The 60,367-nt window shown below is 62.1% G+C and overlaps 5 protein-coding genes and 1 pseudogene across 5 annotated transcripts; all 6 read left to right on the forward strand.

The window, feature by feature from the left end:
* The first annotated feature begins 6,391 nt into the window (after positions 1 to 6,391).
* Positions 6,392 to 7,493, forward strand: LOC143168296 (C-C motif chemokine 3-like). The gene is made up of 3 exons (XM_076354599.1): positions 6,392 to 6,479; positions 6,671 to 6,785; positions 6,958 to 7,493. Exons 1-3 carry the CDS (start codon positions 6,407 to 6,409, stop codon positions 7,061 to 7,063), a joined length of 294 nt encoding a protein of 97 aa, XP_076210714.1. The 5' UTR covers positions 6,392 to 6,406; the 3' UTR covers positions 7,064 to 7,493.
* Positions 7,494 to 8,422: 929 nt separating this feature from the next.
* Positions 8,423 to 9,545, forward strand: LOC143168506 (C-C motif chemokine 3-like). The gene is made up of 3 exons (XM_076354967.1): positions 8,423 to 8,495; positions 8,936 to 9,053; positions 9,446 to 9,545. Exons 1-3 carry the CDS (start codon positions 8,423 to 8,425, stop codon positions 9,543 to 9,545), a joined length of 291 nt encoding a protein of 96 aa, XP_076211082.1.
* A 628-nt stretch (positions 9,546 to 10,173) lies between these two features.
* On the forward strand, positions 10,174 to 19,137 carry LOC143168462 (E3 ubiquitin-protein ligase PHF7-like). Its single transcript, XM_076354904.1, has 10 exons — positions 10,174 to 10,480; positions 10,665 to 10,756; positions 10,861 to 10,962; positions 11,269 to 11,393; positions 11,477 to 11,639; positions 11,758 to 11,864; positions 11,990 to 12,103; positions 12,336 to 12,454; positions 15,402 to 15,516; positions 19,080 to 19,137. Exons 1-10 carry the CDS (start codon positions 10,174 to 10,176, stop codon positions 19,135 to 19,137), a joined length of 1,302 nt encoding a protein of 433 aa, XP_076211019.1.
* Positions 19,138 to 21,785: 2,648 nt separating this feature from the next.
* Positions 21,786 to 23,941, forward strand: LOC143168463 (C-C motif chemokine 3-like). The gene is made up of 4 exons (XM_076354905.1): positions 21,786 to 21,814; positions 22,788 to 22,891; positions 23,332 to 23,449; positions 23,842 to 23,941. The coding sequence occupies exons 1-4, from the start codon at positions 21,786 to 21,788 to the stop codon at positions 23,939 to 23,941; spliced, it is 351 nt and encodes a 116-aa protein (XP_076211020.1).
* A 628-nt stretch (positions 23,942 to 24,569) lies between these two features.
* On the forward strand, positions 24,570 to 47,245 carry LOC143168464 (uncharacterized). The gene is made up of 20 exons (XM_076354906.1): positions 24,570 to 24,876; positions 25,061 to 25,152; positions 25,257 to 25,358; positions 28,992 to 29,116; positions 29,200 to 29,362; positions 29,481 to 29,587; positions 29,713 to 29,826; positions 33,386 to 33,504; positions 34,056 to 34,187; positions 37,383 to 37,514; positions 38,366 to 38,460; positions 38,565 to 38,666; positions 38,973 to 39,097; positions 39,181 to 39,343; positions 39,462 to 39,568; positions 39,694 to 39,807; positions 40,040 to 40,165; positions 40,911 to 40,933; positions 42,168 to 42,256; positions 47,183 to 47,245. The coding sequence occupies exons 1-20, from the start codon at positions 24,570 to 24,572 to the stop codon at positions 47,243 to 47,245; spliced, it is 2,400 nt and encodes a 799-aa protein (XP_076211021.1).
* A 5,433-nt stretch (positions 47,246 to 52,678) lies between these two features.
* Positions 52,679 to 56,527, forward strand: LOC143168465 (E3 ubiquitin-protein ligase PHF7-like; annotated as a pseudogene).
* Positions 56,528 to 60,367: the final 3,840 nt, after the last annotated feature.

The following is a 60,367-nucleotide window of genomic DNA, read 5'->3' on the forward strand; positions in this document are numbered from 1 at the left end:
GCTGGAGCAAACGCAGAGGATGGATCCCTTTGCTCTTAATCTCTCTCTATCTGCTAATTAAATATTGATGGTAGTTAAATATTCATAGAACATTTTGGCTCAGAGTTTTTATCTGTCTTCAGGCATACGTGAGGTCTTTGATGTGTTATTTTTCTGGTCCCAGAAGCCTCCAGACTTGTCAACACTCTTTTGAGGTTTTTTTCCCCCCCTTTCCACACGTGGCTGGTACAGGGCTTTGGTTCTTTCATTCCCAGATTCTTTTCCCTCTGTATCCCCTTTCCTATTTTTCTTTCCCTGCATGGAGCATCTCATCTTCCCCCGAGGGATGCCAGTGCCGGGAGAGCTGCTCTCCGTCCCCTGCACACCAGGGGAGGATGGGCCAGCAGCAGCAATGGCAGTACCATGGGATGGGGCTGATCCCCCTCCACCTTCCTCTTCCAGGCTCCTGGATTTCTCCCCAGATGAGTCCCGTGGGGCTGGGGGTGTCTGAGAGCCTCATGGTGTCTCCAAAGGAGAAGGATCTGAGGCCATGGAGTTGTCTGAGACCTGCTGCTCTCAGTGCACCTCCATCGGCCGGGAGAAGTTCCAGTAAGTCCCTGCCGGCGGGGGGACCACGTCCGGGCCCCGGGAGCACACAGGCAGCACCCCAGGCTGGGAACCCCAAGGCGATGGAGAAGGAGCACCACGGCCCGGCCAGGCCATGCGGTGGGACGGCACTGACGGCCGTTCCTTGGGCAGCACTGACATCTTGTGCCAAATGGAGGAAAAACATCAGCCAAGGCTTGGAGGGATGCAGAAACTCCTTCACTGCTGCTGTGCCCCAGGCCAGCACCCCAAAACCCTGCTGTGCCCCCCCACGCCCAGCCCGGCAGTGTCAGGGCAGCCGTCCGGCGGGACCAAAGGGCTCCCATGGGCCAGCACCTTGCCCGGCTCGTGGTCCAGCCACTACCGTGAGCCCCGAGCGAGCCCCAGGGTCCCAAAAATGGCAAGGGCTGGCGGGACCCAGCCCTCAGCCCAGGCCCACACAGCCAGTGCTCATCCTCATTGCTGGTGCCACATCCAGTGCTTCTCACTTTTAATTTTCCCCGCAGCAAACTCAGCGGGATGGCAGGGAGGAAGGTCTTTCCCATGGCCGATCTGGGAAATATTTGCAAAAGTATTTTAGGGATATTTCCAAGAGCGACTCATGCCAAGGGGAAAGGGTGGCCACGCCGGGGCTGCTGCATGGCCACGCCAGTCCCCGCTCCCCTGGCTCGGAGCAGTGCCGGGGGAAGGATGCACAAGGAAAATACCCTGGGGTGGTCCCAGGGGAAATGAATTCATCTTCTGCTGGGTGTCTTCCTCTGTGGGCAAGTGGTTTCAGAAAATACGTGTGAAAACTAACAGTCACTAACGCTGTAAAAGCAGATTGTAGCTGCTGACAGCTGCAGCCTGGGAAAAACACTACAGGGACCCGGGGCTGGGTCACAGGGGGATTCAGGGTGGTGCAGCAAGAGACCCCATGTCCCAGTGATGCTGATCCCTGTTGCCTATTGCTGCCTCCCCACATCCCACAGGCACTGCTCAGCCTTGGGTTTTGTGACTGGAGAAAATCCAGAGAGCCCAGCAAGTCTCTAGTGTGAATTTTTTTATTATTTTTGACCCGAGCTCCTGGGTGCAGAGGATTTTATGAGCATCTTACTTGCTCTTTTGGGGTTTCTTCTTTTTTTCCCACCATTAAATGCTGCTTCTTGCCTTTCAGGTTGCTGGGAAATCATGAGGCATGTGCAACCTGCAGAAATCAGGGTGCAGATAAGGAGGCAGATAGTGCTTTGGGTTTATTTTAGTTTTAAACTCTGCGTTTTGAAAGGCCAAGGTTGGGGAGCGGGAGGAAGAGATCACTCAATTTGAGCAGCCCAGCCCTGATCATAATCTCAAGCAGAGGAGTTTGGTGTGAAATCAGCTTTTCAGCCAGGGCCGGGCCCTGTGCAGAGACAGCCAGGATGCCGGGGGCCAAAGGACACGGGAAATGAGTCAGGCAGCACATGGCGGGGGACTCCGGGGAAGGGGAAGAGTTCAGCCCGGGATGGCTGGGAGAGGATGAAACACCAGGGGACAAGCCGCCTGAACGGCACAACATGGGTACCGCAAAGCCCCTTCCCCCAGTTGATGTGGAGGGGGACCATCATCCCAGAGGAAAGCTTTTTGTCCTCAGGATCAGCTCTGCCACGGGTGCCCTGAGCCCCCCACCCACCACTTTGGGTTGAAAACCTTTCCCTTTTGGGCTGCTTTCCCCATTATGGGGCCGGTGGGATGTAGGGTGACCCGCATCCCACTGCCCAGCACCGGCAGCCTGGAAAGAAGGGGCTTCCCTGGCACAGCCGCCAGCCAGGAGCAGGGCACAGACTCCAAAATCAAGAGAGGGCTCCAAAACCCCAGAGATCTACATCAAAGCCATGTGATGCCATTCGTTTCACTGGGTTCCCGGTTCCCATAGCCAGTGAGCATTGCTGCTGGCCTTTCCCCATGCCTGGGTTAGGTGGGTGAGGGTGAGACGGGCTGGTCCAAGCCTGGCGATGTGGCTGCAGCTTCTTCCAGCAACGCCTGTGGCATGTTCACCATTGCTCCCACGTGAGTAACATGTCTGAAATAGGGGCTTGGACATGACTTTCCTGGTGAAATCTCCCCTGGACAAGGACGGCAGCATCTGTTCCATCTTATTTCTATACGTTTGCATCTTCCGACAGCAGGAGATGGGCCCATCCCCGCAGCCTCAGGGTGGCCGGGTACCAGCCAATGCCTCAGAGGCTGCACAACCCACTCTCACCCCGGCGAGCAGCTTTGGGGATGAGATGCAGATCCCCACCAAGTTTTCCAGCCTTGGATAAAAAAAAACCCTCCGCTGCTTTTTGGAGAAGGTGATGGGATCTTGGCAGAAGCCAGCTGGGCTCTGCAGGGGCGGGGGTGGCGGGGGGGACGGGACTATGAGCCACCTCTTCCTGGGGACAGGCGAGGGTGGACCCATCTCAATATAAACCATCTCTGCAAGCAACTGGGGAAGTCCCAGGTGACAGGGGCCAGGCAAGGACCTTAAAAAAGGAAACAGCACCCACGGGGTGTGCATTTAGTGGTTATCTCACCATCAGCCCCAGCAAGGTAATGGAAAAGCTGATCCGACCAAGACAGAGATTTAAAAGGGAGAAGAATAAATCAAACAAATCCTTTATAGAAAACAGACCTGACCTGGCAAAGCTGCTTTGATCACGTTCATGACTTTGGCTGCCCCAGCTGCAGCAGCCATCCCGTCCTGTGGGTGCTGCACTTAGATCTTCTTCCCCCAGGCTTATTGATCAGCTGAAGAGAGGAGAAGCGCTGCAGCATCAATAAAGCATCTGCAAACACGGCTGGAAAAGCAACTCTCACCCAGGGGCGAGCAGCATTTCCAGGGGGGCTGTGCAGCTGAGCGGGCATCCCGACGTGCCTGACAGTGCCCATCCTGCCCTGGCAGCTCTCTCTGGCAGCCTCAGCAATGCAGCGCTCTGCAAGACGAGGCTGGGGCTGGTTCTGAGCACGGAGAGTGACTAAGCACCGACACACTCCCGGTGGAGGCAGTGGTTTCCCCAGGAGCTGCTTGTGCTTTCTGTTCAGGGACGCAGAGAAGCCATGCGGAACAATGCCTGTGTGGGGCAGCCATGGGGTGGCCATGGGGTGGCTGGGACTGCAGAATCCACCGCTGCCCCCCGGGGCCGGTGGGATTAAGACATCCTCATCCCCCCCAGCAGTGGGAGATTTGGAGCCCCTGCAAATTTTTTGGAGGGGGCAATGAGTGCTCAGCCCCCAGCGGGGTCCCAAATGTCTCTGCCAGCCCCCAGATTTGCCACCTTCCCCTGCGCTTCTTGGCAGCAGGAGCAGGATCTGTCCCATATGTTTTGCAGGTGCCAACACCTCCCACCCCCGCCGCAGGGCTCAGCCCTTCTCCTCACCGATGCTCCCACCACACCAGGGGTGGTGGGAGGAATGTAGGGATGAGGCAGCATTTCCTGGGGTCCCCCACCTGTATCCCCCACATTTCCCAGAGGGATTTTCCCAGCCATGGGATTTCCTGGTGACCAAGGGTGTTAAAAGTCAGGGCTGGCAGAGCCCTAAGACCCCACGCCATGGCCTTGGAAGAGGGGGCAGGTGGAGATGGAGGCTGGTGGCCTGTCCCCAGTGGCTCTCCTCCTTGCCATGCTCTGCAGCCAAGCTCAGAGCCAGAGCTGTGAGTGCTGCCAAGGAGCCCGCCATGAAATGGGGGAAGAAAGGAAGGAAAAGCGTGTTTTTCAGCCCAGACCACATGCGGGACTGGGGCACCCACAGGGCCACCCCAGAGCAGAGACTGGATTCGCTCATCACAGCAGTGGGTCTGCCCATGTTCCCTGCCCTTCTCTGCATCAAACACGGGAGGGCTGATGAGCTGGAAGGGGGTGAAGACCAGTTTCTCCTAAATTCATCAAGAGCCGCAGGAGCACCTGGTTTTGGCTCTGGCCCCTCTGAGCCCCCATGTACATCCCCAGCTCCAGTGTCAGGTCTGTGAAAACCCAATAAAGCCCCGTCCTGGCTGATGTAGGGAGGGGAAAGGGGAATATTCCTCCTGAGACTCAGGTGGGCCCCAGGGACCCAGGGGTTCTCAGGGGCTGCCAGCTCCAGGGGCCCAACCAGGGCTGAAAATCCCCCGTGCTCCAAAATCCCCCATCCGCAGGGTCCGCTCGCCCCATGGGGCAGACACTAGCACCGGGGCTCGGGACGGAGGGATGCTGCAAGTGCCAGGAACATCATCCCTGGAATTCCCCAGCCTGACGTATCCCAGCATTTTGCATGGGAGTCTTTAAAAGGGGCCTTTCCCAGTCCAATAAACCCTCTTTTGTTTTCCTTGTGCTTCTGTTTCATTTTCTTATTGCAGGGAATATTTCCTCGCTTAGGAGGTGACATTTATCCCAGCTGGGCCAGGAGGTCCTCGGTGCGTGGGGATAAGAAGGGGGATAAGAGGGAAAGGAAGGGAAAGACGAGCCAGGCAGCTGCACTGGACTGGGACCAGAGGCATCCGCTTTCCTTTGCTCCCCAGGGTCTTCCAGAGGAGAGATTAAATGGGAGTTGGGGTGACGACGGGAAGGTGCTCTGCTCTGCCAGCTGGGCATGGAAACATGAACCCTCCCTTGTCTGCATCCGCCAGCCCTGGGGCATTGCCCAGCCCTGCTTGCAGCACCCCACTGTTACCCAGCATGTGCGCCCCAAAAAATTGAGGCTGATTTTTGGGAAATGGCTTTGGAGAAGAGCAAATGGAGGATCACATGTGGTCCCACCATGGAGGTAGCCCCCATTCCCATCGGCGCAGGTCCCTGCCTGGACCAGCACCCCATGCCCTCCACAGCCGGGTTTCCATGGTGGGTCTGCACTGCAGCCCAGGGTGGCCAAAATGTCAGCAGGGTGCCATCAGCATCCCCAACCCCGCGCGGCGGAATGCGGCTGCCTGCACAGCCGGGCTGGTGGGGATGCGTGTCTGCATCCCCCCTCTGCTTCCCACCATTCACCAGCTGCTGGCAGCTGGGATGTGCTCTGGGATTTGCCGGGGCTGGGGGGAGAGGGGGTTTTTTGGACAGCTGTGGCCAGGCAAAATCCACTGGGGGAAGCCCCAGACTGGCCTCTGCCTTTCCCAGCTCAGCACAGCCAAGAACATGAGCTGCTGCTTCGGTGCCGGGGGGAGGGAAGCGGAGCCACCTGCCTGGCCTCTCCCAGCCCAGACGGGCCCCAAACACCCCCAAAACCAGCAGAGAGCTGTGTACATGCCTGGTGCAACCAAACAGAAGCTGTTTCTCTATGGTTTTTTTTAGGGGGGGGGGTAGTAATTGGCCGTTTGTCCCCTGGGCTGGGATGCAAAGTGGTAGGATGCAAAACTTCGCAGTGCAGCGGGAGGACATGGACCGTCAGGAGTTTGTGCAGCTGCTGGAGACCCTGCAGGGTGCTGAACCCAGCCCTGGTCCCATCCAAGGGAGATCCCCAGACCCTCTCACCCGCCCTGGAGCTCCTGCCATGGGGCACGCAGCCTGCCCAGGGGACAGGAAAGCGGAGCCAAATTTTAGGAGCAACCCAACCACCGGCCCTAATGCTGGAGGCAGGAGCTCAGGAAAAATCCCAAGGCCATCAGGGGCCAAAAGCACAGCTCGGGAGCAGGTTTTTCCCTTCCTGAGGCTGTGCTGGGAGGGGATGAGTATTGCTCACCCTCTGTGCTTTGGGACGTGGCAAGAGACCAGGTCCTCCCCCTGCCCACGCAACTGCTGGCCCTGAGGGAAGCCAGCCCCACTGCTCCCCCATAAAAGCAGCCCAGTGGCCCTGACCACAGCAGGCAGCAGATCTGCTCCTGCATCACCAAGCAGCCCTCCCGCAGCCCGGCATGGCGAAGGCAGCCGGGGTGGTCTGTGCCGTCCTCCTCCTCACCACGCTGTGCTGCCAGAGCCTGGCTCAGAGTGAGCACTGCCACCCACTCTGTCCCCATGGGCTGGGGGATGGGGGCAGCCCCCAGGGCCATGGGGACATGTTTGCTTCGTGCATGGGGTGCAGGGGGGCTCCCCACAAAGAGCCACCGTGCCCACAACGGGAGGGCTGAGATGGGAGGTGGGGGTCTCCAGGCTAAGCTGAGCTTGCGCTGTCCCCCCAGGAGCCCCAGCCATGCCGGACAAGTGCTGCTTCAACTTCCAGACGAGAAGGATCAAGAGAGACAACGTCGTTGCCTGCTACCGCACCAGCCCCGAGTGCCCACACCAGGCTGTGATGTGAGTACCCTAAACCCAGCCCCGGGGGTAAAGCCCCTCTAGACCCTGCCAGACCCCGTGCCTTGCTTTGGTGGGTCCAATCCTGATCCTCTGTGCCTCCAAGCCTCTGGGAAACTCAGCGCCAGGGTCCCCATACCACCACCCCGCTAACCCAGTCTTCTCTCTGCCCCAGCTTCAGGGTGAGGAGCGGGAAGGAGATCTGTGCCCAGGCGAGCAGGGCCTGGGTGAAGAAGTACCAGCAGAGCTTCCAAGTCAGCTCCTTCTCCATCCCCAGCTAGCGGGGCGGCCGGAGGCAGCGCAAGGAGTCCCCTCCACGGGAGACGGGACACCGCAAAGGCGACCCCTTTTCAGAGGTGGCTGCGGGGACATCACATTTGGATACAGCAGCTCATTGGGGACATCCTCCCCATCACGCTGTGATGACCCTCACCACCTCCCTGAAGGCAAAGGGCCTTTGCCATCCCCAGCATCCCACCGGGATGGGGTGTGCCAACCCCACAGGGCGCTGGGGTCCGGAACCGCTGCCAGCCCCCATGCTCTCAGCCCTGTTTTGCGTGCAGGCAGCTGCCTGTACCCCTCGCAGGCGGCAGCAGTGTATTGGTGAGGCTGCACTCGCCAGCCTGGCAGTAGCAGAGGGGTTAAGGGGGAACAGCCTCATGGTTATTTTTTGTACAACATACTGAACAGAATTAAATGTGATCTCACGCATGCAAACATCTGGCTGTGCAAGTGTCTTGGGAGCACGCAGATCCTGCTGCCAGCATTCCTATCCAGGTGTTAAACCACATCTATAAGCGCTGGGGTCAGTAAGGAGCCGAGAAGAGCCAAAGCCCCAACCATGTCTCTGCGAGGGTGTCCAGGGGTTGCATGGGGCCAAACCATGTCCATGCAGGCTTTGGGGAAGCCACCAGTGAGAGGGCCAAGAAGCAGGCTCAGCCCGTGAGGAGGGGGCTTCCCATGCTCCTCATCAGCTATCCTAATGAGTGGAGACCCCTGGCCCAAATTCAATCAGAGCTGCCCCTCGAGGATGCCTGGTCGGGCCCCACTGACAGCCCACACTCCCGGGATGCCATGAGGAGATGTGTATGGGCACTGCCACTGTGACAAGGCACCGTGAGAGGTACAGCCACCACGATGGGCAGCCAGCGATGGGTCTCAGGGTGGGCTGGGGCAAGCCCAGCCACTGCCGAGCCACTCGCCCAGTGCAAAATTGCAAGAGAGGCATCGCAGCTGAGATGACAATGGGTGGTTTTGGAAAAGAAACTCGCCCAGGGCTTTGGCAAGCGCAAGCCTCATCCTGTGTGGTTTGCCGGTGGCAACAACCAAACCCAAAATAGACTGCCGGCCCCAGTGCATCACCAGCAGCACAGAGCTCCCAGCTGCTCGCCACACTTTCCAGCAGCCCTCAGGTACTGCAGGGGCCAGAGGGGCCGGGAGAAGGAATTTCCATTCACCGGTTGCCCTTTATCAATATCTCTGGGCGGTTCTTTCCCCGGGGAGAGCCCACAGCTGTCATGGAAAGCCTGGCCGGGGAGTATATCACGCCGAGGTGCAGGCAGGAGAGGCAGGTCGCTCTCGGTGGCCCCGAGTCAGCAAGAGCTGCCAGCTGCTGGTGCTGACCGAGCCCCGGGACGGACATGAAGGTCTTCTCCTTGGCCGTGCTCACCCTGCTGCTGGCAGCTCTCTGGACTGGAAGCCAGGGCATCTCCTGTGAGTACCGACGTTGAGCCTTTCCCCACGCCTGCCCCAGCACCGTCCCCGCCTCCTCCACTGACGGGGTTTTGCGGGGTCGGGAAGGGGGACAAGAGCTTCAACTCCTGCTTCTGCCATGGGCTTGGGGGGCTAAGGGCATCGCCAGCTGCCCGAGCACGGGGCTGTCCTGGTCTTGTTCAACATGAGCAAAAATAGGCTTGGGGATGGCTTCAGCCCCGGCACCCTGGCTGGGGAGCTCAGTAATAACCCCCCGTGGGCAGGGAAACGGGGGGCTCCTACCCTGGGGCAAAGCAGCACCGCCGGGGATGCGAGAGGGGACCCCTCGTAGCGGGAGGGAGCAGGAGAGTCCCTGGGGGAGCACCCACACCCCTCAGGGTAGCACCCACACCCCTCATGCCAGGCGTGGGAGAGCACTAACCCCTCTCGCCTCCTCTCAGTCCGCAGCCCCTACGGCGCGTGCTGCTACAAGGAGATGTTCATCCGGCAGAAAATCCCTGCCTTCCTCATCAGGAGCTACCAGAAGACGCCTTCCCACTGCTCCCGCAAAGCCGTGCGGTGAGTACACCCAGCTCCCACCCAGCCTTGCTCCCTGGCACCTCGCTCCTCACCCTCGCTCGCTCAGCTTCCCCACCGGTTGTTCTGCCTTCAGGGATCCCCCAAAACAAGCCACCCCCAAAGGGTGCCGTGGTTGGGGGTGCCCTGCCCTGGCTCTTCACATGCACCTCCCTCCTCACTGCTTTATCCCAAATAGCCCCCAAATCCCCCGTTTCAGCTGCCAGCCAGAAAAACAGGAAGGAAGACGAGGTTTCAGAGATTGCTAAAAGTCAGCACTTTGGGGGGATGCGGGGGGCAGGATGCTGCAGGCATCCCCAGGCTGGCGGGGGAACCCCAGGGCACGGCCGGAGCCTGCACCCACCCAGCTAACGCAGCCCCTCTCTCCCCACCAGCGTGGAGCTACTGAAGGGGAAGAAGTTCTGCGTGGACTGGGAGGAGGGCTGGTTCCAGCAGTACCGGCGGCAGAAGGAGTCGACCAGCACCTCCACGTGAAGCTGCCTTCCATATAAGCTCTATTTATTCGCATCCCGCAATTATCTGTATGTTGTCGTCTCGTTAACTTACGGAGCTGGCTCCGTCCCCTCCCCTGCCGTCGCCCCCTCCACACTACTGTACATCCCTCGACGGGTGTAATAAAACATCTCGTGCGGACCTGCAGCTGGAGTGAGACGATGTAAATCCTGCGTGAGAAAACAGGGGTCACATCAGGGCTCAGAATCCCCGCGGGGACCCAGGCATAGTCCTGGAAGCCCCTGGCAGGGCAGGGAAACCCAAAGGGCCGAGGCTGAACCCCTCAGCTCCCCCCCAAGATGAAGCGGCCCCAGCCCGGGCGGCTGCCCGCCCGGTGGGATGCGCATTGAGGCAGGGATAAAGGCAGGCGCAGGCTGGCAATGGGAGAAAGGCTGGGTTTGGGGGGTGTTGGGGGTTTGATGTTGTGCCCATCATCTCCTGCAAGGGGCAGGGAGACGATGAGCACAGCAAGCCCATGCCACACTCCCTCCCTCCCCAGATCACAGCCCTCTGCCCGTCCCCAGGTCCCAGATGCAGGGAAGGAGATGACTGGGCGTGGGGACATTTGTGACCCGGCTCCGCACATGCAGGTCTGTGTTTGTGACCGTACATGCGTGCGGTGCCATGTCACAAACACCCAGGGCTGGATAAATACCCCAACGCAACCGCCCCCTGCTCAGTGGCGCGTTTGCCACGGACGCTGGAGGATCAGGACGGTCTTCGACCGCACCGACATCCCCACGCCCAGCCACCTCCTTCGCTGCAGCCACTTGCGGTGATGGAGCTGAGGTCGCGGCGCCGAAAGGTGCCGCAGTCCCCCCCTGCCCAGTGTCCCGCAGCTCTGCAGGACGAGCAGGCAGGACCCTCCTCTGCGCCTCCCCCGCGCAAAAGGAAGCGTCAGGTCCCCAAGGAGGAAGGTGAGTGCAGAGCAGCCCCCCAGGCACCTGCTAGAGGGGATCTTGGCCGATGCCTGGCTGTGCAAGCAGAGGCCTCTGTACCATGTGAAGGTGCTCCGACCTCTCCCCCATCCCACTCCCAGCATTACCCCCACCGGCACACCCGCACGGTGCTGGGGGTGACAGTGCCATTGTTCCCCAGCAGTGTGTGGGCTGTGCCGGCGGACAGACTGCGACCCCGAGGTCGTTGGGCAGCTCTGCCGTCACCGTGGACTCTGCGTCCATGAGAACTGCCTGGTGAGTCCACGGGGCTTGACACCCCACAGTCCCCAGCACCCCCCGGTCCCCAGACCCACACCGCCAGCAGCCCCTGGCACGCACCCCCTTTTCCCCTCTTGCAGTACCACGCCAGCGGCCTGAGCCAGAGAGGGGCCGATGAAGAGGGCTTCTACGGCTTCCTCTTCCCCGACATCCGGCAGGAGCTGAAGCGGGTGGCACAGAAGGTGAGGTCAGGGCACACGTGTCCCCACCGTGGTCCCCATGCCCCATGTACGGTGCTGCACAGGCCAGCAACCCCCCAGGGATGCTCTGGCAGCCGGCTGCAAGCAACCCACCCAGATCCTCCTTCATCCAAAAAGGCCCATTTCTGTGGAAATGGGGGATTTGGGAGGGCAGGTGGCTTGATCGGTGGCCCCGTGTCACCGGCCAGGCAGCCCACCGAAACGTGGCGGGGCTGTGCTGGCTGAGGGCAAAGAGGGTTCCCCGGGGACCTGCAGCGCTGACACTGTCTACCTCCGTGCCATCCCCAGAGGTGCTGCATCTGCCGCCTGCGGGGCGCCTCGGTCACCTGCCGGGGCCGGCGCTGTCCCCGAATCTTCCACTTCCCCTGCGGCAGCGAGCGGGGATGCGTCTCCCAGTTCTTCGGGGAGTTCAAGTGAGTGTAACCACCCTGCGGGGCCATGCCGGTGCCAGGGGGTGGAGGAGCGCTGGGACCAAGCTGTCACCTCCGTCTTGCAGGTCCTTCTGCTGGAAGCACCGACCGGTGCAGCGCGTGCGGGCAGTGCAGCAGGAACAGACCCTATGCCTTATCTGCCAGGAGGCGGTGGCGGGGCGGCCCTGCTATGACACCCTGGTCTGTCCCGCCTGCACCAGCGCCTGGTTCCACCGCCGCTGCATCCAGGTAGGTGGCATCGTCCCTGGCCCCTGACGTGATCAGCCCTGTCGTCACCCCATCACCCACCCCCGGGGGGGCAAACGGGACCCCCCTGCCACTGATGCTGACGCCACCTCTGCCCCAGGGCCAGGCGCTGCGCTCTGCCCTGCACCACTTCCGCTGCCCGCTCTGCCAGGACGTGGCCACCTTCCAGGAGGAGATGTTTCGCCTGGGCATCAAAATCCCTGACAGGTCAGTACCCTCCCCCCTGCCTCCCTCCACCTCCACGATACTCTGGCCGATCACCTCCTGCCTCCCTGGGTGCTGGCGGGGTGTCCCCCACGGCCCCGGGGCTAAGCGCTCCCCTGCTCTCGCAGGGATGCTGCCTGGGAGGAGGACGGGGCCTTCGCGGACCATTACCAGCGGCACAGCTCCTGCGACGCCAGCCAGTGCCTGTGCCCAGCGGGACGGCAGCAGGCGGAGGTGAATGGGTGAGTGCTGGTGGGCCCTGTCCCCGCAGCCCCAGCAAGGAGGCAATGCCTTCGTCTCCTCCTTTGGGCAGGGATGGAGGTTCCCTGGGTGCCGAGCCGGGCATGGCGCAGGGTGCGCGCCGGCAGCTCAGCCCTGGCTGCCAGGGGGTGGAGGTGGGCTCAGCACAGTGCCGGGGCTGGCACCCCACAGCTCGGGGGCCTTTGGTGGCAGTGGGTCCCGTTGCTCCCCCAGGCCCTGGAGACTCCTGCTGTGCAGCTCCTGTGGCTCCCGCGGGACACACCAGCTCTGCTCTGCCGTGGGAGAAGATGCCGACTGCTGGGAGTGCGGAGACTGCAGCGACACGGGCACCGGTGAGGGGTGCAGCCGGGGGGACAGGGTCCCCAGGGCCACGAGGCCACCACAGCCATCTGGGACCTGGGGAGAGGCGCAGGGCTGTGGTCCGGGCAGGGAGGGACTGTGGCATCGGCTTGTTGTGCTCATCATCTGCCTGTCCCTTGCAGTGCCCGCCGTTGCAGCCGGCCCAGACTCCAGCCCCGCCGGTGCAGGGACCCTCGCACAGCACCCCGGCTCCTGGCACTTCGGCTGAGGAGGAAGAGGCCAGGATCCTCGCAGGACACCCTGTCCCAGAAGCCTGCAGATCCTCACTAATAAAAGTTGGATCTTCACACGTGCGTTTGCTGATGTGCCCGAGCACTGCAGGGCAAGAGCCTCCACGGTGGCACCGACCCTCCTCTTGGCACCGTGGTACCGCCCTCGGGTTATTACCCATTATTGCTTTCTCATGTAGGCAGCGATGAAGTTGCAATAACAAGTCCAAGGGCAATCAAGAGAGACTTCAGGGCCTTGGGACGACTGGTTAAGGGATCAGGAGCACAAGTAGCGTTCTCCTCTATCCCTCCAGTTCCAGGGAATGATGAGGGAAGAAACAGGAAGAACCTGCAGATCAATAACTGGCTCCGAGACTGGAGTCACCTGCAAAATTTTGGGGTTTTTGATCATGGGTCGGTCTACACGACATCAGGCCGTGACAATGGTGATGAAAGGGTCGAGTGTTTATGGGTAAGAGTCCGGGGAAAGGCCAACAAGGCACATATCACGGTGGGAGCCATGGTTATAGACCAGCCGGGATGAAGAGACAGATGAACTATTCCATAAGCATCTGGGAGAAGTCTCACGATCGCTAGCCCTTGTTCTCGTGGGGGACTTCAACTCACCAGATGTCTGCTGGAAATGCAAAACAGCGGAGAGGAAACACTCTAGGTGGTTCCTGGAGTGTGTGGAAGGTAACTTCCTGACACAGCTGGTGAGCCAGCCAACTAGGGAAGGGAAGGCTCCTGAGGTTGGCCTTCTGGCGTCCTGGACCTGATGTTTGCGAACAGAGAAGGACTTGTGGGTGATGTGATGGTTGGAGGCCGTCTTGGGCACAGTGATCACGAAATGATAAGAGTTTTCGACTCTCGGAGAAGTAAGGAGAGGGGTCAGCAGAACTGCCACCTTGGGCTTGCGGAGGGCAGATTTTGGCCTGTTTAGCAGACGGGTTGACAGAGTCCCTTGGGAGGCAGTCCTGAAGGGCAAAGGAGTCCAGGAAGGCTGGACATTCTTCAAGAAGGAAACCTTAAAGGCGCAGGAGCAGGCCGTCGCCATGTGCCAAAAGATGAGCTGGCGGCGGCGAAGAAGACCGGCCTGCCCCTTGCCGTGCCCCCGTTCCAGCAGCCCAGACTCCAGACCCCCGGCCAGAGGGGATTTTGGCCAGTGCCTGGCTGTGCAAGCAGAGGCCCCCACGCCTCTCCCCCAGCCCACTCCCAGGGTTACCCCCACTGGCACCCCGGCACGGTGCCGGGGGTGACAGTGCCGCTGTCCCCCGGCAGTGTGCGGCCTGTGCCGGCGGACAGACTGTGACCACGAACGAGGTCATTGGGCAGCTCTGCTGTCAGCACGGACTCTGGGTCCATGAGAACTGCCTGGTGAGTACCCGGGGCTCGACACCCCACGGTCCCCAACACCCCCGGTCCCCAGACCCGCACCACCGGCAGCCCCTGGCAAGCACCCCCTTTTCCCCTCTTGCAGTACCACACCAGCGGCCTGAGCCAGAGAGGGGCCGATGAAGAGGGCTTCTACGGCTTCCTCTTCCCCGACATCCGGCAGGAGCTGAAGCAGGTGCACAGAAGGTGAGGCCGGGGGACACGTGTCCCCACCGTGGTCCCCATGCCGCATGTACGGTGCTGCACAGGCCAGCAACCCCCCAGGGATGCTCTGGCAGCCGGCTGCAAGCAACCCACCCAGATCCTCCTTCATCCAAAAAGGCCCATTTCTGTGGAAATGGGGGATTTGGGAGGGCAGGTGGCTTGATCGGTGGCCCCGTGTCACCGGCCAGGTGGCCCACCGAAACGTGGCGGGGCTGTGCTGGCTGAGGGCAAAGAGGGTTCCCCAGGGACCTGCAGCGCTGACACTGTCCACCTCCGTGCCATCCCCAGAGGTGCTGCATCTGCCGCCTGCGGGGCGCCTCAGTCACCTGCCGGGGCCGGCGCTGTCCCCGAATCTTCCACTTCCCCTGCGGCAGCGAGCGGGGATGCGTCTCCCAGTTCTTCGGGGAGTCCAAGTGAGTGTAACCGCCCTGCGGGGCCGTGCCGGTGCCAGGGTGGAGGAGCACTGGGGCTGAACTGTCACTTCCGTCTTGCAGGTCCTTCTGCTGGAAGCACCGACCGGTGCAGCGCGTGCGGGCAGTGCAGCAGGACCAGACCCTATGCCTCATCTGCCAGGACGCAGTGGTGGGGTGGCCCTGCTACGACACCCTGGTCTGTGCTGATCACCTCCTGCCTCCCTGGGTACCAGCAGGGTGTCCCCCATGCCCCTGGCGCTGAGTGCTCCCCTGCTCCCACAGGGATATTGCCTGGGAGGAGGATGGAGCCTGCACGGACCATTACCAGCGGCACAGCTCCTGCGACACTGGACAGTGCCTGTGCCCAGCGGGAGGGCAGCAGGCGGTGGTGCATGGCAGTGGCGGGCCAGCCCTGCTATGACACCCTGGTCCGTCCCGCCTGCGCCAGCGCCTGGTTCCACCGCCGCTGCATCTAGGTACGTGGCATCGCCCCTGGCCCCTCACCTGACCACCCCTGTCGTCGCCCTGTCGCCCAGCTCTGGGGGGGAAACGGGACCCCCCTGCCGCTGATGCCACCTCTGCCCAGGGCCAGGCGCTGCGCTCTGCCCTGCACCACTTCCGCCGCCCACTCTGCCAGGACCTGGCGACCTTCCAGGAGGAGATGTTTTGCCTGGGCTTTCAAGTCCCCCACAGGTCAGTACCCCCCATGGCAGCTGCCCAGATGCCAGCCCCGCCAGTGCAGGGACCCTCGCACAGCACCCCCGCTCCTGGCACTTCGGCTGAGGAAGAAGAGGCCAGGATCCTCAAAGGACACTATCGGAAAATAACGGATGGTTGGCGAGAAGTGACCTGCTTAAGGGACCTGCAGCTGGGGCATAGAAAAACACATACATCATACTGCATGGTGTTTAGCCTTGTGTGTTTGACAAGTAGAACACCTGCATTTAGATAACATAGGCCAGTGACAGACTTGGAGGCACCCCATCGAACACGCTTGAGATTCCTGCCCTGCTACAGGAAAGATCAAAGCACAGTGGTAAACTACGCCTGCGCAAATCCCTGATAAACAGGCAAAAACAGCAGGTTCGGCGATCCTCTAGCATGGACTGAGCTCCGCGGCGCCTGCCTCCCCGCCTGTGTGCCTCTGCCCGGGTGCTGCTTCGGGTATCCCCCCCGACTGGCGAGGTAACGAAAATAAATTTACTCTTTGCATTTTGTCTGTGGTTTTGTGGTTGCTCCTGCGCCCTGCCTGTGCCGGCTCACACATTTGGCGTAGTCGGCAGGATCCAGGAACAGCTATGCCATGGCCGGCAAAAAAATCGGGGACTGGGGAGGCCACGACGGTGACTCCCTGTATTCCGGGATGGCCCAGTACTGAGCGCTGGACCCCTGTGGACACTTTCCTGGCTACATTGGCTCCGCCGGAAGCATGGCCTGAAATAGATGGCGGGGCCGTGGTTGCCCCCCAGACAATTGAAACGGCTATGCGTGGGTTGCCATGGGAAGCGGCATCGGAGTCTTCTCGCAAGTTAGCGGGGAGATTGGGATGGTTATTAGTAACCGGTCTTACAGCTCTTGACTGTGAAGTTGTTGCATGATGCAGCAAAAGGAGAGAGTTGGAAAGGGAAGTCGGGACTTTACAAGATGCAAAGGCAATCGCTCAAAAATTGGTGTACAATGGACGAAGGTATTAATTTGGTGCGGCAGATGGGGATGGCTCATGCGTCAGTTACGGGATCCAATCCGGACAGGGTAGCAGTAACGAGAAGTATGAAAATGCAGCTTTTGAGAGGAGCGCCTGCCTCACTAAAACTCTTGATTATAGCAGCAGTCACAAATGCTACGGGTAATGTAGGTGCCCTAGCAAATACCTTGAGGGAAATTGGGGCTGTAACTTCGGGACCATCTCTGCGGGTGGTGAACAACGGAAAGCCGGCAAAACCAAAAGAGTTGCATCACGGGTGATGAGGAAACAGATGTGGAATGATCCTGTACAAGCCAGTATCCCACAATCAGAAATAGATGGGATCACAGCATCAGAAACGTTTCGCCGATGGCAAAAGCTAGCGCTACCAAGCAACAGGAAGCCTTTGATGCCTGCAAAAATGCTTTGATTGAGCATGCGCAATTATACGCTCCTAGGCAAGGATACCCTTTTGAATTAGAAGTAACAATTCTAGACGATATAGTCTCGTGGGGATTGCGGCAGCTGACTGGGCCCAAGAGGACTGGCATGGACAAAAATACCCTATATGGGGGACAGATATATGGCAACAAATTTGGCAATATGTACAAAGGTATTCTTTAAAAGTAAGGCATGTCTCAGCTCGTCAAAAAGATGATTCGCTTGAGTCACAAAATAATAGGGAAGTAGATAATATGACCTCCGCCAAAGTACATGCTCAAGCTATAAATGCGCATATAGCTTGTGGACATCGATCAGCCCATACTGCGCACGCATGGGACATTGCTCACGGTCAAACCCCTTTGCCATTACATATTTATAAAGCATGTGCACACAACGGTACTATTTGTACGCAGCTACATCTAAGGGCATTATATAGGCCATGGGGAAAGATAAAACGGGGTCAGTGGGCCTTCAATACCTGCCCGGTCGATTACGTTGGCCCCTCGCCCCCGTCAAGGGGGTGGCAATATGTATTCACGGCTGTGCATACAGTGTCAGGACTGGTTTTGGCTAAACCCACCAAATATGCTAATCACCAGAGCACAACTGAAGCATTAGAACAACTCGTTCACCAATACGGACCTCCTCACCAAATACAAAGTGACCAAGGAACACACTTGAGTGGACATAATGTACAAGATTGGGCTCAAGGGCTAGGGATAGACTGGATATTCCACATTGCCTACCATCCCCAAGCTAATGGCTTGACTGAAAGAATGAATGGGATGTTGAAGGAACAGTTCAAAAAGCTAACCAGCACTAAAACTTTACAGCATTGGAGTTCACATCTTACTAAAGCAGGTTTTTTTGTTAACCAGCCGGAATATTCATAACCAAACACCCTATGATCGTATTACAACACCTCCAGTACACAACATGGTGAGGATTGAAATTCTTCCAGACGGCATCTCTCCCAAAGTATTAACTACAGGGGACATGGAATCCTTTACACCGACGGATTGCGTGGTGGGACCGCAACCTGTTACTCTAGACGTGAAGATTCATATAATAACCCCTGAGAATGCCGTGTGGTTCTGCACCCCAACTTCTCCTCTTATTTTACATCCTCTGTTGAGATCAGATTCTCGAGTTCTAGTATTTCAGGTGTCTTCGACAAATATCTGTGCCTTATCTAGAGGAGATGGCATTGGAACGGTGTTATCGGTGTCACGAACCCAACACCGAATTGAAGTTCAATCTGAAAAAGCGCAAGCCATAGCTCTTCAATCTGTGTGGGCAATTACCCCACATCAGGTCATCAAACCCAGAGTGATATTAGCTGAAGGAGCTGGAGCAACAGCCTATGTATTACTGGAAGGAGATGACACTCCTGTTTTCCTCCCTTATCACAGGTTGGCTCGTCGTGCTTTGTAGTCTTGTACTACAAGCACATGCCCTGGATACTTTTCCGCAAGATCAGCGTGTAAATACTTGGACCTGGTTGGACTCTACTGTAACTAAGTCATCTGCCTGTTGTATTGAGGGAGGATTAACAGCCGCAGATCTTTTGACAACGTGTTTCATTGGCGTGCCAACCCCAGTAGCTGTATTACAGAATTATACTATGCTAAGTGCTTTTGATATGCGTGTTCCTCATTGTTATTTCTTCCAAGTAGGTAACGGCTGTACGCCAAGGAACATGAGGCGCTTAGGGACATGGTTTAGTGGGCATGGTGGTGTTGGGTTGACGGTTGGACTCGATGATCTTAGAGGTCTTTTCCAACCTTAATGATTCTATGATTCTATGATTACAAAATCGATTGGCGGTGGACCATCTCCTTCTTCAACACCATAAACACTGCTCCGATTTTGAAGGCATGTGTTGCTTCAACATAACTGATGAATCAGCCAGCGCAGAAGACGACATCCAACACCTCCAGGTCTTAATGCATCAAATGAAACAATCTACCGGTGGTGCCCGGCGGGCTGAGTGGTTTAATTCCCTGACAGGATGAGTGGGACACCTGATTCAAAGCATTATTGTAGGGATACGTTTATTCCTTTTTCTAGATGTGTTTATTGCGTGCCTCTGTACGTGCCTCTGGTGTGCCTACACCCCACAAGCCCAAATGGACACCTCCAGCTTCGCCAGCCCCAGCGGAAGTGGTCTCTTGAGCGAGGGGGCGGAATGAGGGAAAATAACGAAAGATTGGCTGAGAAAGAGGAGGCCAGGATCCTCGAAGGACACCCCCGACACCCAACTGCCCTCCCAGCCCCTGTCCCAGAAAACGGCAGATCCTCACTAAAAAAAACAGCACCCCAGGATGCGGTTCGCCCTCTCGGCTGCCAGGGCACACTGCTGACTCCTACTGAGCCTGCTGTCGACCAGCACCCACACATCCCTTTCTGCAGGGCTGCTCTCCAGCCACTCCTCTCCCAATTTGTACTTGTGCCCGGCATCATTATTTTCATATACTTTAAATTGGTTTTGTATTTTCCCTTTTCTCAGCAAAAAATATTTAGTTCTACTTAAATAAGTTAAACGGAATAAATTCTCCCCTTGAAGAAGGCTGCAGCTCAAGCACCCTCTGGTGACTCGGGGAAAACGGCGGTTACACCGCGGTTACGCCTCCCGCCGTTGCTCCTGGCCCCGCCCACGTCTCCTCAGCCGCTGGCGCGCGAGCCGCGGGCTCCTGGCGGGGCTCTCCGCTCTCCTGAGGTTTCCCCGGTTCAGGACCCCCCCGTACACGGCGCTAGACCGCTCCGCTACGAATCGTGCCGGCACCGGAGCTGCTCGCCGGGGCGACTGGCGCAGGGTGAGCGCGGGCAGCTCCGCCCCGGCTGCCGGGGGGGGAGGTGGGCTCAGCACAGTGCCGGGGCTGGCACCCCACAGCTCGGGGGCCTTTGGTGGCAGTGGGTCCCGTTGCTCCCTCAGGCCCTGGAGACTCCTGCTGTGGCTCCCGTGGGACGCAGCAGCGCTGCTCCACTCGGGGAGAAGATGCCGACTGCTGGGAGTGCGGAGACTGCAGCGACACGGGCACCGGTGAGGGGTGCAGCCGGGGGACAGGGTCCCCAGGGCCACGAGGCCACCACAGCCATCTGGGACCTGGGGAGAGGCGCAGGGCTGTGGTCCGGGCAGGGAGGGACTGTGGCATCGGCTTGTTGTGCTCATCATCTGCCTGTGCCTTGCAGTGCCCCCTGTTGCAGCGGCCCAGACTCCAGACCCCCGGCCAGAGGGGACTTTGGCCGGTGCCTGGCTGTGCAGGCAGAGGCCCCCACGCTGTGGGAAGGTGCTCTGGCCTCTCCCCTAGCCCACTCCCAGGGTTACCCCCACTGGCACCCCGGCACGGTGCTGGCGGTGACAGTGCCGCTGTCCCCCGGGGACACTTGGGGCACACGTGTCCCCACCGTGGTCCCCATGCCCGTGTCCGACACTGCACAGGCCAGCAACCCCTCAGGGATGCTCTGGCAGCCGGCTGCAAGCAACCCACCCAGATCCTCCTTCATCCAAAAAGGCCCATTTCTGTGGAAATGGGGGATTTGGGAGGGCAGGTGGCTTGATCGGTGGCCCCGTGTCACCGGCCAGGCGGCCCACCGAAACGTGGCGGGGCTGTGCTGGCTGAGGGCAAAGAGGGTTCCCCGGGGACCTGCAGCGCTGACACTGTCTACCTCCGTGCCATCCCCAGAGGTGCTGCATCTGCCGCCTGCGGGGCGCCTCGGTCACCTGCCGGGGCCGGCGCTGTCCCCAAATCTTCCACTTCCCCTGCGGCAGGGAGCAGGGCTGCGTCTCCCAGTTCTTCGGGGAGTTCAAGTGAGTGTAACCGCCCTGCGGGGTTGGGTCCGGTGCCAGGGCAAAGGAGGGCTGGGGCTGAACTGTCACCTCCGTCTCGCACGTCCTTCTGCTGGAAGCACCGGACAGTGCAGCAGATGCGGGCAGTGCAGCAGGAACAGACCCTATGCCTCATCTGCCAGGAGGCGGTGGCGGGGCGGCCCTGCTATGGCACCCTGGTCTGTGCCGATCACGTCCTGCCTCCCTGGGTACCGGCAGGGTGTCCCCCACGCTCCTTGGGCTGAGTGCTCCCCTGCTCCCGCAGGGATGCTGCCTGGGAGGAAGACAGGGCCTCCGCGGACCATTACCAGCGGCACGGCTCCTGCGACACCAGCCAGTGCCTGTGCCCAGCGGGACGGCAGCAGGCGGAGGTGAATGGGTGAGTGCTGGTGGGCCCTGTCCCCGCAGCCCCAGCAAGGAGGCGATGCCTTCGTCTCCTCCTTTGGGCAGGGATGGAGGTTCCCTGGGTGCCGAGCCGGGCATGGCGCAGGGTGCGCGCCGGCAGCTCAGCCCTGGCTGCCAGGGGGTGGAGGTGGGCTCAGCACAGTGCCGGGGCTGGCACCCCACAGCTCGGGGGCCTTTGGTGGCAGTGGGTCCCGTTGCTCCCTCAGGCCCTGGAGACTCCTGCTGTGCAGCTCCTGTGGGACCCACCAGCTCTGCTCTGCCGTGGGAGAAGGTGCCGACTCCTGGGAGTGCGGAGACTGCAGCGACACAGGCAACAGTGAGGGGTGCAGCTGGGGTGCAGAGTGTCCCCACGGCCATGAGGCCACCACAGCCATCTGGGACCTGGGGAGAGGCGCAGGGCTGTGGTCCAGGCAGGAAGGGACTGTGGCATCAGCTTGTGGTGCTCATCATCTCCCTGCCTCTTGCTGTGCCACCGTTGCAGCCGGGCCAGGCTCCGGACCCCAGCCAGAGGGGTTTTTGGCCAGTGCCCGGCTGTGAAGGCAGAGGCCCCCTGCCGTGGGAAGGTGCTCTGGCCTCTCCCCCATCCCACTCCCAGCGTTAACCCCACTGGCTCCCTGGCGTGGTGCTTGGGGTTAACGGTGCCGCCGACCCCGGCAGTGTGCGGGCTGTGCCGGTGGGCAGACTGTGACCCCAAGGTCGTTAGGCAGCTCTGCCGTCACGATGGGCTCTGCATCCATGAGAACTGCCTGGTGAGTCCACGGGGCTCGACACCGCAAGGTCCCCAACACGCCCCGGTCTCCAGCCCCGCACCGCCAGCAGCCACTGGCTGGCGCCCACTTTTCCCCTCTTGCAGTACCATGCCAGCAGGCTGAGCCAGAGAGGGGCCGATGAAGAGGACCAGTGCTGCCCTCGAATCTTCCACTTCCCCTGCGGCAGCAAGCGGGGCTGCATCTCCCAGTTCTTCGGGGAGTTCAAGTGAGCATAGCCGCCCCACAGGGCTGAGGCCAGTGCCAGGGCAGAGGAGGGATGGGGCTCAACTGTCACCTCCGTCCCACAGGTCCTTCTGCTGGAAGCACCGGCCAGTGCAGCACGTGCGGGCGGTGCAGCAGGACCGGTCTGGTCCTGCCTCATCTGCCAGGAGGCGGTGGCGGGGTGGTCCTGCTACGACACCCTGGTGTGTCCCACCTGTGCCAGCACCTGGTTCCAGCGCTGCTGCATCCAGGTAGGCGGCATTGCCCCCAGCCCCTGACATGATGAGCCCTGTCGTCAACCCATCTCAGGGTCTCGGGTTGGGCTGGGGCGAGCCCGGCCACCACCGAGCCACTCACCCAGTGCAAAATTGCAAGAGAGGCATCGCAGCCGAGCTGACAACGGGTGGTTTTGGAAAAGAAACTTGCCCGGGGCTTTGGCAAGCGCAAGCCTCACGCTGCGTGGTTTGCCGGTGGCAACAACCAAACCCAAAACAGACTGACGGCCCTGGCGCATCACCAGTGGCGCAGAGCTCCCGGCTGCTCGCCACACTTTCCAGCAGCCCTCGGGTACCGCAGGGGCCAGAGGGGCCGGGAGAAGGATTTTCCATTCACCGGTTGCCCTTTATCAATATCTCTGGGCGGTTCTTTCCCCGGGGAGAGCCCACAGCTGTCATGGAAAGCCTGGCCGGGGAGTACACCACGCCGAGGTGCAGGCAGGAGAGGCAGGTCGCTCTCGGTGGCCCCGAGTCAGCAAGAGCTGCCGGCTGCTGGTGCTGACTGAGCCCCAGGTCGCACGTCTGGGGCTGCTCACCCTGCTGCTGGCAGCTCTCTGGACTGGAAGCCAGGGCGTCTCCTGTAAGTACCGACGTTGAGCCTTTCCCCACGCCTGCCCCAGCACCGTCCCCGCCTCCTCCACTGACGGGGTTTTGCGGGGTCGGGAAGGGGGACAAGAGCTTCAACTCCTGCTTCTGCCATGGGCTTGGGGGGCTAAGGGCATCGCCAGCTGCCCGAGCACGGGGCTGTCCTGGTCTTGTTCAACATGAGCAAAAATAGGCTTGGGGATGGCTTCAGCCCCGGCACCCTGGCTGGGGAGCTCAGTAATAACCCCCCGTGGGCAGGGAAACGGGGGGCTCCTACCCTGGGGCAAAGCAGCACCGCCGGGGATGCGAGAGGGGACCCCTCGTAGCGGGAGGGAGCAGGAGAGTCCCTGGGGGAGCACCCACACCCCTCAGGGTAGCACCCACACCCCTCATGCCAGGCGTGGGAGAGCACTAACCCCTCTCGCCTCCTCTCAGTCCGCAGCCCCTACGGCGCGTGCTGCTACAAGGAGATGTTCATCCGGCAGAAAATCCCTGCCTTCCTCATCAGGAGCTACCAGAAGACGCCTTCCCACTGCTCCCGCAAAGCCGTGCGGTGAGTACACCCAGCTCCCACCCAGCCTTGCTCCATGGCACCTCGCTCCTCACCCTCGCTCGCTCAGCTTCCCCACCGGTTGTTCTGCCTTCAGGGATCCCCCAAAACAAGCCACCCCCAAAGGGTGCCGTGGTTGGGGGTGCCCTGCCCTGGCTCTTCACATGCACCTCCCTCCTCACTGCTTTATCCCAAATAGCCCCCAAATCCCCCGTTTCAGCTGCCAGCCAGAAAAACAGGAAGGAAGACGAGGTTTCAGAGATTGCTAAAAGTCAGCACTTTGGGGGGATGCGGGGGGCAGGATGCTGCAGGCATCCCCAGGCTGGCGGGGGAACCCCAGGGCACGGCCGGAGCCTGCACCCACCCAGCTAACGCAGCCCCTCTCTCCCCACCAGCGTGGAGCTACTGAAGGGGAAGAAGTTCTGCGTGGACTGGGAGGAGGGCTGGTTCCAGCAGTACCGGCGGCAGAAGGAGTCGACCAGCACCTCCACGTGAAGCTGCCTTCCATATAAGCTCTATTTATTCGCATCCCACAATTATCTGTATGTTGTCGTCTCGTTAACTTACGGAGCCGGCTCCGTCCCCTCCCCTGCCGTCGCCCCCTCCACACTACTGTACATCCTTCGACGGGTGTAATAAAACAGGTCGTGCGGACCTGCAGCTGGAGTGAGACGATGTAAATCCTGCGTGAGAAAACAGGGGTCACATCAGGGCTCAGAATCCCCGCGGGGACCCAGGCATAGTCCTGGAAGCCCCTGGCAGGGCAGGGAAACCCAAAGGGCCGAGGCTGAACCCCTCAGCTCCCCCCCAAGATGAAGCGGCCCCAGCCCGGGCGGCTGCCCGCCCGGTGGGATGCGCATTGAGGCAGGGATAAAGGCAGGCGCAGGCTGGCAATGGGAGAAAGGCTGGGTTTGGGGGGTGTTGGGGGTTTGATGTTGTGCCCATCATCTCCTGCAAGGGGCAGGGAGACGATGAGCACAGCAAGCCCATGCCACACTCCCTCCCTCCCCGGATCACAGCCCTCTGCCCGTCCCCAGGTCCCAGATGCAGGGAAGGAGATGACTGGGCGTGGGGACATTTGTGACCCGGCTCCGCACATGCAGGTCTGTGTTTGTGACCGTACATGCGTGCGGTGCCATGTCACAAACACCCAGGGCTGGATAAATACCCCAACGCAACCGCCCCCTGCTCAGTGGCGCGTTTGCCACGGACGCTGGAGGATCAGGACGGTCTTCGACCGCACCGACATCCCCACGCCCAGCCACCTCCTTCGCTGCAGCCACTTGCGGTGATGGAGCTGAGGTCGCGGCGCCGAAAGGTGCCGCAGTCCCCCCCTGCCCAGTGTCCCGCAGCTCTGCAGGACGAGCAGGCAGGACCCTCCTCTGCGCCTCCCCCGCGCAAAAGGAAGCGTCAGGTCCCCAAGGAGGAAGGTGAGTGCAGAGCAGCCCCCCAGGCACCTGCTAGAGGGGATCTTGGCCGATGCCTGGCTGTGCAAGCAGAGGCCTCTGTACCATGTGAAGGTGCTCCGACCTCTCCCCCATCCCACTCCCAGCATTACCCCCACCGGCACACCCGCACGGTGCTGGGGGTGACAGTGCCATTGTTCCCCAGCAGTGTGTGGGCTGTGCCGGCGGACAGACTGCGACCCCGAGGTCGTTGGGCAGCTCTGCCGTCACCGTGGACTCTGCGTCCATGAGAACTGCCTGGTGAGTCCACGGGGCTTGACACCCCACAGTCCCCAGCACCCCCCGGTCCCCAGACCCACACCGCCAGCAGCCCCTGGCACGCACCCCCTTTTCCCCTCTTGCAGTACCACGCCAGCGGCCTGAGCCAGAGAGGGGCCGATGAAGAGGGCTTCTACGGCTTCCTCTTCCCCGACATCCGGCAGGAGCTGAAGCGGGTGGCACAGAAGGTGAGGTCAGGGCACACGTGTCCCCACCGTGGTCCCCATGCCGCGTGTACGGTGCTGCACAGGCCAGCAACCCCCCAGGGATGCTCTGGCAGCCGGCTGCAAGCAACCCACCCAGATCCTCCTTCATCCAAAAAGGCCCATTTCTGTGGAAATGGGGGATTTGGGAGGGCAGGTGGCTTGATCGGTGGCCCCGTGTCACCGGCCAGGCGGCCCACCGAAACGTGGCGGGGCTGTGCTGGCTGAGGGCAAAGAGGGTTCCCCGGGGACCTGCAGCGCTGACACTGTCTACCTCCGTGCCATCCCCAGAGGTGCTGCATCTGCCGCCTGCGGGGCGCCTCGGTCACCTGCCGGGGCCGGCGCTGTCCCCGAATCTTCCACTTCCCCTGCGGCAGCGAGCGGGGATGCGTCTCCCAGTTCTTCGGGGAGTCCAAGTGAGTGTAACCGCCCTGCGGGGCCGTGCCGGTGCCGGGGGGTGGAGGAGCGCTGGGGCCAAGCTGTCACCTCCGTCTCGCAGGTCCTTCTGCTGGAAGCACCGACCGGTGCAGCGCGTGCGGGCAGTGCAGCAGGACCAGACCCTATGCCTTATCTGCCAGGAGGCGGTGGCGGGGCGGCCCTGCTATGACACCCTGGTCTGTCCCGCCTGCACCAGCGCCTGGTTCCACCGCCGCTGCATCCAGGTAGGTGGCATCGTCCCTGGCCCCTGACATGATCAGCCCTGTCGTCACCCCATCACCCACCCCCAGGGGGGCGAACGGGACCCCCCTGCCACTGATGCTGACGCCACCTCTGCCCCAGGGCCAGGCGCTGCGCTCTGCCCTGCACCACTTCCGCTGCCCGCTCTGCCAGGACGTGGCCACCTTCCAGGAGGAGATGTTTCGCCTGGGCATCAAAATCCCTGACAGGTCAGTACCCTCCCCCCTGCCTCCCTCCACCTCCACGATACTCTGGCCGATCACCTCCTGCCTCCCTGGGTGCTGGCGGGGTGTCCCCCACGGCCCCGGGGCTAAGCGCTCCCCTGCTCCCGCAGGGATGCTGCCTGGGAGGAGGACGGGGCCTTCGCAGACCATTACCAGCGGCACAGCTCCTGCGACGCCAGCCAGTGCCTGTGCCCAGTGGGACGGCAGCAGGCGGAGGTGAATGGGTGAGTGCTGGTGGGCCCTGTCCCCGCAGCCCCAGCAAGGAGGCAATGCCTTCGTCTACTCCTTTGGGCAGGGATGGAGGTTCCCTGGGTGCCGAGCCGGGCATGGCGCAGGGTGCGCGCCGGCAGCTCAGCCCTGGCTGCCAGGGGGTGGAGGTGGGCTCAGCACAGTGCCGGGGCTGGCACCCCACAGCTCGGGGGCCTTTGGTGGCAGTGGGTCCCGTTGCTCCCTCAGGCCGTGGAGACTCCTGCTGTGCAGCTCCTGTGGCTCCCGCGGGACACACCAGCTCTGCTCTGCCGTGGGAGAAGATGCCAACTCCTGGGAGTGCGGAGACTGCAGCGACACGGGCACCAGTGAGGCGTGCAGCCGGGGGGACAGGGTCCCCAGGGCCACGAGGCCACCACAGCCATCTGGGACCTGGGGAGAGGCGCAGGGCTGTGGTCCGGGCAGGGAGGGACTGTGGCATCGGCTTGTTGTGCTCATCATCTGCCTGTCCCTTGCAGTGCCCGCCGTTGCAGCCGGCCCAGACTCCAGCCCCGCCGGTGCAGGGACCCTCGCACAGCACCCCGGCTCCTGGCACTTCGGCTGAGGAGGAAGAGGCCAGGATCCTCGCAGGACACCCTGTCCCAGAAACCTGCAGATCCTCACTAATAAAAGTTGGATCTTCACACGTGCGTTTGCTGATGTGCCCGAGCACTGCAGGGCAAGAGCCTCCACGGTGGCACCGACCCTCCTCTTGGCACCGTGGTACCGCCCTCGGGTTATTACCCATTATTGCTTTCTCATGTAGGCAGCGATGAAGTTGCAATAACAAGTCCAAGGGCAATCAAGAGAGACTTCAGGGCCTTGGGACGACTGGTTAAGGGATCAGGAGCACAAGTAGCGTTCTCCTCTATCCCTCCAGTTCCAGGGAATGATGAGGGAAGAAACAGGAAGAACCTGCAGATCAATAACTGGCTCCGAGACTGGAGTCACCTGCAAAATTTTGGGGTTTTTGATCATGGGTCGGTCTACACGACATCAGGCCGTGACAATGGTGATGAAAGGGTCGAGTGTTTATGGGTAAGAGTCCGGGGAAAGGCCAACAAGGCACATATCACGGTGGGAGCCATGGTTATAGACCAGCCGGGATGAAGAGACAGATGAACTATTCCATAAGCATCTGGGAGAAGTCTCACGATCGCTAGCCCTTGTTCTCGTGGGGGACTTCAACTCACCAGATGTCTGCTGGAAATGCAAAACAGCGGAGAGGAAACACTCTAGGTGGTTCCTGGAGTGTGTGGAAGGTAACTTCCTGACACAGCTGGTGAGCCAGCCAACTAGGGAAGGGAAGGCTCCTGAGGTTGGCCTTCTGGCGTCCTGGACCTGATGTTTGCGAACAGAGAAGGACTTGTGGGTGATGTGATGGTTGGAGGCCGTCTTGGGCACAGCGATCACGAAATGATAAGAGTTTTCGACTCTCGGAGAAGTAAGGAGAGGGGTCAGCAGAACTGCCACCTTGGGCTTGCGGAGGGCAGACTTTGGCCTGTTTAGGAGACGGGTTGACAGAGTCCCTTGGGAGGCAGTCCTGAAGGGCAAAGGAGTCCAGGAAGGCTGGACATTCTTCAAGAAGGAAACCTTAAAGGCACAAGAGCAGGCCGTCGCCATGTGCCAAAAGACGAGCTGGCGGCGGCGAAGAAGACCGGCCTGCCCCTTGCCGTGCCCCCGTTCCAGCAGCCCAGACTCCAGACCCCCGGCCAGAGGGGATTTTGGCCAGTGCCTGGCTGTGCAAGCAGAGGCCCCCACGCCGTGGGAAGGTGCTCTGGCCTCTCCCCCAGCCCACTCCCAGCATTACCCCCACCGGCACACCCGCACGGTGCTGGGGGTGACAGTGCCATTGTTCCCCAGCAGTGTGTGGGCTGTGCCGGCGGACAGACTGCGACCCCGAGGTCGTTGGGCAGCTCTGCCGTCACCGTGGACTCTGCGTCCATGAGAACTGCCTGGTGAGTCCACGGGGCTTGACACCCCACAGTCCCCAGCACCCCCCGGTCCCCAGACCCACACCGCCAGCAGCCCCTGGCACGCACCCCCTTTTCCCCTCTTGCAGTACCACGCCAGCGGGCTGAGCCAGAGAGGGGCCGATGAAGAGGGCTTCTACGGCTTCCTCTTCCCCGACATCCGGCAGGAGCTGAAGCGGGTGGCACAGAAGGTGAGGTCAGGGCACACGTGTCCCCACCGTGGTCCCCATGCCGCGTGTACGGTGCTGCACAGGCCAGCAACCCCCCAGGGATGCTCTGGCAGCCGGCTGCAAGCAACCCACCCAGATCCTCCTTCATCCAAAAAGGCCCATTTCTGTGGAAATGGGGGATTTGGGAGGGCAGGTGGCTTGATCGGTGGCCCCGTGTCACCGGCCAGGCGGCCCACCGAAACGTGGCGGGGCTGTGCTGGCTGAGGGCAAAGAGGGTTCCCCGGGGACCTGCAGCGCTGACACTGTCTACCTCCGTGCCATCCCCAGAGGTGCTGCATCTGCCGCCTGCGGGGCGCCTCGGTCACCTGCCGGGGCCGGCGCTGTCCCCGAATCTTCCACTTCCCCTGCGGCAGCGAGCGGGGATGCGTCTCCCAGTTCTTCGGGGAGTTCAAGTGAGTGTAACCGCCCTGCGGGGCCGTGCCGGTGCCGGGGGGTGGAGGAGCGCTGGGGCCAAGCTGTCACCTCCGTCTCGCAGGTCCTTCTGCTGGAAGCACCGACCGGTGCAGCGCGTGCGGGCAGTGCAGCAGGACCAGACCCTATGCCTTATCTGCCAGGAGGCGGTGGCGGGGCGGCCCTGCTATGACACCCTGGTCTGTCCCGCCTGCACCAGCGCCTGGTTCCACCGCCGCTGCATCCAGGTAGGTGGCATCGTCCCTGGCCCCTGACATGATCAGCCCTGTCGTCACCCCATCACCCACCCCCAGGGGGGCGAACGGGACCCCCCTGCCACTGATGCTGACGCCACCTCTGCCCCAGGGCCAGGCGCTGCGCTCTGCCCTGCACCACTTCCGCTGCCCGCTCTGCCAGGACGTGGCCACCTTCCAGGAGGAGATGTTTCGCCTGGGCATCAAAATCCCTGACAGGTCAGTACCCTCCCCCCTGCCTCCCTCCACCTCCACGATACTCTGGCCGATCACCTCCTGCCTCCCTGGGTGCTGGCGGGGTGTCCCCCACGGCCCCGGGGCTAAGCGCTCCCCTGCTCCCGCAGGGATGCTGCCTGGGAGGAGGACGGGGCCTTCGCAGACCATTACCAGCGGCACAGCTCCTGCGACGCCAGCCAGTGCCTGTGCCCAGTGGGACGGCAGCAGGCGGAGGTGAATGGGTGAGTGCTGGTGGGCCCTGTCCCCGCAGCCCCAGCAAGGAGGCGATGCCTTCGTCTACTCCTTTGGGCAGGGATGGAGGTTCCCTGGGTGCCGAGCCGGGCATGGCGCAGGGTGCGCGCCGGCAGCTCAGCCCTGGCTGCCAGGGGGTGGAGGTGGGCTCAGCACAGTGCCGGGGCTGGCACCCCACAGCTCGGGGGCCTTTGGTGGCAGTGGGTCCCGTTGCTCCCTCAGGCCGTGGAGACTCCTGCTGTGCAGCTCCTGTGGCTCCCGCGGGACACACCAGCTCTGCTCTGCCGTGGGAGAAGATGCCAACTCCTGGGAGTGCGGAGACTGCAGCGACACGGGCACCAGTGAGGCGTGCAGCCGGGGGGACAGGGTCCCCAGGGCCACGAGGCCACCACAGCCATCTGGGACCTGGGGAGAGGCGCAGGGCTGTGGTCCGGGCAGGGAGGGACTGTGGCATCGGCTTGTTGTGCTCATCATCTGCCTGTCCCTTGCAGTGCCCGCCGTTGCAGCCGGCCCAGACTCCAGCCCCGCCGGTGCAGGGACCCTCGCACAGCACCCCGGCTCCTGGCACTTCGGCTGAGGAGGAAGAGGCCAGGATCCTCGCAGGACACCCTGTCCCAGAAACCTGCAGATCCTCACTAATAAAAGTTGGATCTTCACACGTGCGTTTGCTGATGTGCCCGAGCACTGCAGGGCAAGAGCCTCCACGGTGGCACCGACCCTCCTCTTGGCACCGTGGTACCGCCCTCGGGTTATTACCCATTATTGCTTTCTCATGTAGGCAGCGATGAAGTTGCAATAACAAGTCCAAGGGCAATCAAGAGAGACTTCAGGGCCTTGGGACGACTGGTTAAGGGATCAGGAGCACAAGTAGCGTTCTCCTCTATCCCTCCAGTTCCAGGGAATGATGAGGGAAGAAACAGGAAGAACCTGCAGATCAATAACTGGCTCCGAGACTGGAGTCACCTGCAAAATTTTGGGGTTTTTGATCATGGGTCGGTCTACACGACATCAGGCCGTGACAATGGTGATGAAAGGGTCGAGTGTTTATGGGTAAGAGTCCGGGGAAAGGCCAACAAGGCACATATCACGGTGGGAGCCATGGTTATAGACCAGCCGGGATGAAGAGACAGATGAACTATTCCATAAGCATCTGGGAGAAGTCTCACGATCGCTAGCCCTTGTTCTCGTGGGGGACTTCAACTCACCAGATGTCTGCTGGAAATGCAAAACAGCGGAGAGGAAACACTCTAGGTGGTTCCTGGAGTGTGTGGAAGGTAACTTCCTGACACAGCTGGTGAGCCAGCCAACTAGGGAAGGGAAGGCTCCTGAGGTTGGCCTTCTGGCGTCCTGGACCTGATGTTTGCGAACAGAGAAGGACTTGTGGGTGATGTGATGGTTGGAGGCCGTCTTGGGCACAGCGATCACGAAATGATAAGAGTTTTCGACTCTCGGAGAAGTAAGGAGAGGGGTCAGCAGAACTGCCACCTTGGGCTTGCGGAGGGCAGACTTTGGCCTGTTTAGGAGACGGGTTGACAGAGTCCCTTGGGAGGCAGTCCTGAAGGGCAAAGGAGTCCAGGAAGGCTGGACATTCTTCAAGAAGGAAACCTTAAAGGCACAAGAGCAGGCCGTCGCCATGTGCCAAAAGACGAGCTGGCGGCGGCGAAGAAGACCGGCCTGCCCCTTGCCGTGCCCCCGTTCCAGCAGCCCAGACTCCAGACCCCCGGCCAGAGGGGATTTTGGCCAGTGCCTGGCTGTGCAAGCAGAGGCCCCCACGCCGTGGGAAGGTGCTCTGGCCTCTCCCCCAGCCCACTCCCAGGGTTACCCCCACTGGCACCCCGGCACGGTGCCGGGGGTGACAGTGCCGCTGCCCCCCAGCAGTGTGCGGCCTGTGCCGGCGGACAGACTGTGACCACGAGGTCGTTGGGCAGCTCTGCTGTCAGCACGGACTCTGGGTCCATGAGAACTGCCTGGTGAGTCCACGGGGCTTGACACCCCACAGTCCCCAGCACCCCCCGGTCCCCAGACCCACACCGCCAGCAGCCCCTGGCACGCACCCCCTTTTCCCCTCTTGCAGTACCACGCCAGCGGGCTGAGCCAGAGAGGGGCCGATGAAGAGGGCTTCTACGGCTTCCTCTTCCCCGACATCCGGCAGGAGCTGAAGCGGGTGGCACAGAAGGTGAGGTCAGGGCACACGTGTCCCCACCGTGGTCCCCATGCCGCGTGTACGGTGCTGCACAGGCCAGCAACCCCCCAGGGATGCTCTGGCAGCCGGCTGCAAGCAACCCACCCAGATCCTCCTTCATCCAAAAAGGCCCATTTCTGTGGAAATGGGGGATTTGGGAGGGCAGGTGGCTTGATCGGTGGCCCCGTGTCACCGGCCAGGCGGCCCACCGAAACGTGGCGGGGCTGTGCTGGCTGAGGGCAAAGAGGGTTCCCCGGGGACCTGCAGCGCTGACACTGTCTACCTCCGTGCCATCCCCAGAGGTGCTGCATCTGCCGCCTGCGGGGCGCCTCGGTCACCTGCCGGGGCCGGCGCTGTCCCCGAATCTTCCACTTCCCCTGCGGCAGCGAGCGGGGATGCGTCTCCCAGTTCTTCGGGGAGTCCAAGTGAGTGTAACCGCCCTGCGGGGCCGTGCCGGTGCCGGGGGGTGGAGGAGCGCTGGGGCCAAGCTGTCACCTCCGTCTCGCAGGTCCTTCTGCTGGAAGCACCGACCGGTGCAGCGCGTGCGGGCAGTGCAGCAGGACCAGACCCTATGCCTTATCTGCCAGGAGGCGGTGGCGGGGCGGCCCTGCTATGACACCCTGGTCTGTCCCGCCTGCACCAGCGCCTGGTTCCACCGCCGCTGCATCCAGGTAGGTGGCATCGTCCCTGGCCCCTGACATGATCAGCCCTGTCGTCACCCCATCACCCACCCCCAGGGGGGCGAACGGGACCCCCCTGCCACTGATGCTGACGCCACCTCTGCCCCAGGGCCAGGCGCTGCGCTCTGCCCTGCACCACTTCCGCTGCCCGCTCTGCCAGGACGTGGCCACCTTCCAGGAGGAGATGTTTCGCCTGGGCATCAAAATCCCTGACAGGTCAGTACCCTCCCCCCTGCCTCCCTCCACCTCCACGATACTCTGGCCGATCACCTCCTGCCTCCCTGGGTGCTGGCGGGGTGTCCCCCACGGCCCCGGGGCTAAGCGCTCCCCTGCTCCCGCAGGGATGCTGCCTGGGAGGAGGACGGGGCCTTCGCAGACCATTACCAGCGGCACAGCTCCTGCGACGCCAGCCAGTGCCTGTGCCCAGTGGGACGGCAGCAGGCGGAGGTGAATGGGTGAGTGCTGGTGGGCCCTGTCCCCGCAGCCCCAGCAAGGAGGCGATGCCTTCGTCTACTCCTTTGGGCAGGGATGGAGGTTCCCTGGGTGCCGAGCCGGGCATGGCGCAGGGTGCGCGCCGGCAGCTCAGCCCTGGCTGCCAGGGGGTGGAGGTGGGCTCAGCACAGTGCCGGGGCTGGCACCCCACAGCTCGGGGGCCTTTGGTGGCAGTGGGTCCCGTTGCTCCCTCAGGCCGTGGAGACTCCTGCTGTGCAGCTCCTGTGGCTCCCGCGGGACACACCAGCTCTGCTCTGCCGTGGGAGAAGATGCCGACTCCTGGGAGTGCGGAGACTGCAGCGACACGGGCACCAGTGAGGCGTGCAGCCGGGGGGACAGGGTCCCCAGGGCCACGAGGCCACCACAGCCATCTGGGACCTGGGGAGAGGCGCAGGGCTGTGGTCCGGGCAGGGAGGGACTGTGGCATCGGCTTGTTGTGCTCATCATCTGCCTGTCCCTTGCAGTGCCCGCCGTTGCAGCCGGCCCAGACTCCAGCCCCGCCGGTGCAGGGACCCTCGCACAGCACCCCGGCTCCTGGCACTTCGGCTGAGGAGGAAGAGGCCAGGATCCTCGCAGGACACCCTGTCCCAGAAACCTGCAGATCCTCACTAATAAAAGTTGGATCTTCACACGTGCGTTTGCTGATGTGCCCGAGCACTGCAGGGCAAGAGCCTCCACGGTGGCACCGACCCTCCTCTTGGCACCGTGGTACCGCCCTCGGGTTATTACCCATTATTGCTTTCTCATGTAGGCAGCGATGAAGTTGCAATAACAAGTCCAAGGGCAATCAAGAGAGACTTCAGGGCCTTGGGACGACTGGTTAAGGGATCAGGAGCACAAGTAGCGTTCTCCTCTATCCCTCCAGTTCCAGGGAATGATGAGGGAAGAAACAGGAAGAACCTGCAGATCAATAACTGGCTCCGAGACTGGAGTCACCTGCAAAATTTTGGGGTTTTTGATCATGGGTCGGTCTACACGACATCAGGCCGTGACAATGGTGATGAAAGGGTCGAGTGTTTATGGGTAAGAGTCCGGGGAAAGGCCAACAAGGCACATATCACGGTGGGAGCCATGGTTATAGACCAGCCGGGATGAAGAGACAGATGAACTATTCCATAAGCATCTGGGAGAAGTCTCACGATCGCTAGCCCTTGTTCTCGTGGGGGACTTCAACTCACCAGATGTCTGCTGGAAATGCAAAACAGCGGAGAGGAAACACTCTAGGTGGTTCCTGGAGTGTGTGGAAGGTAACTTCCTGACACAGCTGGTGAGCCAGCCAACTAGGGAAGGGAAGGCTCCTGAGGTTGGCCTTCTGGCGTCCTGGACCTGATGTTTGCGAACAGAGAAGGACTTGTGGGTGATGTGATGGTTGGAGGCCGTCTTGGGCACAGCGATCACGAAATGATAAGAGTTTTCGACTCTCGGAGAAGTAAGGAGAGGGGTCAGCAGAACTGCCACCTTGGGCTTGCGGAGGGCAGACTTTGGCCTGTTTAGGAGACGGGTTGACAGAGTCCCTTGGGAGGCAGTCCTGAAGGGCAAAGGAGTCCAGGAAGGCTGGACATTCTTCAAGAAGGAAACCTTAAAGGCACAAGAGCAGGCCGTCGCCATGTGCCAAAAGACGAGCTGGCGGCGGCGAAGAAGACCGGCCTGCCCCTTGCCGTGCCCCCGTTCCAGCAGCCCAGACTCCAGACCCCCGGCCAGAGGGGATTTTGGCCAGTGCCTGGCTGTGCAAGCAGAGGCCCCCACGCCGTGGGAAGGTGCTCTGGCCTCTCCCCCAGCCCACTCCCAGGGTTACCCCCACTGGCACCCCGGCACGGTGCCGGGGGTGACAGTGCCGCTGCCCCCCAGCAGTGTGCGGCCTGTGCCGGCGGACAGACTGTGACCACGAGGTCGTTGGGCAGCTCTGCTGTCAGCACGGACTCTGGGTCCATGAGAACTGCCTGGTGAGTCCACGGGGCTTGACACCCCACAGTCCCCAGCACCCCCCGGTCCCCAGACCCACACCGCCAGCAGCCCCTGGCACGCACCCCCTTTTCCCCTCTTGCAGTACCACGCCAGCGGGCTGAGCCAGAGAGGGGCCGATGAAGAGGGCTTCTACGGCTTCCTCTTCCCCGACATCCGGCAGGAGCTGAAGCGGGTGGCACAGAAGGTGAGGTCAGGGCACACGTGTCCCCACCGTGGTCCCCATGCCGCGTGTACGGTGCTGCACAGGCCAGCAACCCCCCAGGGATGCTCTGGCAGCCGGCTGCAAGCAACCCACCCAGATCCTCCTTCATCCAAAAAGGCCCATTTCTGTGGAAATGGGGGATTTGGGAGGGCAGGTGGCTTGATCGGTGGCCCCGTGTCACCGGCCAGGCGGCCCACCGAAACGTGGCGGGGCTGTGCTGGCTGAGGGCAAAGAGGGTTCCCCGGGGACCTGCAGCGCTGACACTGTCTACCTCCGTGCCATCCCCAGAGGTGCTGCATCTGCCGCCTGCGGGGCGCCTCGGTCACCTGCCGGGGCCGGCGCTGTCCCCGAATCTTCCACTTCCCCTGCGGCAGCGAGCGGGGATGCGTCTCCCAGTTCTTCGGGGAGTCCAAGTGAGTGTAACCGCCCTGCGGGGCCGTGCCGGTGCCGGGGGGTGGAGGAGCGCTGGGGCCAAGCTGTCACCTCCGTCTCGCAGGTCCTTCTGCTGGAAGCACCGACCGGTGCAGCGCGTGCGGGCAGTGCAGCAGGACCAGACCCTATGCCTTATCTGCCAGGAGGCGGTGGCGGGGCGGCCCTGCTATGACACCCTGGTCTGTCCCGCCTGCACCAGCGCCTGGTTCCACCGCCGCTGCATCCAGGTAGGTGGCATCGTCCCTGGCCCCTGACATGATCAGCCCTGTCGTCACCCCATCACCCACCCCCAGGGGGGCGAACGGGACCCCCCTGCCACTGATGCTGACGCCACCTCTGCCCCAGGGCCAGGCGCTGCGCTCTGCCCTGCACCACTTCCGCTGCCCGCTCTGCCAGGACGTGGCCACCTTCCAGGAGGAGATGTTTCGCCTGGGCATCAAAATCCCTGACAGGTCAGTACCCTCCCCCCTGCCTCCCTCCACCTCCACGATACTCTGGCCGATCACCTCCTGCCTCCCTGGGTGCTGGCGGGGTGTCCCCCACGGCCCCGGGGCTAAGCGCTCCCCTGCTCCCGCAGGGATGCTGCCTGGGAGGAGGACGGGGCCTTCGCAGACCATTACCAGCGGCACAGCTCCTGCGACGCCAGCCAGTGCCTGTGCCCAGTGGGACGGCAGCAGGCGGAGGTGAATGGGTGAGTGCTGGTGGGCCCTGTCCCCGCAGCCCCAGCAAGGAGGCGATGCCTTCGTCTACTCCTTTGGGCAGGGATGGAGGTTCCCTGGGTGCCGAGCCGGGCATGGCGCAGGGTGCGCGCCGGCAGCTCAGCCCTGGCTGCCAGGGGGTGGAGGTGGGCTCAGCACAGTGCCGGGGCTGGCACCCCACAGCTCGGGGGCCTTTGGTGGCAGTGGGTCCCGTTGCTCCCTCAGGCCGTGGAGACTCCTGCTGTGCAGCTCCTGTGGCTCCCGCGGGACACACCAGCTCTGCTCTGCCGTGGGAGAAGATGCCGACTCCTGGGAGTGCGGAGACTGCAGCGACACGGGCACCAGTGAGGCGTGCAGCCGGGGGGACAGGGTCCCCAGGGCCACGAGGCCACCACAGCCATCTGGGACCTGGGGAGAGGCGCAGGGCTGTGGTCCGGGCAGGGAGGGACTGTGGCATCGGCTTGTTGTGCTCATCATCTGCCTGTCCCTTGCAGTGCCCGCCGTTGCAGCCGGCCCAGACTCCAGCCCCGCCGGTGCAGGGACCCTCGCACAGCACCCCGGCTCCTGGCACTTCGGCTGAGGAGGAAGAGGCCAGGATCCTCGCAGGACACCCTGTCCCAGAAACCTGCAGATCCTCACTAATAAAAGTTGGATCTTCACACGTGCGTTTGCTGATGTGCCCGAGCACTGCAGGGCAAGAGCCTCCACGGTGGCACCGACCCTCCTCTTGGCACCGTGGTACCGCCCTCGGGTTATTACCCATTATTGCTTTCTCATGTAGGCAGCGATGAAGTTGCAATAACAAGTCCAAGGGCAATCAAGAGAGACTTCAGGGCCTTGGGACGACTGGTTAAGGGATCAGGAGCACAAGTAGCGTTCTCCTCTATCCCTCCAGTTCCAGGGAATGATGAGGGAAGAAACAGGAAGAACCTGCAGATCAATAACTGGCTCCGAGACTGGAGTCACCTGCAAAATTTTGGGGTTTTTGATCATGGGTCGGTCTACACGACATCAGGCCGTGACAATGGTGATGAAAGGGTCGAGTGTTTATGGGTAAGAGTCCGGGGAAAGGCCAACAAGGCACATATCACGGTGGGAGCCATGGTTATAGACCAGCCGGGATGAAGAGACAGATGAACTATTCCATAAGCATCTGGGAGAAGTCTCACGATCGCTAGCCCTTGTTCTCGTGGGGGACTTCAACTCACCAGATGTCTGCTGGAAATGCAAAACAGCGGAGAGGAAACACTCTAGGTGGTTCCTGGAGTGTGTGGAAGGTAACTTCCTGACACAGCTGGTGAGCCAGCCAACTAGGGAAGGGAAGGCTCCTGAGGTTGGCCTTCTGGCGTCCTGGACCTGATGTTTGCGAACAGAGAAGGACTTGTGGGTGATGTGATGGTTGGAGGCCGTCTTGGGCACAGCGATCACGAAATGATAAGAGTTTTCGACTCTCGGAGAAGTAAGGAGAGGGGTCAGCAGAACTGCCACCTTGGGCTTGCGGAGGGCAGACTTTGGCCTGTTTAGGAGACGGGTTGACAGAGTCCCTTGGGAGGCAGTCCTGAAGGGCAAAGGAGTCCAGGAAGGCTGGACATTCTTCAAGAAGGAAACCTTAAAGGCACAAGAGCAGGCCGTCGCCATGTGCCAAAAGACGAGCTGGCGGCGGCGAAGAAGACCGGCCTGCCCCTTGCCGTGCCCCCGTTCCAGCAGCCCAGACTCCAGACCCCCGGCCAGAGGGGATTTTGGCCAGTGCCTGGCTGTGCAAGCAGAGGCCCCCACGCCGTGGGAAGGTGCTCTGGCCTCTCCCCCAGCCCACTCCCAGGGTTACCCCCACTGGCACCCCGGCACGGTGCCGGGGGTGACAGTGCCGCTGCCCCCCAGCAGTGTGCGGCCTGTGCCGGCGGACAGACTGTGACCACGAGGTCGTTGGGCAGCTCTGCTGTCAGCACGGACTCTGGGTCCATGAGAACTGCCTGGTGAGTCCACGGGGCTTGACACCCCACAGTCCCCAGCACCCCCCGGTCCCCAGACCCACACCGCCAGCAGCCCCTGGCACGCACCCCCTTTTCCCCTCTTGCAGTACCACGCCAGCGGGCTGAGCCAGAGAGGGGCCGATGAAGAGGGCTTCTACGGCTTCCTCTTCCCCGACATCCGGCAGGAGCTGAAGCGGGTGGCACAGAAGGTGAGGTCAGGGCACACGTGTCCCCACCGTGGTCCCCATGCCGCGTGTACGGTGCTGCACAGGCCAGCAACCCCCCAGGGATGCTCTGGCAGCCGGCTGCAAGCAACCCACCCAGATCCTCCTTCATCCAAAAAGGCCCATTTCTGTGGAAATGGGGGATTTGGGAGGGCAGGTGGCTTGATCGGTGGCCCCGTGTCACCGGCCAGGCGGCCCACCGAAACGTGGCGGGGCTGTGCTGGCTGAGGGCAAAGAGGGTTCCCCGGGGACCTGCAGCGCTGACACTGTCTACCTCCGTGCCATCCCCAGAGGTGCTGCATCTGCCGCCTGCGGGGCGCCTCGGTCACCTGCCGGGGCCGGCGCTGTCCCCGAATCTTCCACTTCCCCTGCGGCAGCGAGCGGGGATGCGTCTCCCAGTTCTTCGGGGAGTCCAAGTGAGTGTAACCGCCCTGCGGGGCCGTGCCGGTGCCGGGGGGTGGAGGAGCGCTGGGGCCAAGCTGTCACCTCCGTCTCGCAGGTCCTTCTGCTGGAAGCACCGACCGGTGCAGCGCGTGCGGGCAGTGCAGCAGGACCAGACCCTATGCCTTATCTGCCAGGAGGCGGTGGCGGGGCGGCCCTGCTATGACACCCTGGTCTGTCCCGCCTGCACCAGCGCCTGGTTCCACCGCCGCTGCATCCAGGTAGGTGGCATCGTCCCTGGCCCCTGACATGATCAGCCCTGTCGTCACCCCATCACCCACCCCCAGGGGGGCGAACGGGACCCCCCTGCCACTGATGCTGACGCCACCTCTGCCCCAGGGCCAGGCGCTGCGCTCTGCCCTGCACCACTTCCGCTGCCCGCTCTGCCAGGACGTGGCCACCTTCCAGGAGGAGATGTTTCGCCTGGGCATCAAAATCCCTGACAGGTCAGTACCCTCCCCCCTGCCTCCCTCCACCTCCACGATACTCTGGCCGATCACCTCCTGCCTCCCTGGGTGCTGGCGGGGTGTCCCCCACGGCCCCGGGGCTAAGCGCTCCCCTGCTCCCGCAGGGATGCTGCCTGGGAGGAGGACGGGGCCTTCGCAGACCATTACCAGCGGCACAGCTCCTGCGACGCCAGCCAGTGCCTGTGCCCAGTGGGACGGCAGCAGGCGGAGGTGAATGGGTGAGTGCTGGTGGGCCCTGTCCCCGCAGCCCCAGCAAGGAGGCGATGCCTTCGTCTACTCCTTTGGGCAGGGATGGAGGTTCCCTGGGTGCCGAGCCGGGCATGGCGCAGGGTGCGCGCCGGCAGCTCAGCCCTGGCTGCCAGGGGGTGGAGGTGGGCTCAGCACAGTGCCGGGGCTGGCACCCCACAGCTCGGGGGCCTTTGGTGGCAGTGGGTCCCGTTGCTCCCTCAGGCCGTGGAGACTCCTGCTGTGCAGCTCCTGTGGCTCCCGCGGGACACACCAGCTCTGCTCTGCCGTGGGAGAAGATGCCGACTCCTGGGAGTGCGGAGACTGCAGCGACACGGGCACCAGTGAGGCGTGCAGCCGGGGGGACAGGGTCCCCAGGGCCACGAGGCCACCACAGCCATCTGGGACCTGGGGAGAGGCGCAGGGCTGTGGTCCGGGCAGGGAGGGACTGTGGCATCGGCTTGTTGTGCTCATCATCTGCCTGTGCCTTGCAGTGCCCCCTGTTGCAGCGGCCCAGACTCCAGACCCCCGGCCAGAGGGGACTTTGGCCGGTGCCTGGCTGTGCAGGCAGAGGCCCCCACGCTGTGGGAAGGTGCTCTGGCCTCTCCCCTAGCCCACTCCCAGGGTTACCCCCACTGGCACCCCGGCACGGTGCTGGCGGTGACAGTGCCGCTGTCCCCCGGGGACACTTGGGGCACACGTGTCCCCACCGTGGTCCCCATGCCCGTGTCCGACACTGCACAGCCCAGCAACCCCCCAGGGATGCTCTGGCAGCCGGCTGCAAGCAACCCACCCAGATCCTCCTTCATCCAAAAAGGCCCATTTCTGTGGAAATGGGGGATTTGGGAGGGCAGGTGGCTTCATCAGTGGCCCCATGTCACCGGCCAGGTGGCCCACCGAAACGTGGCGGGGCTGTGCTGGCTGAGGGCAAAGAGGGTTCCCCAGGGACCTGCAGCGCTGACACTGTCCACCTCCGTGCCATCCCCAGAGGTGCTGCATCTGCCGCCTGCGGGGCGCCTCGGTCACCTGCCGGGGCCGGCGCTGTCCCCAAATCTTCCACTTCCCCTGCGGCAGGGAGCGGGGCTGCGTCTCCCAGTTCTTCGGGGAGTCCAAGTGAGTGTAACCGCCCTGCGGGGCCGTGCCGGTGCCAGGGTGGATTAGCGCTGGGGCTGAACTGTCACCTCCGTCTCGCAGGTCCTTCTGCTGGAAGCACCGACCGGTGCAGCGCGTGCGGGCAGTGCAGCAGGACCGGACCCTATGCCTTATCTGCCAGGAGGCAGTGGCGGGGCGGCCCTGCTATGACACCCTGGTCTGTCCCGCCTGCACCAGCGCCTGGTTCCACCGCCGCTGCATCCAGGTAGGCGGCATCGTCCCTGGCCCCTGACGTGATCAGCCCTGTCGTCACCCCATCACCCACCCCCGGGGGGGCGAACGGGACGCCCCTGCCACTAATGCTGACGCCACCTCTGCCCCAGGGCCAGGCGCTGCGCTCTACCCTGCACCACTTCCGCTGCCCGCTCTGCCAGGACATGGCCACCTTCCAGGAGGAGATGTTTCGCCTGGGCATCAAAATCCCTGACAGGTCAGTACCCTCCCCCCTGCCTCCCTCCACCTCCGCGATACTCTGGCCGATCACCTCCTGCCTCCCTGGGTGCTGGCGGGGTGTCCCCCACGGCCCCGGGGCTAAGCGCTCCCCTGCTCCCGCAGGGATGCTGCCTGGGAGGAGGACGGGGCCTTCGCGGACCATTACCAGCGGCACAGCTCCTGCGACGCCAGCCAGTGCCTGTGCCCAGCGGGACGGCAGCAGGCGGAGGTGAATGGGTGAGTGCTGGTGGGCCCTGTCCCCGCAGCCCCAGCAAGGAGGCAATGCCTTCGTCTCCTCCTTTGGGCAGGGATGGAGGTTCCCTGGGTGCCGAGCCAGGCATGGCGCAGGGTGCGCGCCGGCAGCTCAGCCCTGGCTGCCAGGGGGTGGAGGTGGGCTCAGCACAGTGCCGGGGCTGGCACCCCACAGCTCGGGGGCCTTTGGTGGCAGTGGGTCCCGTTGCTCCCCCAGGCCCTGGAGACTCCTGCTGTGCAGCTCCTGTGGCTCCCGCGGGACACACCAGCTCTGCTCTGCCGTGGGAGAAGGTGCCGACTCCTGGGAGTGCGGAGACTGCAGCAACACGGGCACCGGTGAGGGGTGCAGCCGGGGGGACAGGGTCCCCAGGGCCACAAGGCCACCACAGCCATCTGGGACCTGGGGAGAGGCGCAGGGCTGTGGTCCGGGCAGGGAGGGACTGTGGCATCGGCTTGTTGTGCTCATCATCTGCCTGTCCCTTGCAGTGCCCGCCGTTGCAGCCGGCCCAGACTCCAGCCCCGCCGGTGCAGGGACCCTCGCACAGCACCCCGGCTCCTGGCACTTCGGCTGAGGAGGAAGAGGCCAGGATCCTCGCAGGACACCCTGTCCCAGAAACCTGCAGATCCTCACTAATAAAAGTTGGATCTTCACACATGCGTTTGCTGATGTGCCCGAGCACTGCAGGGCAAGAGCCTCCACGGTGGCACCGACCCTCCTCTTGGCACCGTGGTACCGCCCTCGGGTTATTACCCATTATTGCTTTCTCATGTAGGCAGCGATGAAGTTGCAATAACTAGTCCAAGGGCAATCAAAAGAGACTTCAGGGCCTTGGGACAACTGGTTAAGGGATCAGGAGCACAAGTAGCGTTCTCCTCTATCCCTCCAGTTCCAGGGAATGATGAGGGAAGAAACAGGAAGAACCTGCAGATCAATAACTGGCTCCGAGACTGGAGTCACCTGCAAAATTTTGGGGTTTTTGATCATGGGTCGGTCTACACGACATCAGGCCTGTCTACCTCCGTGCCATCCCCAGAGGTGCTGCATCTGCCGCCTGCGGGGCGCCTCGGTCACCTGCCGGGGCCGGCGCTGTCCCCGAATCTTCCACTTCCCCTGCGGCAGGGAGCAGGGCTGCGTCTCCCAGTTCTTCGGGGAGTTCAAGTGAGTGTAACCACCCTGCGGGGCCGTGCCGGTGCCAGGGGGTGGAGGAGCGCTGGGGCTGAACTGTCACCTCCGTCTCGCAGGTCCTTCTGCTGGAAGCACCGACCGGTGCAGCGCGTGCGGGCAGTGCAGCAGGATCAGACCCTATGCCTCATCCGCCAGGACGCGGTGGTGGGGTGGCCCTGCTACAACACCCTGGTCTGTGCTGATCACCTCCTGCCTCCCTGGGTACCAGCAGGGTGTCCCCCATGCCCCTGGCGCTGAGTGCTCCCCTGCTCCCACAGGGATATTGCCTGGGAGGAGGATGGAGCCTGCACGGACCATTACCAGCGGCACAGCTCCTGCGACACTGGACAGTGCCTGTGCCCAGCGGGAGGGCAGCAGGCGGTGGTGCATGGCAGTGGCGGGCCAGCCCTGCTATGACACCCTGGTCCGTCCCGCCTGCGCCAGCGCCTGGTTCCACCGCCGCTGCATCTAGGTACGTGGCATCGCCCCTGGCCCCTCACCTGACCACCCCTGTCGTCGCCCTGTCGCCCAGCTCTGGGAGGGAAACGGGACCCCCCTGCCGCTGATGCCACCTCTGCCCAGGGCCAGGCGCTGCGCTCTGCCCTGCACCACTTCCGCCGCCCACTCTGCCAGGACCTGGCGACCTTCCAGGAGGAGATGTTTTGCCTGGGCTTTCAAGTCCCCCACAGGTCGGTACCCCCCGTGGCAGCTGCCCAGATGCCAGCCCCGCCAGCGCAGGGACCCTCGCACAGCACCCCCGCTCCTGGCACTTCGGCTGAGGAAGAAGAGGCCAGGATCCTCAAAGGACACTATCGGAAAATAACGGATGGTTGGCGAGAAGTGACCTGCTTAAGGGACCTGCAGCTGGGGCATAGAAAAACACATACATCATACTGCATGGTGTTTAGCCTTGTGTGTTTGACAAGTAGAACACCTGCATTTAGATAACATAGGCCAGTGACAGACTTGGAGGCACCCCATCGAACACGCTTGAGATTCCTGCCCTGCTACAGGAAAGATCAAAGCACAGTGGTAAACTACGCCTGCGCAAATCCCTGATAAACAGGCAAAAACAGCAGGTTCGGCGATCCTCTAGCATGGACTGAGCTCCGCGGCGCCTGCCTCCCCGCCTGTGTGCCTCTGCCCGGGTGCTGCTTCGGGTATCCCCCCCGACTGGCGAGGTAACGAAAATAAATTTACTCTTTGCATTTTGTCTGTGGTTTTGTGGTTGCTCCTGCGCCCTGCCTGTGCCAGCTCACACATTTGGCGTAGTCGGCAGGATCCAGGAACAGCTATGCCATGGCCGGCAAAAAAATCGGGGACTGGGGAGGCCACGACGGTGACTCCCTGTATTCCGGGATGGCCCAGTACTGAGCGCTGGACCCCTGTGGACACTTTCCTGGCTACATTGGCTCCGCCGGAAGCATGGCCTGAAATAGATGGCGGGGCCGTGGTTGCCCCCCAGACAATTGAAACGGCTATGCGTGGGTTGCCATGGGAAGCGGCATCGGAGTCTTCTCGCAAGTTAGCGGGGAGATTGGGATGGTTATTAGTTACCGGTCTTACAGCTCTTGACTGTGAAGTTGTTGCATGATGCAGCAAAAGGAGAGAGTTGGAAAGGGAAGTCGGGACTTTACAAGATGCAAAGGCAATCGCTCAAAAATTGGTGTACAATGGACGAAGGTATTAATTTGGTGCGGCAGATGGGGATGGCTCATGCGTCAGTTACGGGATCCAATCCGGACAGGGTAGCAGTAACGAGAAGTATGAAAATGCAGCTTTTGAGAGGAGCGCCTGCCTCACTAAAACTCTTGATTATAGCAGCAGTCACAAATGCTACGGGTAATGTAGGTGCCCTAGCAAATACCTTGAGGGAAATTGGGGCTGTAACTTCGGGACCATCTCTGTGGGTGGTGAACAACGGAAAGCCGGCAAAACCAAAAGAGTTGCATCACGGGTGATGAGGAAACAGATGTGGAATGATCCTGTACAAGCCGGTATCCCACAATCAGAAATAGATGGGATCACAGCATCAGAAACGTTTCGCCGATGGCAAAAGCTAGCGCTACCAAGCAACAGGAAGCCTTTGATGCCTGCAAAAATGCTTTGATTGAGCATGCGCAATTATACGCTCCTAGGCAAGGATACCCTTTTGAATTAGAAGTAACAATTCTAGACGATATAGTCTCGTGGGGATTGCGGCAGCTGACTGGGCCCAAGAGGACTGGCATGGACAAAAATACCCTATATGGGGGACAGATATATGGCAACAAATTTGGCAATATGTACAAAGGTATTCTTTAAAAGTAAGGCATGTCTCAGCTCGTCAAAAAGATGATTCGCTTGAGTCACAAAATAATAGGGAAGTAGATAATATGACCTCCGCCAAAGTACATGCTCAAGCTATAAATGCGCATATAGCTTGTGGACATCGATCAGCCCATACTGCGCACGCATGGGACATTGCTCACGGTCAAACCCCTTTGCCATTACATATTTATAAAGCATGTGCACACAACGGTACTATTTGTACGCAGCTACATCTAAGGGCATTATATAGGCCATGGGGAAAGATAAAACGGGGTCAGTGGGCCTTCAATACCTGCCCGGTCGATTACGTTGGCCCCTCGCCCCCGTCAAGGGGGTGGCAATATGTATTCACGGCTGTGCATACAGTGTCAGGACTGGTTTTGGCTAAACCCACCAAATATGCTAATCACCAGAGCACAACTGAAGCATTAGAACAACTCGTTCACCAATACGGACCTCCTCACCAAATACAAAGTGACCAAGGAACACACTTGAGTGGACATAATGTACAAGATTGGGCTCAAGGGCTAGGGATAGACTGGATATTCCACATTGCCTACCATCCCCAAGCTAATGGCTTGACTGAAAGAATGAATGGGATGTTGAAGGAACAGTTCAAAAAGCTAACCAGCACTAAAACTTTACAGCATTGGAGTTCACATCTTACTAAAGCAGGTTTTTTTGTTAACCAGCCGGAATATTCATAACCAAACACCCTATGATCGTATTACAACACCTCCAGTACACAACATGGTGAGGATTGAAATTCTTCCAGACGGCATCTCTCCCAAAGTATTAACTACAGGGGACATGGAATCCTTTACACCGACGGATTGCATGGTGGGACCGCAACCTGTTACTCTAGACGTGAAGATTCATATAATAACCCCTGAGAATGCCGTGTGGTTCTGCACCCCAACTTCTCCTCTTATTTTACATCCTCTGTTGAGATCAGATTCTTGAGTTCTAGTATTTCAGGTGTCTTCGACAAATATCTGTGCCTTATCTAGAGGAGATGGCATTGGAACGGTGTTATCGGTGTCACGAACCCAACACCGAATTGAAGTTCAATCTGAAAAAGCGCAAGCCATAGCTCTTCAATCTGTGTGAGCAATTACCCCACATCAGGTCATCAAACCCAGAGTGATATTAGCTGAAGGAGCTGGAGCAACAGCCTATGTATTACTGGAAGGAGATGACACTCCTGTTTTCCTCCCTTATCACAGGTTGGCTCGTCGTGCTTTGTAGTCTTGTACTACAAGCACATGCCCTGGATACTTTTCCGCAAGATCAGCGTGTAAATACTTGGACCTGGTTGGACTCTACTGTAACTAAGTCATCTGCCTGTTGTATTGAGGGAGGATTAACAGCCGCAGATCTTTTGACAACGTGTTTCATTGGCGTGCCAACCCCAGTAGCTGTATTACAGAATTATACTATGCTAAGTGCTTTTGATATGTGTGTTCCTCATTGTTATTTCTTCCAAGTAGGTAACGGCTGTACGCCAAGGAACATGAGGCGCTTAGGGACATGGTTTAGTGGGCACGGTGGTGTTGGGTTGACGGTTGGACTCGATGATCTTAGAGGTCTTTTCCAACCTTAATGATTCTATGATTCTATGATTACAAAATCGATTGGCGGTGGACCATCTCCTTCTTCAACACCATAAACACTGCTCCGATTTTGAAGGCATGTGTTGCTTCAACATAACTGATGAATCAGCCAGCGCAGAAGACGACATCCAACACCTCCAGGTCTTAATGCATCAAATGAAACAATCTACCGGTGGTGCCCGGCGGGCTGAGTGGTTTAATTCCCTGACAGGATGAGTGGGACACCTGATTCAAAGCATTATTGTAGGGATACGTTTATTCCTTTTTCTAGATGTGTTTATTGCGTGCCTCTGTACGTGCCTCTGGTGTGCCTACACCCCACAAGCCCAAATGGACACCTCCAGCTTCGCCAGCCCCAGCGGAAGTGGTCTCTTGAGCGAGGGGGCGGAATGAGGGAAAATAACGAAAGATTGGCTGAGAAAGAGGAGGCCAGGATCCTCGAAGGACACCCCCGACACCCAACTGCCCTCCCAGCCCCTGTCCCAGAAAACGGCAGATCCTCACTAAAAAAAACAGCACCCCAGGATGCGGTTCGCCCTCTCGGCTGCCAGGGCACACTGCTGACTCCTACTGAGCCTGCTGTCGACCAGCACCCACACATCCCTTTCTGCAGGGCTGCTCTCCAGCCACTCCTCTCCCAATTTGTACTTGTGCCCGGCATCATTATTTTCATATACTTTAAATTGGTTTTGTATTTTCCCTTTTCTCAGCAAAAAATATTTAGTTCTACTTAAATAAGTTAAACGGAATAAATTCTCCCCTTGAAGAAGGCTGCAGCTCAAGCACCCTCTGGTGACTCGGGGAAAACGGCGGTTACACCGCGGTTACGCCTCCCGCCGTTGCTCCTGGCCCCGCCCACGTCTCCTCAGCCGCTGGCGCGCGAGCCGCGGGCTCCTGGCGGGGCTCTCCGCTCTCCTGAGGTTTCCCCGGTTCAGGACCCCCCCGTACACGGCGCTAGACCGCTCCGCTACGAATCGTGCCGGCACCGGAGCTGCTCGCCGGGGCGACTGGCGCAGGGTGAGCGCGGGCAGCTCCGCCCCGGCTGCCGGGGGGGGAGGTGGGCTCAGCACAGTGCCGGGGCTGGCACCCCACAGCTCGGGGGCCTTTGGTGGCAGTGGGTCCCGTTGCTCCCTCAGGCCCTGGAGACTCCTGCTGTGGCTCCCGTGGGACGCAGCAGCGCTGCTCCACTCGGGGAGAAGATGCCGACTGCTGGGAGTGCGGAGACTGCAGCGACACGGGCACCGGTGAGGGGTGCAGCCGGGGGGACAGGGTCCCCAGGGCCACGAGGCCACCACAGCCATCTGGGACCTGGGGAGAGGCGCAGGGCTGTGGTCCGGGCAGGGAGGGACTGTGGCATCGGCTTGTTGTGCTCATCATCTGCCTGTGCCTTGCAGTGCCCCCTGTTGCAGCGGCCCAGACTCCAGACCCCCGGCCAGAGGGGACTTTGGCCGGTGCCTGGCTGTGCAGGCAGAGGCCCCCACGCTGTGGGAAGGTGCTCTGGCCTCTCCCCTAGCCCACTCCCAGGGTTACCCCCACTGGCACCCCGGCACGGTGCTGGCGGTGACAGTGCCGCTGTCCCCCGGGGACACTTGGGGCACACGTGTCCCCACCGTGGTCCCCATGCCCGTGTCCGACACTGCACAGCCCAGCAACCCCCCAGGGATGCTCTGGCAGCCGGCTGCAAGCAACCCACCCAGATCCTCCTTCATCCAAAAAGGCCCATTTCTGTGGAAATGGGGGATTTGGGAGGGCAGGTGGCTTGATCGGTGGCCCCGTGTCACCGGCCAGGCGGCCCACCGAAACGTGGCGGGGCTGTGCTGGCTGAGGGCAAAGAGGGTTCCCCGGGGACCTGCAGCGCTGACACTGTCCACCTCCGTGCCATCCCCAGAGGTGCTGCATCTGCCGCCTGCGGGGCGCCTCGGTCACCTGCCGGGGCCGGCGCTGTCCCCAAATCTTCCACTTCCCCTGCGGCAGGGAGCGGGGCTGCGTCTCCCAGTTCTTCGGGGAGTTCAAGTGAGTGTAACCACCCTGCGGGGTTGGGTCCGGTGCCAGGGCAAAGGAGGGCTGGGGCTGAACTGTCACCTCCATCTCGCAGGTCCTTCTGCTGGAAGCACCGACCGGTGCAGCGCGTGCGGGCAGTGCAGCAGGACCAGACCCTATGCCTCATCTGCCAGGAGGCGGTGGCGGGGCGGCCCTGCTATGGCATCCTGGTCTGTGCCGATCACGTCCTGCCTCCCTGGGTACCGGCAGGGTGTCCCCCACGCTCCTTGGGCTGAGTGCTCCCCTGCTCCCGCAGGGATGCTGCCTGGGAGGAAGACAGGGCCTCCGCGGACCATTACCAGCGGCACGGCTCCTGCGACACCAGCCAGTGCCTGTGCCCAGCGGGACGGCAGCAGGCGGAGGTGAATGGGTGAGTGCTGGTGGGCCCTGTCCCCGCAGCCCCAGCAAGGAGGCGATGCCTTCGTCTCCTCCTTTGGGCAGGGATGGAGGTTCCCTGGGTGCCGAGCCGGGCATGGCGCAGGGTGCGCGCCGGCAGCTCAGCCCTGGCTGCCAGGGGGTGGAGGTGGGCTCAGCACAGTGCCGGGGCTGGCACCCCACAGCTCGGGGGCCTTTGGTGGCAGTGGGTCCCGTTGCTCCCCCAGGCCCTGGAGACTCCTGCTGTGCAGCTCCTGTGGGACACACCAGCTCTGCTCTGCCGTGGGAGAAGGTGCCGACTGCTGGGAGTGCGGAGACTGCAGCGACACGGGCAACAGTGAGGGGTGCAGCTGGGGTGCAGAGTGTCCCCACGGCCACGAGGCCACCACAGCCATCTGGGACCTGGGGAGAGGCGCAGGGCTGTGGTCCGGGCAGGAAGGGACTGTGGCATCATCTTGTGGTGCTCATCATCTCCCTGCCTCTTGCTGTGCCACCGTTGCAGCCGGGCCAGGCTCCGGACCCCAGCCAGAGGGGTTTTTGGCCAGTGCCCGGCTGTGAAGGCAGAGGCCCCCTGCCGTGGGAAGGTGCTCTGGCCTCTCCCCCATCCCACTCCCAGCGTTAACCCCACTGGCTCCCTGGCGTGGTGCTTGGGGTTAACGGTGCCGCCGACCCCGGCAGTGTGCGGGCTGTGCCGGTGGGCAGACTGTGACCCCAAGGTCGTTAGGCAGCTCTGCCGTCACGATGGGCTCTGCATCCATGAGAACTGCCTGGTGAGTCCACGGGGCTCGACACCGCAAGGTCCCCAACACGCCCCGGTCTCCAGCCCCGCACCGCCAGCAGCCACTGGCTGGCGCCCACTTTTCCCCTCTTGCAGTACCATGCCAGCAGGCTGAGCCAGAGAGGGGCCGATGAAGAGGACCAGTGCTGCCCTCGAATCTTCCACTTCCCCTGCGGCAGCAAGCGGGGCTGCATCTCCCAGTTCTTCGGGGAGTTCAAGTGAGCATAGCCGCCCCACAGGGCTGAGGCCAGTGCCAGGGCAGAGGAGGGATGGGGCTCAACTGTCACCTCCGTCCCACAGGTCCTTCTGCTGGAAGCACCGGCCAGTGCAGCACGTGCGGGCGGTGCAGCAGGACCGGTCTGGTCCTGCCTCATCTGCCAGGAGGCGGTGGCGGGGTGGTCCTGCTACGACACCCTGGTGTGTCCCACCTGTGCCAGCACCTGGTTCCAGCGCTGCTGCATCCAGGTAGGCGGCATTGCCCCCAGCCCCTGACATGATGAGCCCTGTCGTCAACCCATCTCAGGGTCTCGGGTTGGGCTGGGGCGAGCCCGGCCACCACCGAGCCACTCACCCAGTGCAAAATTGCAAGAGAGGCATCGCAGCCGAGCTGACAACGGGTGGTTTTGGAAAAGAAACTTGCCCGGGGCTTTGGCAAGCGCAAGCCTCACACTGCGTGGTTTGCCGGTGGCAACAACCAAACCCAAAACAGACTGACGGCCCTGGCGCATCACCAGTGGCGCAGAGCTCCCGGCTGCTCGCCACACTTTCCAGCAGCCCTCGGGTACCGCAGGGGCCAGAGGGGCCGGGAGAAGGATTTTCCATTCACCGGTTGCCCTTTATCAATATCTCTGGGCGGTTCTTTCCCCGGGGAGAGCCCACAGCTGTCATGGAAAGCCTGGCCGGGGAGTACACCACGCCGAGGTGCAGGCAGGAGAGGCAGGTCGCTCTCGGTGGCCCCGAGTCAGCAAGAGCTGCCGGCTGCTGGTGCTGACTGAGCCCCAGGTCGCACGTCTGGGGCTGCTCACCCTGCTGCTGGCAGCTCTCTGGACTGGAAGCCAGGGCGTCTCCTGTAAGTACCGACGTTGAGCCTTTCCCCACGCCTGCCCCAGCACCGTCCCCGCCTCCTCCACTGACGGGGTTTTGCGGGGTCGGGAAGGGGGACAAGAGCTTCAACTCCTGCTTCTGCCATGGGCTTGGGGGGCTAAGGGCATCGCCAGCTGCCCGAGCACGGGGCTGTCCTGGTCTTGTTCAACATGAGCAAAAATAGGCTTGGGGATGGCTTCAGCCCCGGCACCCTGGCTGGGGAGCTCAGTAATAACCCCCCGTGGGCAGGGAAACGGGGGGCTCCTACCCTGGGGCAAAGCAGCACCGCCGGGGATGCGAGAGGGGACCCCTCGTAGCGGGAGGGAGCAGGAGAGTCCCTGGGGGAGCACCCACACCCCTCAGGGTAGCACCCACACCCTTCATGCCAGGCGTGGGAGAGCACTAACCCCTCTCGCCTCCTCTCAGTCTGCAGCCCCTACGGCGCCTGCTGCTACAAGGAGATGTTCGTCCGGCAGAAAATCCCTGCCTTCCTCATCAGGAGCTACCAGAAGACGCCTTCCCACTGCTCCCGCAAGACTGCGTGGTGAGTATCCCCAGCCCCCACCAAGCCTTCCTCCCTGGCACCTCGCTTCTCACCCTCGCTCGCCCAGCTTCCCTACCAGTTGTTCTGCCTTCAGGGATCCCCCAAAACAAGCCACCCCCAAAGGGTGCCGTGGTTGGGGGTGCCCTGCCCTGGCTCTTCACATGCACCTCCCTCCTCACTGCTTTATCCCAAATAGCCCCCAAATCCCCCGTTTCAGCTGCCAGCCAGAAAAACAGGAAGGAAGACGAGGTTTCAGAGATTGCTAAAAGTCAGCACTTTGGGGGGATGCGGGGGGCAGGATGCTGCAGGCATCCCCAGGCTGGCAGGGGAACCCCAGGGCACGGCCGGAGCCTGCACCCACCCAGCTAACGCAGCCCCTCTCTCCCCACCAGCGTGGAGCTACTGAAGGGGAAGAAGTTCTGCGTGGACTGGGAGGAGGGCTGGTTCCAGCAGTACCGGCGGCAGAAGGAGTCGACCAGCACCTCCACGTGAAGCTGCCTTCCATATAAGCTCTATTTATTCGCATCCCGCAATTATCTGTATGTTGTCGTCTCGTTAACTTACGGAGCCGGCTCCGTCCCCTCCCCTGCCGTCGCCCCCTCCACACTACTGTACATCCCTCGACGGGTGTAATAAAACATCTCGTGCGGACCTGCAGCTGGAGTGAGACGATGTAAATCCTGCGTGAGAAAACAGGGGTCACATCAGGGCTCAGAATCCCCGCGGGGACCCAGGCATAGTCCTGGAAGCCCCTGGCAGGGCAGGGAAACCCAAAGGGCCGAGGCTGAACCCCTCAGCTCCCCCCCAAGATGAAGCGGCCCCAGCCCGGGCGGCTGCCCGCCCGGTGGGATGCGCATTGAGGCAGGGATAAAGGCAGGCGCAGGCTGGCAATGGGAGAAAGGCTGGGTTTGGGGGGTGTTGGGGGTTTGATGTTGTGCCCATCATCTCCTGCAAGGGGCAGGGAGACGATGAGCACAGCAAGCCCATGCCACACTCCCTCCCTCCCCGGATCACAGCCCTCTGCCCGTCCCCAGGTCCCAGATGCAGGGAAGGAGATGACTGGGCGTGGGGACATTTGTGACCCGGCTCCGCACATGCAGGTCTGTGTTTGTGACCGTACATGCGTGCGGTGCCATGTCACAAACACCCAGGGCTGGATAAATACCCCAACGCAACCGCCCCCTGCTCAGTGGCGCGTTTGCCACGGACGCTGGAGGATCAGGACGGTCTTCGACCGCACCGACATCCCCACGCCCAGCCACCTCCTTCGCTGCAGCCACTTGCGGTGATGGAGCTGAGGTCGCGGCGCCGAAAGGTGCCGCAGTCCCCCCCTGCCCAGTGTCCCGCAGCTCTGCAGGACGAGCAGGCAGGACCCTCCTCTGCGCCTCCCCCGCGCAAAAGGAAGCGTCAGGTCCCCAAGGAGGAAGGTGAGTGCAGAGCAGCCCCCCAGGCACCTGCTAGAGGGGATCTTGGCCGATGCCTGGCTGTGCAAGCAGAGGCCTCTGTACCATGTGAAGGTGCTCCGACCTCTCCCCCATCCCACTCCCAGCATTACCCCCACCGGCACACCCGCACGGTGCTGGGGGTGACAGTGCCATTGTTCCCCAGCAGTGTGTGGGCTGTGCCGGCGGACAGACTGCGACCCCGAGGTCGTTGGGCAGCTCTGCCGTCACCGTGGACTCTGCGTCCATGAGAACTGCCTGGTGAGTCCACGGGGCTTGACACCCCACAGTCCCCAGCACCCCCCGGTCCCCAGACCCACACCGCCAGCAGCCCCTGGCACGCACCCCCTTTTCCCCTCTTGCAGTACCACGCCAGCGGCCTGAGCCAGAGAGGGGCCGATGAAGAGGGCTTCTACGGCTTCCTCTTCCCCGACATCCGGCAGGAGCTGAAGCGGGTGGCACAGAAGGTGAGGTCAGGGCACACGTGTCCCCACCGTGGTCCCCATGCCCCATGTACGGTGCTGCACAGGCCAGCAACCCCCCAGGGATGCTCTGGCAGCCGGCTGCAAGCAACCCACCCAGATCCTCCTTCATCCAAAAAGGCCCATTTCTGTGGAAATGGGGGATTTGGGAGGGCAGGTGGCTTGATCGGTGGCCCCGTGTCACCGGCCAGGCGGCCCACCGAAACGTGGCGGGGCTGTGCTGGCTGAGGGCAAAGAGGGTTCCCCGGGGACCTGCAGCGCTGACACTGTCCACCTCCGTGCCATCCCCAGAGGTGCTGCATCTGCCGCCTGCGGGGCGCCTCGGTCACCTGCCGGGGCCGGCGCTGTCCCCGAATCTTCCACTTCCCCTGCGGCAGGGAGCGGGGCTGCGTCTCCCAGTTCTTCGGGGAGTTCAAGTGAGTGTAACCGCCCTGCGGGGCCATGCCGGTGCCGGGGGGTGGAGGAGCGCTGGGACCAAGCTGTCACCTCCGTCTTGCAGGTCCTTCTGCTGGAAGCACCGACCGGTGCAGCGCGTGCGGGCAGTGCAGCAGGACCAGACCCTATGCCTTATCTGCCAGGAGGCGGTGGCGGGGCGGCCCTGCTATGACACCCTGGTCTGTCCCGCCTGCACCAGCGCCTGGTTCCACCGCCGCTGCATCCAGGTAGGTGGCATCGTCCCTGGCCCCTGACGTGATCAGCCCTGTCGTCACCCCATCACCCACCCCCGGGGGGGCGAACGGGACCCCCCTGCCACTGATGCTGACGCCACCTCTGCCCCAGGGCCAGGCGCTGCGCTCTGCCCTGCACCACTTCCGCTGCCCGCTCTGCCAGGACGTGGCCACCTTCCAGGAGGAGATGTTTCGCCTGGGCATCAAAATCCCTGACAGGTCAGTACCCTCCCCCCTGCCTCCCTCCACCTCCGCGATACTCTGGCCGATCACCTCCTGCCTCCCTGGGTGCTGGCGGGGTGTCCCCCACGGCCCCGGGGCTAAGCGCTCCCCTGCTCTCGCAGGGATGCTGCCTGGGAGGAGGACGGGGCCTTCGCAGACCATTACCAGCGGCACAGCTCCTGCGACGCCAGCCAGTGCCTGTGCCCAGTGGGACGGCAGCAGGCGGAGGTGAATGGGTGAGTGCTGGTGGGCCCTGTCCCCGCAGCCCCAGCAAGGAGGCAATGCCTTCGTCTCCTCCTTTGGGCAGGGATGGAGGTTCCCTGGGTGCCGAGCCGGGCATGGCGCAGGGTGCGCGCCGGCAGCTCAGCCCTGGCTGCCAGGGGGTGGAGGTGGGCTCAGCACAGTGCCGAGGCTGGCACCCCACAGCTCGGGGGCCTTTGGTGGCAGTGGGTCCCGTTGCTCCCTCAGGCCGTGGAGACTCCTGCTGTGCAGCTCCTGTGGCTCCCGCGGGACACACCAGCTCTGCTCTGCCGTGGGAGAAGATGCCGACTCCTGGGAGTGCGGAGACTGCAGCGACACGGGCACCGGTGAGGGGTGCAGCCGGGGGGACAGGGTCCCCAGGGCCACAAGGCCACCACAGCCATCTGGGACCTGGGGAGAGGCGCAGGGCTGTGGTCCGGGCAGGGAGGGACTGTGGCATCGGCTTGTTGTGCTCATCATCTGCCTGTCCCTTGCAGTGCCCGCCGTTGCAGCCGGCCCAGACTCCAGCCCCGCCGGTGCAGGGACCCTCGCACAGCACCCCGGCTCCTGGCACTTCGGCTGAGGAGGAAGAGGCCAGGATCCTCGCAGGACACCCTGTCCCAGAAGCCTGCAGATCCTCACTAATAAAAGTTGGATCTTCACACGTGCGTTTGCTGATGTGCCCGAGCACTGCAGGGCAAGAGCCTCCACGGTGGCACCGACCCTCCTCTTGGCACCGTGGTACCGCCCTCGGGTTATTACCCATTATTGCTTTCTCATGTAGGCAGCGATGAAGTTGCAATAACAAGTCCAAGGGCAATCAAGAGAGACTTCAGGGCCTTGGGACGACTGGTTAAGGGATCAGGAGCACAAGTAGCGTTCTCCTCTATCCCTCCAGTTCCAGGGAATGATGAGGGAAGAAACAGGAAGAACCTGCAGATCAATAACTGGCTCCGAGACTGGAGTCACCTGCAAAATTTTGGGGTTTTTGATCATGGGTCGGTCTACACGACATCAGGCCGTGACAATGGTGATGAAAGGGTCGAGTGTTTATGGGTAAGAGTCCGGGGAAAGGCCAACAAGGCACATATCACGGTGGGAGCCATGGTTATAGACCAGCCGGGATGAAGAGACAGATGAACTATTCCATAAGCATCTGGGAGAAGTCTCACGATCGCTAGCCCTTGTTCTCGTGGGGGACTTCAACTCACCAGATGTCTGCTGGAAATGCAAAACAGCGGAGAGGAAACACTCTAGGTGGTTCCTGGAGTGTGTGGAAGGTAACTTCCTGACACAGCTGGTGAGCCAGCCAACTAGGGAAGGGAAGGCTCCTGAGGTTGGCCTTCTGGCGTCCTGGACCTGATGTTTGCGAACAGAGAAGGACTTGTGGGTGATGTGATGGTTGGAGGCCGTCTTGGGCACAGCGATCACGAAATGATAAGAGTTTTCGACTCTCGGAGAAGTAAGGAGAGGGGTCAGCAGAACTGCCACCTTGGGCTTGCGGAGGGCAGACTTTGGCCTGTTTAGGAGACGGGTTGACAGAGTCCCTTGGGAGGCAGTCCTGAAGGGCAAAGGAGTCCAGGAAGGCTGGACATTCTTCAAGAAGGAAACCTTAAAGGCACAAGAGCAGGCCGTCGCCATGTGCCAAAAGACGAGCTGGCGGCGGCGAAGAAGACCGGCCTGCCCCTTGCCGTGCCCCCGTTCCAGCAGCCCAGACTCCAGACCCCCGGCCAGAGGGGATTTTGGCCGGTGCCTGGCTGTGCAAGCAGAGGCCCCCACGCCGTGGGAAGGTGCTCTGGCCTCTCCCCCAGCCCACTCCCAGGGTTACCCCCACTGGCACCCCGGCACCGTGCCAGGGGTGACAGTGCCGCTGTCCCCCGGCAGTGTGCGGCCTGTGCCGGCGGACAGACTGTGACCACGAGGTCATTGGGCAGCTCTGCTGTCAGCACGGACTCTGGGTCCATGAGAACTGCCTGGTGAGTCCACGGGGCTTGACACCCCACAGTCCCCAGCACCCCCCGGTCCCCAGACCCACACCGCCAGCAGCCCCTGGCACGCACCCCCTTTTCCCCTCTTGCAGTACCACGCCAGCGGGCTGAGCCAGAGAGGGGCCGATGAAGAGGGCTTCTACGGCTTCCTCTTCCCCGACATCCGGCAGGAGCTGAAGCGGGTGGCACAGAAGGTGAGGCCGGGGGACACGTGTCCCCACCGTGGTCTCCTTGCCCGTGTCCGACACTGCACAGGCCAGCAACCCCCCAGGGATGCTCTGGCAGCCGGCTGCAAGCAACCCACCCAGATCCTCCTTCATCCAAAAAGGCCCATTTCTGTGGAAATGGGGGATTTGGGAGGGCAGGTGGCTTGATCGGTGGCCCCGTGTCACCGGCCAGGCGGCCCACCGAAACGTGGCGGGGCTGTGCTGGCTGAGGGCAAAGAGGGTTCCCCAGGGACCTGCAGCGCTGACACTGTCCACCTCCGTGCCATCCCCAGAGGTGCTGCATCTGCCGCCTGCGGGGCGCCTCAGTCACCTGCCGGGGCCGGCGCTGTCCCCGAATCTTCCACTTCCCCTGCGGCAGGGAGCAGGGCTGCGTCTCCCAGTTCTTCGGGGAGTTCAAGTGAGCGTAACCGCCCTGCGGGGCCATGCCGGTGCCGGGGTGGAGGAGCGCTGGGGCTGAACTGTCACCTCCGTCTCGCAGGTCCTTCTGCTGGAAGCACCAGACAGTGCAGTGTGTGCGTGCAGTGCAGCAGGACCAGACCCTATGCCTCATCTGCCAGGAGGCGGTGGCGGGGTGGCCCTGCTACGGCACCTAGGTCTATGCCGAATACCTCCTGCCTCCCTGGGTACCAGCAGGGTGTCCCCCACGCCCCTGGGGCTGAGTGCTCCCCTGCTCCCGCAGGGATGCTGCCTGGGAGGAGGACGGGGCCTTCGCAGACCATTACCAGTGGCACAGCTCCTGCGACGCCAGCCAGTGCCTGTGCCCAGCGGGACGGCAGCAGGCGGAGGTGAATGGGTGAGTGCTGGTGGGCCCTGTCCCCGCAGCCCCAGCAAGGAGGCAATGCCTTCGTCTCCTCCTTTGGGCAGGGATGGAGGTTCCCTGGGTGCCGAGCCGGGCATGGCGCAGGGTGCGCGCCGGCAGCTCAGCCCTGGCTGCCAGGGGGTGGAGGTGGGCTCAGCACAGTGCCGGGGCTGGCACCCCACAGCTCGGGGGCCTTTGGTGGCAGTGGGTCCCGTTGCTCCCCCAGGCCCTGGAGACTCCTGCTGTGCAGCTCCTGTGGCTCCCGCGGGACACACCAGCTCTGCTCTGCCGTGGGAGAAGATGCCGACTCCTGGGAGTGCAGAGACTGCAGCGACACGGGCACCGGTGAGGGGTGCAGCCGGGGGGACAGGGTCCCCAGGGCCACGAGGCCACCACAGCCATCTGGGACCTGGGGAGAGGCGCAGGGCTGTGGTCCGGGCAGGGAGGGACTGTGGCATCGGCTTGTTGTGCTCATCATCTGCCTGTGCCTTGCAGTGCCCCCTGTTGCAGCGGCCCAGACTCCAGACCCCCGGCCAGAGGGGACTTTGGCCGGTGCCTGGCTGGGCAGGCAGAGGCCCCCACGCTGTGGGAAGGTGCTCTGGCCTCTCCCCTAGCCCACTCCCAGGGTTACCCCCACTGGCACCCCGGCACGGTGCTGGCGGTGACAGTGCCGCTGTCCCCCGGGGACACTTGGGGCACACGTGTCCCCACCATGGTCCCCATGCCCGTGTCCGACACTGCACAGGCCAGCAACCCCCCAGGGATGCTCTGGCAGCCGGCTGCAAGCAACCCACCCAGATCCTCCTTCATCCAAAAAGGCCCATTTCTGTGGAAATGGGGGATTTGGGAGGGCAGGTGGCTTCATCAGTGGCCCCATGTCACCGGCCAGGTGGCCCACCGAAACGTGGCGGGGCTGTGCTGGCTGAGGGCAAAGAGGGTTCCCCGGGGACCTGCAGCGCTGACACTGTCTACCTCCGTGCCATCCCCAGAGGTGCTGCATCTGCCGCCTGCGGGGCGCCTCGGTCACCTGCCGGGGCCGGCGCTGTCCCTGAATCTTCCACTTCCCCTGCGGCAGGGAGCAGGGCTGCGTCTCCCAGTTCTTCGGGGAGTTCAAGTGAGTGTAACCGCCCTGCGGGGTTGGGTCCGGTGCCAGGGCAAAGGAGGGCTGGGGCTGAACTGTCACCTCCGTCTCGCACGTCCTTCTGCTGGAAGCACCGACCGGTGCAGCGCGTGCGGGCAGTGCAGCAGGACCAGACCCTATGCCTCATCTGCCAGGAGGCGGTGGCGGGGCGGCCCTGCTATGGCACCCTGGTCTGTGCCGATCACGTCCTGCCTCCCTGGGTGCTGGCGGGGTGTCCCCCACGCCCCCGGGGCTAAGCGCTCCCCTGCTCCCGCAGGGATGCTGCCTGGGAGGAGGACGGGGCCTTCGCGGACCATTACCAGCGGCACAGCTCCTGCGACACCAGCCAGTGCCTGTGCCCAGCGGGACGGCAGCAGGCGGAGGTGAATGGGTGAGTGCTGGTGGGCCCTGTCCCCGCAGCCCCAGCAAGGAGGCGATGCCTTCGTCTCCTCCTTTGGGCAGGGATGGAGGTTCCCTGGGTGCCGAGCCGGGCATGGCGCAGGGTGCGCGCCGGCAGCTCAGCCCTGGCTGCCAGGGGGTGGAGGTGGGCTCAGCACAGTGCCGGGGCTGGCACCCCACAGCTCGGGGGCCTTTGGTGGCAGTGGGTCCCGTTGCTCCCCCAGGCCCTGGAGACTCCTGCTGTGCAGCTCCTGTGGGACACACCAGCTCTGCTCTGCCGTGGGAGAAGATGCCGACTCCTGGGAGTGCGGAGACTGCAGCGACACGGGCAACAGTGAGGGGTGCAGCTGGGGTGCAGAGTGTCCCCACGGCCACAAGGCCACCACAGCCATCTGGGACCTGGGGAGAGGCGCAGGGCTGTGGTCCGGGCAGGAAGGGACTGTGGCATCATCTTGTGGTGCTCATCATCTCCCTGCCTCTTGCTGTGCCACCGTTGCAGCCGGGCCAGGCTCCGGACCCCAGCCAGAGGGGTTTTTGGCCAGTGCCCGGCTGTGAAGGCAGAGGCCCCCTGCCGTGGGAAGGTGCTCTGGCCTCTCCCCCATCCCACTCCCAGCGTTAACCCCACTGGCTCCCTGGCGTGGTGCTTGGGGTTAACGGTGCCGCCGACCCCGGCAGTGTGCGGGCTGTGCCAGTGGGCAGACTGTGACCCCAAGGTCGTTAGGCAGCTCTGCCGTCACGATGGGCTCTGCATCCATGAGAACTGCCTGGTGAGTCCACGGGGCTCGACACCGCAAGGTCCCCAACACGCCCCGGTCTCCAGCCCCGCACCGCCAGCAGCCGCTGGCACACGCCCGCTTTTCCCCTCTTGCAGTACCATGCCAGCAGGCTGAGCCAGAGAGGGGCCGATGAAGAGGACCAGTGCTGCCCTCGAATCTTCCACTTCCCCTGCGGCAGCAAGCGGGGCTGCATCTCCCAGTTCTTCGGGGAGTTCAAGTGAGCATAGCCGCCCCACAGGGCTGAGGCCAGTGCCAGGGCAGAGGAGGGATGGGGCTCAACTGTCACCTCCGTCCCACAGGTCCTTCTGCTGGAAGCACCGGCCAGTGCAGCACGTGCGGGCGGTGCAGCAGGACCGGTCTGGTCCTGCCTCATCTGCCAGGAGGCGGTGGCGGGGTGGTCCTGCTACGACACCCTGGTGTGTCCCACCTGTGCCAGCACCTGGTTC

This window comes from Aptenodytes patagonicus, chromosome 17, assembly GCF_965638725.1.
Source record: "Aptenodytes patagonicus chromosome 17, bAptPat1.pri.cur, whole genome shotgun sequence".
Taxonomy (NCBI): Eukaryota; Metazoa; Chordata; class Aves; order Sphenisciformes; family Spheniscidae; genus Aptenodytes; species Aptenodytes patagonicus.

Bases quoted from the DNA above. Each gene is read 5' to 3' on its own strand.
- LOC143168463 (XM_076354905.1), top strand. From the start codon at position 21,786: ATGGGCTCTGCATCCATGAGAACTGCCTG. The intron at 21,815-22,787 runs GTGAGTCCACGG...GCCCCGAGTCAG, and splicing joins GCATCCATGAGAACTGCCTG to CAAGAGCTGCCGGCTGCTGG. The intron at 22,892-23,331 runs GTAAGTACCGAC...GCCTCCTCTCAG, and splicing joins TGGAAGCCAGGGCGTCTCCT to TCCGCAGCCCCTACGGCGCG.
- LOC143168464 (XM_076354906.1), top strand. From the start codon at position 24,570: ATGCGTGCGGTGCCATGTCACAAACACCCAGGGCTGGATAAATACCCC. The intron at 25,153-25,256 runs GTGAGTCCACGG...CCCCTCTTGCAG, and splicing joins GCGTCCATGAGAACTGCCTG to TACCACGCCAGCGGCCTGAG. The intron at 29,363-29,480 runs GTAGGTGGCATC...CCTCTGCCCCAG, and splicing joins TCCACCGCCGCTGCATCCAG to GGCCAGGCGCTGCGCTCTGC.
- LOC143168506 (XM_076354967.1), top strand. From the start codon at position 8,423: ATGAAGGTCTTCTCCTTGGCCGTGCTCACCCTGCTGCTGGCAGCTCTC. The intron at 8,496-8,935 runs GTGAGTACCGAC...GCCTCCTCTCAG, and splicing joins TGGAAGCCAGGGCATCTCCT to TCCGCAGCCCCTACGGCGCG. The intron at 9,054-9,445 runs GTGAGTACACCC...TCTCCCCACCAG, and splicing joins TGCTCCCGCAAAGCCGTGCG to CGTGGAGCTACTGAAGGGGA.
- LOC143168296 (XM_076354599.1), top strand. From the start codon at position 6,407: ATGGCGAAGGCAGCCGGGGTGGTCTGTGCCGTCCTCCTCCTCACCACG. The intron at 6,480-6,670 runs GTGAGCACTGCC...CTGTCCCCCCAG, and splicing joins CTGCCAGAGCCTGGCTCAGA to GAGCCCCAGCCATGCCGGAC. The intron at 6,786-6,957 runs GTGAGTACCCTA...TCTCTGCCCCAG, and splicing joins TGCCCACACCAGGCTGTGAT to CTTCAGGGTGAGGAGCGGGA.
- LOC143168462 (XM_076354904.1), top strand. From the start codon at position 10,174: ATGCGTGCGGTGCCATGTCACAAACACCCAGGGCTGGATAAATACCCC. The intron at 11,394-11,476 runs GTGAGTGTAACC...TCCGTCTTGCAG, and splicing joins CAGTTCTTCGGGGAGTTCAA to GTCCTTCTGCTGGAAGCACC. The intron at 12,455-15,401 runs GTGAGGGGTGCA...CCCACAGGTCAG, and splicing joins CTGCAGCGACACGGGCACCG to TACCCCCCATGGCAGCTGCC.